A 72,089-nucleotide genomic window follows, 5' to 3' on the forward strand; every position below is an offset into this window, starting at 1 on the left:
TCCGCTGTGCCGTGCGTGTGATCATTGCTTGTACAGCCCTCTCGCAGTGTCCGGAGCAAGTATGGTGGGTCTGACACACCGGTGTCAATGTGTTCTTTTTTCCATTTCCAGGAGTGTATTTACACGCCTGAAAATTTTCATGATTAATATTAATTAAAAATTAAAATAAAATTAATTAAATTAATTCGTATTAAAATAAAACTAATTTCATTAAGTCGTCAAAAAAGAGTGTGTGATAAAAACATGCCGTCTGAGCAACAACGTACCCAATTACTACTAAGCTGTGAGGAGGGATCGTCGCCGGCCGATGTGGCCGAGCGGCTGTAGGCGCTTCAGTCTGGAACCGCGCGACCGCTACGGTCGCAGGTTTGAATCCTGCCTCGGGCATGGATGTGTGTGATGTCCTTAGGTTACTTAGGTTTAAATAGTTCTAAGTTCTAGATGACTTATGACCTCAGATGTTAAGTCCCATAGTGCTCAGGGCCATTTGAACGGATCGTCAGTCGTGCCTGGGCAGCTCAGTCGGTAGAGCACTTGCCCACGAAAGGCAAAGGTTCCGAGTTAGAGTCTCGGCTCGACACATAGTTTTAATCTGCCAAGAAGTTTCACATCAATTCACACCCTGCTCCAGACTGAAAATTTTATTCTGGAACAAACATGTCATTCGCTCACTTCACTCACGAACGACGATTTGCCCGAATCCTGTCAGCACCCGAGTTCCATTACTTTGCGCAGTTGGCGATGTTCCACCCAATATCCAGCTGCAGGGTGTAAGACTATCGGTCATTAGAAATGGATACCTTCCTGTCTTGCTAGCAATACTTACGTGATCCAAATACTACGAAATACAGTACAGAAAAAGCAATACATGAAACCTCATTGGTAGTTTTGCTTTCGGAGCGGCAGAATGTATTACCTTTTAGTATTTCATAACATAATTAATTGAAGACGACATTGGTACCCATCACTGGAGTCTAGAAACCTTGGGAGCCTAAAAGTCAGACCAAAAAAGAATTCTAGCGGAGCTGGAGATGCCATAAAGCAGGCAAGCAGACAAGTTTATGGCAATAGTTACGAGACGCAGGAAATGTTCGAAGTACAAGGTCGACGATGAGCACCAGCTTCACTACTGGAACAATATCAAGGCCTACCCGTACGATGTAATCTAATTAGGTCTGCAAGACAGTTGTCTGCAGAGCTTGCGACTTCATCACGAGTTGCGGTTTCCTGCCGAAATGTTTAGCGAAGGCTGAGAGCTGTATGTTACCTTATATGTCCCTCACATCAGTACGTAGCATCAACAGGTTAGTGTTCATCACGAACGTGGTTTTGCAGTCAGTGCAATGTTTACAAACGCGGAGTTGGCAGATGCCCATTTTATGTATGGATTAGCACGGGGCAATAGCCGTGGCGCGGTACGTTGTATCGAGACAGATTTCCAGAACGAAGGTGTCCCGACAGGAAGACGTTCGAAGCAATTGATCGGTGTCTTAGGGAGCACGGAACATTCCAGCCTATGACTCGCGACTGGGGAACACCTAGAACGACGAGGACACCTGCAATGGACGAGGCAATTCTTCGCGCAGTTGACGATAACCCTAATGCCAGCGTCACAGAAGTTGCTGCTGTACAAGGTATCGTTGACCACGTCACTGTATGGAGAGTGCTACGGGAGAACCAGTTGTTTCCGTACCCTGTACAGCGTGTGCAGGCACTATCAGCAGCTGATTGGCCTCCACGGGTACACTTCTGCGAATGGTTCATCCAACAATATGTCAATCCTCATTTCAGTGCAAATGTTCTCTTTACGGATGAGGCATCATTCTAACGCGACCAAATTGTAAATTTTCACAATCAACATGTGTGGGCTGACGAAAATCCGCACGCAATTGTGCAATCACGTCATCAACACAGATTTTCTGTGAACGTTTGGGCAGGCATTGTTGGTGGTCTTGATTGGGCCCCATGTTCTTCCACCTACGCTCAATGGAGCACGTTATCATGAATTCATACGGGATACTCTACCTGTGCTGCTAGAACATCTGCCTTTACAAGTACGACACAACATGTGGTTCATGCACGATGGAGCTCCTGCACATTTCAGTTGAAGTGTTGGTACGCTTCTCAACAATAGATTCGGTGACCGATGGATTGGTAGAGGCGGACCAATTCCATGGCCTCCACGCTCTCCTGACCACAACCCTCTTGACTTTCATTTATGGGGGCATTTGAAAGCTCTTGTCTACGCAACCCCGGTACCAAACGTAAAGACTCTTCGTGCTCGTATTGTGGACGGCTGTGATACAACACGCCATTCTCCAGGGCCGCATCAGCGCATCAGGGATTCCATGCGACGGAGGGTGGATGCGTGATCCTCGCTAACGGAAGACATTTTGAACATTTCCTGTAGCAAAGTGTTTGAAGTCACGCTGGTACGTTCTGTTGCTGTGTGTTTCCATTCCATGATTAATGTGATTTGAAGGGAAGTAATAAAATGTGCTCTAACATGGAAAGTAAGCGTTTCCGGACACATGTCCACACAACATATTTTCTTTCTTTGTGTGTGAGGAATGTTTCCTGAAAGTTTGGCCGTACCTTTTTGTAACACCCTGTGTATTAAGAGGTCAAGTGAAGGTACCATCATTCTTTGTAAGGTACTGCAGCGTACGACATTTCACAGATACTACTGCTGCAGAATTCCTCTTCACGGACTGTAATGCCAGCATGCATTGATCTGGTAGATTAATTTCTTGCACGTGAAGGTAACCGCTGTGTGGATGAGCCACTAAGTTAGCTGAACGCTGAAGAGGATCTGAGGCATTGGACTGGAAGATGTATTGCAGCCTTTCACTCCTCTCAAGACACTTTTAGAGATCGGCACAGTTCTTTTTTAGGACTTGGATCGATCACCAATGATCTTTCTTAAGCATCTCGGAGATTATACCATGGCTCTGTGTAGCACATGTGGAAACTGCGAAAACCACATAATTTATTAACTGTTCGCTCTTGCGGGTTCGATTTTCATGAACTTAAATTGCATTTCTCATCCCAGAATTTTTTAAGTATGTCTTGTGGACACATTGGTATTTGAAAATGTCTTGTGGTTAAGCTTTACCTTGACATAAAAATTTTCCGGGTGTGGTAGCACGTCATACTGTGGAAAATAGTGAAACTGATGTTTCAGCGAAGGTTGCAGTAGCCTTCTGAATTAGTAATTGACCCAAAAGAAGGCTACTGTAATTGTCATGGAAACATTGGTTTCCCCAGTAATAGTTTTTTAAACTGAAGCGCCAAAGAAACTGGTACAGGCTTACATATTCAAATACAGAGATATGTAAACAAGCAGAATACAGCACTGCGGTCGCCAACTCCTGTATTAGACAAGTGTTTGGCGCAGTCGTTAAATTGGCTACCTACAATGGCAGGTTATCAAGATTTAAGTGAATTTGAACATGGTACTATAGTTGGCGCACGAGCGATGAGGCACAGCGTCTGCGATGTAGTGATAAAGTGGGGATTTTCCCGTACGACCACTTCACGAGTGTACCGAGAATATCAGGAATCCGGTAAAACATCAAATCTCCGATATCGCTGCGGCCGGGAAAAGATCCTGCAAGAACGGGAACAACGACGACTGAAGAGAATCGTTCAACGTGACAGAAGTGCAACCCTTCTTCAAATTGCAGCAGATTTCAATGATGGGCCATCAATAAATATCAGCGTGAGAACCATTCAACGAAACGTGATCGATGTGGGCTTTTCAAACCGAAGGCCCACTCGTGTACCCTTGATGAATGTACGACACAAAGCTTTGCGCCTCGCCTGGACCCGTCAACACCGACATTGGCCTGTCGATGAGTGGAAACATGTTGCCTGGTTGGACGAGTCTCGTTTGAAATTGTATGGGGCGAATGGACGTGTACGGTATGCAGACAACCTCATGAATCCATGGACCCTACAAGTGAGCAGAGGACTGTTCAAGCCGGTGGAGGCTCTGTAATGGTGTGGGGCGCAAGCGGTTGGAGTGATACGGGACCCCTGATACGTCTAGATACGACTCTGTCAGGTGACACGTATGCAAGCATCCTGTCCAATTACCTGCATCCATTCATGTCCATTGACGCTACATTCCGCGCCTGGTTGCTTACAGGTGGAAGAACTGGGGAGAGGTGCGACTGAACATCACCCACACCGCCGACAAGCTACAAAACAACATTTATTAAAACCTGTTGACATTCAATGAAACACATATCATGGTGAATGATGGTTAAGATTTTTATATTGAAAAGTGAAAGTAACTTAACTACACTATTTAAGCTAGTTCATTTTGAAAGGAAACGTTTGATTAACTTTCTGAAACACGAGACTGGCTAGACAAAATTAATATCATTTAATAGTTTCAGGAGCTGAGCGTCAGAAAGTTGACTAGGGAGTACAAAATGCTTACTAAGGCCTGAAAATGAATAACATCTAGATAAATTTTACGAAGCGTGTTTCAAACACAATAAAAAATAATTGATCCAGAGTACCCGTCGCCGCTGGCCCTACTTAGGCTCAGAATTCTGGCTTTCGTCTTCTAGAACACCAGAAGTAAACACATGTGACTATGCAGGTACATAATATAACTGACAATCGTAAAACTTGAAATCAGGGGCGGCGGCACCGGAGGCTACGTCAGCCAGCACGAAAACGCCCAAGGCATGTATCCTGGGAGACTGACGTGATAATCACAAAATTTGCGCACCAATTACAAACCCGTGACAAGACACTACTCGTTGGCTGAACACCACCACTAATAACAATAATAATAATGATAATAGCAACAAGGCCTCGGGAGTAGACAACACTCCATTAGAAATACTGATAGCCTTGGGAGAGCCAGCCCTGACAAAACTCTACCATCTGGTGAGCAAGATGTATGAGACAGGCGAAATACCCTCAGACTTCAAGAAGAATACAATAATTCCAATCCCAAAGAAAGCAAGTGTTGACAGATGTGAAAATTACCGAACTACCACTTTAATAAGCCACGGATGCAAAATACTAACGCGAATTCTTTACATACGAATGGAAAAACTGGTGGAAGCCGACCTCGGGGAAGATCAGTTTGGATTCCGTAGAAATGTTGGAACACGTGAGGCAATATTGACCTTACGACTTATGTTAGAAGAAAGATTAAGGAAAGGCAAACCTACGTTTCTAGCATTTGTAGACTTAGAGAAAGCTTTTGACAATGTTGACTGGAATACTCTCTTTCAATTTCTGAATGCGGCAGGGGTGAAATACAGGGAGCAAAAGTCTATTTACAATTTGTACAGAAACTATGAAACGTCCCCTTTGAACAATTCTTACAAGACTGTGCTTAAACTGACACACAATATTTTGTTAGCGCAACGCAATCTGACTTTCAAAATTCCCTACAAAAGAATGGCCCTGACTAACATTAAACTATACCTTTCACAAATCACTTACCTCACAGAAATCTTCGCTGCTCAAGCTACTGCAATACAGCGAGCGCCACTACTGCCAGCTAAATAAAAGATTCAAACTACTGAAGGCACTAACTACTGACAGGGATAGTTAGCAAATGAAAGATATTAATAGAGAACAAACAATGTATTTACCTTGATATCATCATATATAAATATAGCAGTTCATGACAAATTTCAAAACTCCGCCATCTCTCTCCCCACATCCACCACTGCTGGCGGCTCACCTCCAACTGCGCAACGCTACGCGCTGTTCACATCCAGCTGCCGCTGCCCAACACTACAATGGCAGACAACAATGCAAACTAGCCACAGACTGCACACAGCACAGCCAGTGATTTTCATACAGAGGTTAACTACTGATAGGGATAGTTAGCAAATGAAAGATATTAATAGAGAACAAACAATGTATTTACCTTGATATCATCATATATAAATATAGCAGTTCATGACAAATTACAAATCTCCGCCATCTCTCTCCCCACATCCACCACTGCTGGCGGCTCACCTCCAACTGCGCAACGCTACGCGCTGTTCACATCCAGCTGCCGCTGCCCAACACTACAATGGCAGACAACAATGCAAACTAGCCACAGACTGCACACAGCACAGCCAGTGATTTTCATACAGAGGTGGCGTTACCAATAAAAAACCTAAACAGCCTACTTACAACTAGATGGCAGTTATAAGAGTTGAGGGGCATGAAAGGGAAGCAGTGGTTGGGAAGGGAGTAAGACAGGGTTGTAGCCTCTCCCCGATGTTATTCAATCTGTATATTGAGCAAGCAATAAAGGAAACAAAAGAAAAATTCGGAGTAGGTATTAAAATCCATGGAGAAGAAATAAATACTTTGAGGTTCGCCGATGACATTGTAATTCTGTCAGAGACAGCAAAGGACTTGGAAGAGCAGTTGAACGGAATGGATAGTGTCTTGAAAGGAGGATATAAGAAGAACATGAACAAAAGCAAAACAAGGATAGTGGGATGTAGTCGAATTAAGTCGGGTGATGCTGAGGGGATTAGATTAGTAAATGAGACACTTAAAGTAGTAAAGGAGTTTTGCTATTTGCGGAGCAAAATAACTGATGATGGTCGAAGTAGAGAGGATACAAAATGTAGACTGGCAATGGCAAGGAAAGCGTTTCTGAAGAACAGAAATTTTTTAACATCGAGTATAGATTTAAGTGTCAGGAAGTCGTTTCTGAAGGTATTTGTATGGAGTGTAGCCATGTATGGATGCGGAACATGGACGATAAATAGTTCAGACAAGAAGAGAATAGAAACTTTCGAAATGTGGTACTACAGAAGAATGCTCAAGATTAGATGGGTAGAAATGAGGAGGCATTGAATAGAATTGGGGAGAAGAGAAATTTGTGGCACAACTTGACTAGGAGGAGGGACCACTTGGTAGGACATATTCTGAGGCATCAGGGGATCACCAATTTAGCATTGGAGGGCATCGTGGAGGGTAAAAATCGTAGAGGGAGACCAAGAGATGAATACACTAAGCAGATTCAGAAAGATGGAGGTTGCAGTAGGTACTGGGAGATGAAGAAGCTTGCACAGGATAGAGTAGTATGGAGAGCTGTACCAAACCAGGCTCTGGACTGAAGACCACAACAACAACAATAGTAACAATAATAATTAACGGCAATGCACGCACAGTAGTTTCTAATCAAAAAAATGCTTCTCAAATCAATGTAACAAATTTTAGAAATTGGAAGGACCGCGATCTCTTGGTCCCTGTAGCCCGGAATAAGTTCAAACGTCTATCATTTAACCAAGTTAAAATACTACGTCCTTGGCGCGGAACTAGAAAAAGATAATATGGTGGCACATGTGACAGACAGAACCTCGCATTCTTAAATACTACCAAAAGGTTGGCTACAGAGATTCCTCCGGGATGTGCCAGAAAGCTTTCATTGCCGCGACGTAGTAATTAATGGCTCAGTAAATGTACTATAGAATGCCTCGAGAATTAAGTTTCAAGACATATTTAATACATAAAACATAAGTAAACAAGAAGGGAATGTCAAATTTAACGAACTACTACACAGTAATTTGCTATACTATAAGGCAAATGCGGCACTTGTGTGGCCCACCGGAAAGCGGTTACATCTACATCTACATCTATACTCCGCGAGCCACCTTACGGTGTGTGGCGGAGGGTACTTATTGTACCACTATCTGATCCCCCCTTCCCTGTTCCATTCCCGAATTGTGCGTGGGAAGAACGACTGCTTGTAAGTCTCCGTATTTGCTCTAATTTCTCGGATCTTTTCGTTGTGATCATTACGCGAGATATATGTGGGCGGTAGTAATATGTTGCCCATCTCTTCCCGGAATGTGCTCTCTCGTAATTTCGATAATAAACCTCTCCGTATTGCGTAACGCCTTTCTTGAAGTGTCCGCCACTGGAGCTTGTTCAGCATCTCCGTAACACTCTCGCGCTGACTAAATGTCCCCATGACGAATCGCGCTGCTTTTCGCTGGATCATGTCTATCTCTTCTATTAATCCAACCTGGTAAGGGTCCCATACTGATGAGCAATACTCAAGAATCGGACGAACAAGCGTTTTGTAAGCTACTTCTTTCGTCGATGAGTCACATTTTCTTAGAATTCTTCCTATGAATCTCAACCTGGCGCCTGCTTTTCCCACTATTTGTTTTATGTGATCATTCCACTTCAGATCGCTCCGGATAGTAACTGCTAAGTATTTTACGGTCGTTACCGCTTCCAATGATTTACCACCTATGGCATAATCGTACTGGAATGGATTTCTGCCCCTATGTATGCGCATTATATTACATTTATCTACGTTTAGGGAAAGCTGCCAGCTGTCGCACCATGCATTAATCCTCTGCAGGTCTTCCTGGAGTACGTACGAGTCTTCTGATGTTGCTACTTTCTTGTAGACAACCGTGTCATCTGCAAATAGCCTCACGGAGCTACCGATGTTGTCAACTAAGTCATTTATGTATATTGTAAACAATAAAGGTCCTATCACGCTTCCCTGCGGTACTCCCGAAATTACCTCTACATCTGCAGATTTTGAACCGTTAAGAATGACATGTTGTGTTCTTTCTTCTAGGAAATCCTGAATCCAATCACAAACCTGGTCCGATATTCCGTAAGCTCGTATTTTTTTCACTAAACGTAAGTGCGGAACCGTATCAAATGCCTTCCTGAAGTCCAGGAATACGGCATCAATCTGCTCGCCAGTGTCTACGGCACTGTGAATTTCTTGGGAAAATAGGGCGAGCTGAGTTTCACATGATCTCTGTTTGCGGAATCCATGTTGGTTATGATGAAGGAGATTTGTATTATCTAAGAACGTCATAATACGAGAACACAAAACATGTTCCATTATTCTACAACAGATTGACGTAAGCGAAATAGGCCTATAATTATTCGCATCTGATTTATGACCCTTCTTGAAAATGGGAACGACCTGCGCTTTCTTCCAGTCGCTAGGTACTTTACGTTCTTCCAGCGATCTACGATAAATTGCTGATAGAAAGGGGGCAAGTTCTTTAGCATAATCACTGTAGAATCTTAAGGGTATCTCGTCTGGTCCGGATGCTTTTCCGCTACTAAGTGATAGCAGTTGTTTTTCAATTCCGATATCGTTTATTTCAATATTTTCCATTTTGGCGTCCGTGCGACGGCTGAAGTCAGGGACCGTGTTACGATTTTCCGCAGTGAAACAGTTTCGGAACACTGAATTCAGTATTTCTGCCTTTCTTCGGTCGTCCTCTGTTTCGGTGCCATCGTGGTCATCGAGTGACTGAATAGGGGATTTAGATCCGCTTACCGATTTTACATATGACCAAAACTTTTTAGGGTTCTTGTTTAGATTGTTTGCCAATGTTTTATGTTCGAATTCGTTGAATGCTTCTGTCATTGCTCTCTTTACGCTCTTTTTCGCTTCGTTCAGCTTTTCCTTATCAGCTATGATGCGACTACTCTTAAACGTATGATGAAGCTTTCTTTGTTTCCGTAGTACCTTTCGTACATGATTGTTATACCACGGTGGATCTTTCCCCTCGCTTTGGACCTTAGTCGGTACGAACTTATCTAAGGCGTACTGGACGATGTTTCTGAATTTTTTCCATTTTTGTTCCACATCCTCTTCCTCAGAAATGAACGTTTGATGGTGGTCACTCAGATATTCTGCGATTTGTGCCCTATCACTCTTGTTAAGCAAATATATTTTCCTTCCTTTCTTGGCATTTCTTATTACACTTGTAGTCATTGATACAACCACTGACTTATGATCACTGATACCCTCTTCTACATTCACGGAGTCGAAAAGTTCCGGTCTATTTGTTGCTATGAGGTCTAAAACGTTAGCTTCACGAGTTGGTTCTCTAACTATCTGCTCGAAGTAATTCTCGGACAAGGCAGTCAGGATAATGTCACAAGAGTCTCTGTCCCTGGCTCCAGTTCTGATTGTGTGACTATCCCACTCTATACCTGGTAGATTGAAGTCTCCCCCTATTACAATAGTATGATCACGAAACTTCTTCACGACGTTCTGCAGGTTCTCTCTGAGGCGCTCAACTACTACGGTTGCTGATGCAGGTGGTCTATAGAAGCATCCGACTATCATATCTGACCCACCTTTGATACTTAACTTAACCCAGATTATTTCACATTCGCATTCGCTAATAACTTCACTGGATATTATTGAATTCTTTACTGCTATAAATACTCCTCCACCATTGGCGTTTATCCTATCCTTGCGGTATATATTCCATTCTGTGTCTAGGATTTCGTTACTGTTCACTTCCGGTTTTAACCAACTTTCCGTTCCTAATACTATATGCGCACTATTTCCTTCAATAAGAGATACTAATTCAGGAACCTTGCCCTGGATACTCCTGCAGTTTACCAATATTACGTTAACTTTTCCTGTTTTTGGTCTCTGAGGACGGACGTTCTTTATCAACGATGATAATGTCCTCTCTGGTAAGCCGTCAGGTATTTTATCGTTTCGCCCAAGGGGGGGTCCCTCTAACCTATAAAACCCCCGTGTGCACGCCACACGTACTCTGCTACCCTAGTAGCTGCTTCCGGTGTGTAGTGCACGCCTGACCTGTCTAGGGGGGCCCTACAGTTCTCCACCCAATAACGGAGGTCGATGAATTTGCAACCATTATAGTCGCAGAGTCGTCTGAGCCTCTGGTTTAGACCCTCCACACGGCTCCAAACCAGAGGACCGCGATCGACTCTGGGTACTATGCTGCAGATATTAAGCTCAGCTTGCACTCCGCGTGCGATGCTGGTTGTCTTCACCAAATCAGCCAGCCGCCGGAAGGAACCAAGGATGGCCTCAGAACCCAAGCGGCAGGCGTCATTCGTTCCGACATGTGCTACTATCTGCAGCCGGTCACACCCAGTGCGTTCAATAGCTGCCGGAAGGGCCTCCTCCACATTACGGACGAGACCCCCCGGCAAGCACACAGAGTGCACACTGGCTGGCATTCTTCCCCGACCTACCCGCTATTTTCCTGAGGGGCTCCATAACCCGCCTAACGTTGGAGCTCCCTATAACTAATAGGCCCGCCCTCTGTGACTGTCGGGACCTTGCCGGAGAATCGGCCACTGGCCCAACAGGCGAGGCATCCTGTGGTGGCTCGGAAACGATGTCATCACCACTAGGAAGCACCCCGTACCTGTTGGAAAGGGGTAAGGCAGCCGCCACGCGGCCAGATCCCACCTTCGCCTTTCGGCCAGGCACGCGCGAGCCCACCACTGTCCGCCATTCACCCTGGAGTGATGGCTGACCGGTAAGATGCTCACTGCCGGAAGACGCAGCGACATCAGGGGTTCCATGTGATTCCAAGGCCACCGAAGTAGGCATAGGTCTCACCACAGTTGCCCCAACGCCACTACGAGCCGACGCCTGCGCCTCGAGCTCGATGAGCCTAACAGACAAAGCCTCCACCGGCCCCCGAAGAGTGGCCAATTCTCCTTGCGTCCGCTCACAACAACCACAGTCCCTACACATGACTATGTTTACCCTACTCTATACGGTGACAAATTCCCAAGATAATCTTCTGATGAGCTACTCTGATAATCAAGAAACACTCACTGAAATACGAGACGCGAAAACTACGCTAGGTTTTCCCAGAAAAACTATTTAAAAGCTAAGCGCAGCAAATAAGTACAAAAACGCTTTATACAAACAGTACTCGCTGCTGCTGGTGCTCTCGCTCTGGCTGTCACAAGACAACTGCTGATTCAAGTGACTAGTGGCTAACGGCCGCGAAACAAACAAAAGACGGTTTTAGGGCGCTTTCTGTTCTAAACGATCAAGAAAACACTAAGAAATCTAACACGAAAACTACGTAAAGTTTTATCAAGAACTGTTAGTTACTATGCAGAGCAGATAAACACAAATAGAATCCCTTCCTTAGTGGAAGGTCGTAAACAAAATGCAAAATAAACGCTTTATACAAACAGTACTCGCTGCTGCTGGTGCTCTCGCTCTGGCTGTCACAAGACAACTGCTGATTCAAGTGACTAGTGGCTAACGGCCGCGAAACAAACAAAAGACGGTTTTAGGGCGCTTTCTGTTCTAAACGATAAAGAAAACACTAAGAAATCTAACACGAAAACTACGTAAAGTTTTATCAAGAACTGTTAGTTACTATGCAGAGCAGATAAACACAAATAGAATCCCTTCCTTAGTGGAAGGTCGTAAACAAAATGCAAAATAAACGCTTTATACAAACAGTACTCGCTGCTGCTGGTGCTCTCGCTCTGGCTGTCACAAGACAGATGCGGCACGTGCGGTAACGCAGGCCGTCATATTCAAATTTAGAGACAGTAAGTACGTGGTCGGCGACCACGAGATTCTGACCAAGAAGCTGAACTGAAACACGAACCAGGGGCAACGTACTTCGTTAAGTCACGAAGTGCTGACGTAAACGAAGGTTTCTACTGCAACAGGAGGAACACTAGGAACCCACTGAGACACAGTCACTGCCCAGAAATGACCCATGCTCAATTAATTTAGCGCCGAGTGTTCCCAAACGTCTCACCAGGAAGATCTTGTGAGATGCCAGGTGAAGAATAATTCCCGGAATTGTCTGAAACTCGACGGTGTAGCAGATGGCTTTCTTCCGCGTGCTCTTCTCAGAGTGTGTCCACATCATTCCGCTGAGTTACCTTCGCCACGTCCTCCTCCTTAATAACTTTATACAATTTCTTACAGCCTTTTTTAAGTTCGTTTCAGGCATCTGAAGACCATTTTCATCAAATTTTTTGTCACTGCAGTGCAACTTTGGCCTTATTTATATAGGCGTGAATTGGCCATTATATGGAGACAGTGCGTCATAAAGTTTTATTGGTGAAAAAATGCTGACTAAAAACGTAGTTTGGTAGCCTCAGGACCCTTGCAATTACGCTAGAACTCTGGCCATACGTTCTCTATGGTAGTTAAAATTACATTTGTGCCTGAAACCAGATATTATGTGCATATTTCCTTGAATACGTATGTTAACTTTGATCGTTTGGATCGCGGTAAAAAATGAACGTATGGCATTATCGACAGGGAGACCCCATGCGGGGGAGTTCAGCCACCGCATTGCAAGCCCTTTTTAGCTGACGCCACTTCAGCGACTTGCGGGCCAATGATATCGAGAATGTGAATACAGAACACACAACACCCAGTCCTCTGCCGGGAATCGAACCCGGGCCCCCCGCGTGGTAGGCGGAAACGCTACCGCTGCGCTACGGAGGCGGACTGGATCGAGGTAATGGATAAAGATATCAAAAACAGGTTCAAACTCCACCAGGAGCATCTCCTAAGAACATATGGTAAAATTTTCGGTGATTCGCCGTGGACAGAAGCATAGCAATGCTCATGCACACATTGGTACTTTTGGTACCCAAAAGTCATGGCTTTTCGTGTGTAACTTGATGAAGGGTACAGATTTTCGACAACGGGAAAATGGCCTTCCTAGAAGAATGTCCAAGGAATGTACAATTAAAATTTGAGCCATTTTGAATGTTTATTTAGATAATGGTGGCTGACGGGTAAAAACTGATTTTCGCGGATTTCTGCATATGTACGGTAACTTTGAACCTCTGGGTCTCGTTAATCGAAAATAATATCGAAAAAAGTTTCGAAGTTCCCGAAAACATCATGTGATATGGTAACAATTTCGAGGATCTATCATGAATAAAAATTATAAAACAGGGTAAGATGAATTTAAAACACATTTATCAAGCGCATGTAGGAACTGATACTAAATTCAATGAATTTATATCAGTGCGCAGGGATAGCTAGTATCATACAATGTATGGGTATCTATTTATTAATAACACAAGAAAACTGAATGACATACGTTAAACTTTAAGGAGTTTCTCTTTAGTAGATAGAGTAGCAATACGTGACTACATAAATATATAATACAGTTTGAGCAAATGTCATGCAGGATTCTGAGGGAATGATGCGCAGGCCAAACATCCATCTACATCGTGATACAAAAATTGAAGCAGTAACAGTCTTGAAAAGTGTACTGTGGAAGTTAAAAATATCAATGGAAGTCTTAAACATCACACTGCGAAAACATGTATAACAATTAGCAGGGAGGCCTTCCATAAGCAGAGGAGGCATCTACGTGGGTGCATGGCCAGGGACCTGAGGAAGAGGTTTGACAAAGTCCTTCATATGGAGACTGACATGATATGGAGCTGAGATATGAGCACTGAATAAAGAGGAAGAATGAAGAATAGAAACATTAGAGATATGATTTTGGAGGAGGATGGAAGGGATAAAATGGGTAGACAATGTGTGAAATGAGTAGGTGTTGAGAACAGTGGGAGAAGAGAGAGAAATTTTAAAGGTAGTGAGGAAGAGGAAACACAATTGGCTTTGACACTGGATGAGAAGAGATTGTTTACTGATGGATGCTATGAAAGGAACGGTGAATGGAAGAAGAAGAGGACGCAGAAAATACAAGAGGGTGGATGGTATAATAATAGGAAACAATTATAAAAAAACGAAGTGGGTAACAAATTACAGGAGAGCTACATGTGAAGACATGCCCTAGGGCAAAAGATTGATGATGACGATGACTGAAGATATGGTTCTCCGAGTGCTGTTGAGTTTGCGAGGTATCCAACTCCAAATGTCTATTACATTGTTACACGGCTGTGAGTGGTACATCATTCCTTGCAGACACGCTGGACAGTCTGCGTTGATATGCCAACAAATCGGGAAAATTCATTCAGGCATCGGTTATGGGCATTTACAAACACTAATTCCTTTCCGCCATTTAGTTACATGTCCCCGTCGATCCATCTTACTGCCCTGGTTCCATACAACAGATTGACGCAAAAGCACACTCCTTCACTGCCATGACTTCCAACAGCGTTGAAAAGTCACATGACCACATGATACCATTTCTACACTGTCTACACCAGGGGTCACCAAACTAAGACCCGTAGGCCAGATCCTTCTGGCGACGTCAGCTCATCTGTCCCATTAGGTTCATAAAACGTATGGAACACGAGACAGTGTGAAACAATTTCAATTTAATTTTTAGAATATTTGGAGATCTTCACTCGTGGCTGCTATGTGCATTCAATTTGCTGTAGTCAATGATCAGGAATCAGTTGGAAGATTTGCAAATTCCAGGTGCTCTGCTCATTCACTGCATCATTCATCAACAAGCACTCAGTGGGAAACACTTTGATATTTCTTGTGCACTGAAACCAGTTTGTTCTGCTGCTGTGAACTTCATTTGGGGGCATGCACTCTATCTCCGTCTGTTCCAGTCTTTTCTTGGAGAAATTTAATTCTGAGTTCTGTGACTTGCCTAATCATGCTCAGAGAGGAGGCTCAGCTGCAGTAAAGTTTTGCTTTGTTCTCAGGAGCTCCAAAACGAAATGGATATTTTTCTCACTGAAAAAGATAGAGTTGTCAGATCCAACCTGGCTATCGAAGTTGTCATTTGTGGTCGACGTCACAACCCCTATGAATGAACTGAACTTTAAAATTCAGCGCAGCGATAACCTCATCTGTAATTTCTGTAGAATCAACAAAGGATTTTGGAGAAAGCTATTATTGTTTGTAAGATAACTGGAAGGAGCAAGCTTTCCTCATTGTCACTACTGCAAAGAGTATTGTGCTACTGCCCTTGAAGATGCCAACCTGCATTTTCCGAACAAAAAAAAATTATTTGTGACTTGTAGAAATATTTTTGGAGCGATTTTCAGATCTTGACAATAATGAGTGTGACATTCTTCTGTTCCAAAATTCGTTCCTTTGTAGCCTTCATGTTGTGCCAGTTGAACTACGTTTGGTACTCACCGATTTGCTTACAAATGACTTGCACGTCTGAATAAATATGTTATCATTGTGGTCTAAAATAGTGGCTGACTCTGCCATTTTACGTGACAATATCCACAGAGAAGGAAAACCTGTTGAAGTTTACCGGTGCATACCTGATATCGAGATTCAGAAACTGAAGACATTTGCTGCTACTATGGAATCAGTGTATGGAACAAGCAATTCCCTTGATTGGATGCAGAAATACCAAACCAAACAATGATGATATCTTGACAGCCAAACGTCTGCTTCAAAAATCTCACTGATGTTTTCTGTGACTTATTTTTGTGTGATTCGTATCTGTGCACACTGGATGTGACATAACTATCTTCTTGCTAACGTTGCCTTCTTTAATTACACTTTCAGTAAATAAATTTGTTGGTTGTCCTTTTCTTGTGCATTGAATGCCACTCACCCATGGTTAACACGGAATGCTGAGTTTAGGGAATTTGAAGCCATGAATAGTGTTAAATACATTGCACGAAATAATGGCTATCACGAACATGAAGTAGACACTCTATCACAACGCACAACTAAAAATAAAACAAACAATCTAACACGTCTTACTCACACAACATCCAAAAATCCAAGTACATAACGTTACCATATCTAGGCGTCATATCAGACAAAATAGCCAAACTGTTCAAAAAAACAGACATCGGGATCACCTTTGCCACCAACAACAACTTAAAAAAGATACTGATACATGACATCTCACATCCCGCAGAGAAACTTAACAAAGCAGTAATTTATAAATTTAATTGCAGCCATTGCAACAAATATTACATTGGCCAAACACGAAGAAATTTTAAAACCCACTTTAAAGAAAACATTGACTGTTTCAGACTTGGCAAACCGAATAAATCAGCTATATCGAAACATATAAATGAAATAGGACACAGTGTTACAATAGACAACGATCTCAAAGTACTAAATAATTTAGGGAAGAGCTGGAAAATGGACATCTTGAAAGAAATGGAAATATTCATTCATGACCCCATGGGGAATAACGAGATCCTGAATGAAATGACAGACTTCAAAAATTCATATTTCTTTTCCAATTTCACTACAGTACTCCTAGAATAAAAGATACTTAACATGACAGTCGTTTGACTCGAGCCCCAGCAATAGCTTATAAATATGTAAAATCAAAATTAAATAGTTTATATCATGATGTGTCCAATAATATTGTAACAGGTGCTCAACTTTTAATGTATTTCGTCAACCTACATCTGTAATACGATAACAAGACGGGCAGACGACATGTAAACATCTGACACCACATACTTACTTACTTACTCACTGGTCATACCGGACTCGAGAGTCCATGACAGCAGCAACGTATTTTCGCCATCTGTCCCTGTCTTGGGCTATTTCCTTCCATTCACCTTCAATACCTAGGCTCCTCAAATCAGCCTTCACATTGTCCTCCCATCTACGCCTCGGTCTCCCCGCAGGACGTTTTGCCTCTAGGTGCCCTACCAGTACTCTGCGCGCTGCCCTGCCCTCATCCATGCGATGGGCGGGTCACGTAGCTCGAATGGTCGAGCTACGTGACCCGCCCATCGCAGCCTACGTGATTTAATAATACTTGTTATATCAGGGCTTGAATAGAGTTCGTGAACCTCTTCGTTACGCAGTTTTCGCCACTCTCCGCTTATGTCATACCTTTTTGCTCCGAAAATTTTCCTCAAAATTTTGTTTTCAAATACTCGAAATGGTTTTTCATTTTGCACAGTGAGAGACCAAGTCTCACACCCACACAGCATAACTGGTAGAATAATAGTTTTGTATATTCTAATATTTAAATTGCTAGACAAGATCGGCAAATCGATAGTTAAATCGAAACAAGCTGTATTTCGAGCGCCATCCTGTCCACTGCACTGCAGAACTGTTTGTGATAGTGTTTCCAAGTTAGCTGCTATATTAGTGACTATTTGTGAAGATAGATCGGCAAATCGATAGTAAAATGGAAACCAGCTGTATTTCGACCGCCATCTTGTCCACTGCACTGCAGAACTGTTTGTGATCGTGTTTCCGAGTTACTGCTGTGTTAGTGACAATTTGTGAACAGTGGCCAAGAGAGTCACGGAAATGGATGCACCGCAACACATCACAACGAGACTGGCACGCCAGAAGAACAGCCCGCATCTCGTGGTCGTGCGGTAGCGTTCTCGCTTCCCACGCCCGGGTTCCCGGGTTCGATTCCCGGCGGGGTCAGGGATTTTCTCTGCCTCGTGATGGCTGGGTGTTGTGTGGTGTCCTTAGGTTAGTTAGGTTTAAGTAGTTCTAAGTTCTAGGGGACTGATGACCTCAGATCTTAAGTCCCATAGTGCTCAGAGCCATTTGAACCAGCCAACCAGAAGGATAAAGTGAGTGACCGTAAGACAACATTATCGTGCAAACATCAGTCCAGCTTCCAAAGTGACATCGCCTTTTACTATGTTTCTCTTCTTCCACAGAATGACTACAATATTTATGAAAAGACTATTTATTATCAGCATGACCTTATTGTAAAGTTGTTTTTGTAAAGCCATTCAGTCTGAAGATGAGGTTTAACCCTCGAAACCTGTCGCTAAATAAATAAGTAATACAACAGTTGACAAAGTTTGTGACTGGTAGCGGTAATTTAAAAAACCTTTACGTAATGCTGAACTTAGTTTTTCATCTTTTTTCCCTGAGCTTTCGTTCTGGCTTGCAAGTATTGTACTGAATGATGATGCAGCCAGCGCCTGTCATTTTGTCAGTTATCCGGCCCGCTGTGAAAAATGTTTGGTGACCTCTCGCCTACAGCCATCCAAAGCGATCAGTGTGCTCTTTTTCACGAGCTGTCACACATTTTGCCTTGTGAGTTTACATACCCATAAAGACACAGAGCGAAGGGAGAGCGTAAGTTTGGTTTTGCTTACAGTGACGTGGTAGTTGTGTTAATTCCAAGGAGATAGCTTCTCATGTATCCCAATAGCCGCATCTGTGCAATTTGTCTCAGCACCAAAGCCATTAGAGAACGAGGAAGCTCTTGAAGCTCTGGGCAACAGCGCTTCGTGGCATCGGGGGGGCGGGGGGGGGGGGGGGGGCAGGTGTGGCGCTCTTCCCCTTAACTCACGTGTTAAGGAGGACGCGTATTTCTAGACTGTCGCTCCCTTTGTTTTGCACGACAATAATACAGTAGGGCCTTGATTATCCTGCAGGTTCTGGGATGTGTGAATGCCGGATTATCAGATTTGCCGGATTATCAAGGTTATTTCTGAAAAACTGGCGAGGAAAAAAGGATATAAGTGAAACCTGTAGTTTAAGGTACACGAAAGTAACTGTTATTTATGAAACACAAAGTGGGAGACTAAAATATAAAAAAATTAAAAGTATGTATTACTTTTCCGTGAAAGCAAAATTGAATTAAAAGTCGAATACTAACCTGCTCCATTTAATCAGTTTAAGCCTGAAAATGTTAGGAAAGTTCGATACACACGAATATTTTTTGTTCCCCAATTATGAAATAACTGGTTTCAAAAGATGAACGTCAAGCTAATTAATGAAAGCTATGGCCAAGAATTTGATGTAGTTTAGTTGTAATCACTGTCTTTAGGATCATAAAAAAATTTCTGACGTTGTGAAGGATGTGGCTATGTCTTAGTGGTATCTACCACTGATGTTTTACTGAAATTTTTTTCTGAATTCCCCGGAAAATTGCAGAAATGCTAACTTGTTTCTTGGGCTGAGCTCTTTTATGACAAAAATTATTTTGTGCGATTTTCAGACTCGCAACTACAGAAGTATTATATTAGTGGATACATTCAGCGAATTTAACAGAAGTGTTTAAGGCTTCTGAAGCTTCAGCCCATGAGACGTGATTTGTAGGCGTCTCTTATTCGTCACTCTGTCTGGTGCGTTCTGTGGGTTAAAAACTCTTTGCAACATCAGATCGCCAGTAGCTCTTCTTCGATAGCTGAAAGTCTTCATCAACGTCCATTCATCAACGCCTCCTGCTGACAAAGCAGTTTAGTAGATGTAGAATTTAGCATTCGTACAATTTCGGAACGAACAATTATCGACTCGACATATACATCGCCCATCTCAGCTTCGTCGACCAGTGATGTCATAGTTATCTCCTGGCCTAACAATGAAACTGGCTTATGTTGGCGAGAATATAATCGCTCAGTCAGGCAGAAAATTGGACGGTTGCGATGTATCTCGAAGGCGTCTGACAATACTATCAAAGGCGACGACATAAAAATGCGGGAACATTTCTGATGCGTCCCGGACATTCGGGTCTGCAGAGTTATCGAGTGCCAAATCATCGCGGTCTTACTGTACATTGCTTCCACGGTAAGTACGCCAACAGCTGCGGAAAAGATAGGTTTTTCAAGGCATTCGTATGTGATCAGGCCCAGGCGATTACACGACGCCATCCGCTCCAAATGGTTAAAGAAACGTACACATGAAAGTTGAAAAGCAAGCGAAAGTCAGGCACCAACGGCTTTACTCTACAGAGAGGAACAGCTACACAAAAACCTGACTTCCCAATTCTCCTGTAGTATGCTAACGCCTCAAACAAAAAAGCAAAAATTTTTAAAAGTATCGAGGTGAAAATCAGATTTCGTGTCGTAAACAATAGAGGAAAGTGTTGTACCTTGGAACACCTTTGAGACATTCACTTCTGTCCAGCCCTGCAGTAGAAGTGCAATAGGAGGGTAAGTTAAAAAGGACTTTACAACTTTTGACGATATAGAAATTTATTGAGATAACTTACAGCATCAGTAGATTAATTTTGTAGCAACAACCTCAAGTTTCCCATAAAAGTGTCAAGTGTCATTTTGGTTCGGAGTGATTACCATTTGTGAGGCGGCAAACATCGCACCAGTAATTAATTTATTCCCACACTCGTTGCAGAAAATCAAGTGTAACTTGTCCAACAACAGCATAGATTCGATCTTTCAGGTCGACTAAATTGTTTCGTTGCGGAGGCACAAACACACGGTCTTTAATAAAACTCCAAAAAAAGAAATCCACAGGTATCAAGTCTGGAGAGCGAGGTGGCCATACGACTGGCCCTTCACGGCAAATCCACCGACCTGGGAAGCGATTATCGAGAAAACCTTGAACTTGCGTGAGGTAATCAGGGGTCCACCGTCTTGCTGGTACTAAACAGTCCCATCTCGGTCATCTTCATCGATCTGTGGAATTAAAAAGTTTTCAAGCATATCCAGATACACAATACCAGGGACAGTTTTCTCCACGTAGAGCAAAGTGTCGTACACTTACAATTTACTAATAGCACAAAACAAATTAACTTTCGGGCTATCATGAACGTGTTACAGGATTGCAAGTGGATTTTCACTGTCCCGTATTCTGCATTTGTGGGTGTTCACCATGCCACTGATGTGAAATGTTGACTCATCGCTGAAGATTAGGGTGTTCAGGAATTTATCGTCTTCCTCTATCCGATGCAACATTTCCGCAGAGAATTCCCCACGAGAATCCTTACCCTGCGTTGCTAATGTGCTATGCAATTGTGAAACTGTACAGTTTCAAGTGTAAACGCCTAGGCAGTATTCACCAAACAGTCCTTTGTGGAATGCCGGTCCCGTGAGACGCACATAGCGTTGGTTTTTGTGGATTGCGATCAAAGCTCTTCCTAACCTGTTCGACGTAATTATTAACACGCGGGCAACATGGTGATTTATCTTAATACAGTGAATAACCCATATCGACGAAATCCTCGTGCCAAAAGTAAATTTTAGTCCTGCTTAGAGATTCTTTAGTGTATTCGATGCTAAATTTACTCCGAACAGTTGTTGCAGAGTTCGTTTCATGAAACTAAACACCGGCCGGAGTGGCCGAGCGGTTAAAGGCGCTACATTCTGGAACCGCACGACAGCTACGGTCGCAGGTTCGAATCCTGCCTCGGGCATGGATGTGTGTGATGTCCTTAGGTTAGTTAGGTTTAAGTAGTTCTAAGTTCTAGGGGACTTATGACCACAGCAGTTGAGTCCCATAGTGCTCAGAGCCATTTGAACCATTTTTGAAACTAAACCACACAGCAATCCCGCTTCGCACCACTGAAAGCAACCATTTCAACTGTGCACTAAGCTGGCGCTCCTGGTGGCGGAATGGGGTACTGATGCAGTACGTGAATAAAACTTTTGGTTGAAACTTCCTGGCAGATTAAAACTGTGTGCCCGACCGAGACTCGAACTCGGGGCCTTCGCATTTCGCGGGCAAGTGCTCTACTACTGAGCTACCCAACCACGACTCACGCCCCCTCCTCACAGCTTTACTTCTGCCAGTACCTCGTCTCCTACCCTCCAAACTTTACAGAAGCTCTCCCGCGAACCTTGCAGAACATCCCCCAGGCTGTGGCTAAGCCATGTCTCCGCAATATCCTTTCTTTCAGGAGTGCTGGTTCTGCAAGGTTCGCAGGAGAGCTTCTATGAAGTTTGGAAGGTAGGAGACGAGGTACTGGCAGAAGTAAAGCTGTGAAGAGGGGCCGTGAGTCGTGCTTGGGTAGCTCAGTTGGTAGAGCACTTGACCGCGAAAGGCAGAAGTCCCGAGTTCGAGTCTCGGTCCGGCACACAGTTTTAATCTGCCAGGAAGTTTCATATCAGCGCACACTCCGCTGTAGAGTGAAAATTTCACTCTAGAAACTTTAGGTTGTTTGCTACAAAATCGCACCTCTACCGATTCTGTAAGTTATCTCAACAAATTTCAGTATCATTCCAAAGGTGTAAAATCCTTTTTGACTCACTCTGTGTTTTCTTAATCCATTTTCGAATGACAGAATCACTGCAGTGTTTTTTAGAAATTACAAAAATTTCTCCAAAAAAGTATGGTTTTTCGAAATGTGAAAAAATGTTCCAAGATACATGGTTATGCGCCTGGGAACAAATGTTCAATTCAGATTTAAAAGTGTTGAAATCGAGAAATGTCTTGTCAGTACTGTATTATAACAGTCTATGTTTTACTTTATTACTTCTACTTGGAAATGGTCTAAGGTCAAAATTTCGAAATCTTGCATAAAATACAGAGAGTGACAGCTGAAGGCATCATGAACTCTTTCAAAAAATTCATCGCAGCTACAGATCGTATCGCACTGAAAATTATCGCATTGAAAATTATTACTCTCTTACACACCAATAGTCAGTAAGTGTAATCAGAATAAGAAGTATTATCAGAAGTTACAAGTTAAAAATGTTTTGAAATAGAAGCTATTGGCATTAACACAAATTTACATTTTAGATACACGCAAAATACAAGTCAATAAAGAAATTCAGTTTCTTTTGCAAATATCATGTGCTCCATGGTAAAGAGACCGTCTGTTTCAAGGTGCAAGATGCTGCACGACTGACGAAATGTGACATGTTACGTAACTGGCCTTAAAAATATAGAGCATTTCACTCTCCATAAATATAACTGACCAATTAACAACATCCCCAAAATAACACTTAGATACGTAGAAAAGATATTTACGAAGGATGCACCAAACACAACATGTCTCACAACAATAAAGGCAACAGAAAATGCTGGAAACTGTTTAAGGCGGTCTATAGTGCGCGTTCCTTCATGTGATTCTACACTGAAGTGCCGAAGAAACTGTATAGGCATGTTTATTCAAATACAGAGATATGTAAACAGGCAGTATATGGCGCTGCGATCGGCAACGCCTATATAAAACAAGTGTCTGGCGCAGTTGTTAGATCGGTTACTGCTGCTACAATGGCAGGTTACCAAGATTTAAGTGAGTTTGAACGTGGTGTTACAGTCGGGGCACGATCGATTGGACACAGCATTTCCGAGTGGGTATCTTCCCGTACGACAATTTCACGAGTGCGCCGTGAATATCATAAATCCGGTAAAACATCAAATCTCCGACATCGCTGGGGCCGGAAAAAGATCCTGCAAGAACGGGACCAATGACGACTGAAGAGCATCGTTCAACGTGACAGAAGTGCAACCATTCCGCAGATTGCTGCAGATTTCAGTGCTGGGCCGTCAACAAGTGTCAGCGTGCGAACCGTTCAACGAAACATCATCGATATGAGCTTTCGAAGCGGAGGACCCATTCGTGTACCCTTGATGACTGCACGACAGAAACCTTTACCCCTCACCTGGGCCCGTCAACACCGACATTGGACAGTTGATGACTGGAAACACGTTGCCTGGTCGGACATGTCTCGTTTCAAATTGTTTCGAGTGAATGGACGTGTTCGGGAATGGAGACAACCCCATTAATCCATGGACGTTGCATGTTACCAGGGAACTGTTCAGCCTGGTGGAAGCTCTGTAATGGTGTGGGGCGTGTGCAGTTGGTGTGATATGGGACCCCTGATACATCTAGATACGACTCTAACAGGTGATATGTAAGTAAGCATCCTGTTTCATCACCTGCATCCATTCATGTCCATTGTGCATTCCGACGGACTTGGGCAATTCCAGCAGGACAATGCGACACCCAGCAGGTCCAGAATTGCTACAGAGTGTCTCCAGGAGCACTCTTTTTAGATTAAACATTTCTGCTGGCCACCAAACTCCCCAGACATGAACATTATATGGGATGCCTTGCAACGTGTTGTTCAGAAGGGTTCTCCACGCCCTTTTACTCTTACGGATATATGGACAGCCCTGCAGGATTCATGGTGTCAGTTCCCTCCAGCACTACTTCAGACATTAGTTGAGTCCATGCCACATCGTGTTGCGTCAGTTCTGCGTGCTCGGGGGGGCTTTACACGATATTAAGCAGGTGTACCAGTTTCTTATTCTCTTCAGTGTAAGATCAGTCAAATGGTTCAAATGGCTCTGAGCACTATGGGACTTAACATCTATGGTCATCAGTCCCCTAGAACTTAGAACTACTTAAACCTAACTAACCTAAGGACAGCACACAACACCCAGCCATCACGAGGCAGAGAAAATCCCTGACCCCGCCGGGACTCGAACCCGGGAACCCTGGCGTGGAAAGCGAGAACGCTACCGCACGACCACGAGATGCGGGCAAGATCAGTCATTAGATTTAATTACCGACTAGATAATATCATGAATTCCCATATACACCATCATTCAGGTGCAACAGTCTCCTCCACTGAACCGAGCGAGGTGGCGCAGTGGTTAGCACACTGGACTCGCATTCGGGAGGACGACGGTTCAATCCCGCGTCCGGCCATCCTGATTTAGGTTTTCCGTGATTTCCCTAAATCGCTTCAGGCAAATGCCTGGATGGTTCCTTAGAAAGGGCACGGTCGATTTCCTTCCCCATACTTGCCTAATCCGAGCTTGTGCTCCGTCTCTAATGACCTCGTTGTCGACGGGACGTTAAACAGTAATCTCCTCCTCCTCCTCCACTGAAAATGACGGATCACCCAAGGAATGTAACCATTAAATAAATGAGGAATATATAGAATTGGATATGACGATTGTGAGTTAATATACATCGGACAAACCGGAAGGATACGACTGAAAAGAAAATCTAACTAAAATAACCACAGTACGTGTCAGAAGCGACCTAGGGATCTGGGGCCAAGGAAAGCTAGCTGCCAGACATAATGGGAGACATAGAAATTCACTGAATGACGTTGCGTGACGTCACCGAGTAATGTAGTAATCCTGAAAGAGACATTATAATACTACTCGAATTATCCTCCGCCAATCACAATAAGGTGGTATGTGTAGTACAGATATAAATGTAGGAACAGTTGTATGAAGATGCATATCGAACCTTTATCTGGCGAACAGCTTCTAGCAGACCAAGAACGAGATAAACTCATATCAGGAAATAAAATGATATAAAGCAATTCACAGTCGTGTTGCTTCTTTCAGCCAGTATGCAGTAAATCCGTCGTAGCTGCTGAAGCTAGTTGCAGCACTGAGGCAGCTGATGACTTTCTATGCGGCCAGACTCCTTTCCAAGAACAGCAAGGACACTGTGAGTTATTTGTCATCCGCTTACGTCATGCACGTTCTTTCAGCCATTCCTCGACCTGTTGGGCTATTGTTACTGGTGTTCTATCTGGACTCAGCATCCTGTTTACTAGCACAACAAACAATATTTGCATCACAAGCACACTACAACGAAACGAGCTTATTGCTCATTTTAAACCTCATGAACGCTAGTAAACTAGCCTATTGTGAAGTATAGCGAGAGCCATCTTCCTATTAGATCAAAAAACCCTAGACGTTCTTCTTGCCTTCTGTATGAAAGGGAGCTATATAGTCGCCACGTGTGACATAGACTCCACGGTGCACGTAATGGGAACTGTTTTCCAAAAACACTATTTTCAACATTTTATTCGTGAACTGGCAGGTAATCAGAGGTGGCTGAAGAGAAGAAGTAGGAAGAGAAGGAGTTTGGGGTTCGGTGGAGGTGGGGGGGGAGAGGAAATTTCTAGTTCCAGCGTTTACCTCGTATGATTTAGGGAAACCACGAAAAACATAATTCTGGATTGCTGGAAATAGACCTGAATCCAGCTTCTCTGTAATGCAACACAGGAGGTGGCTTACAAAACACTCGTTCGACCTATACTTGAGTATTGCTCATCAGTGTGGGATCCGCACCAGGTCGGGTTGACAGAGGAGATAGAGAAGATCCAAAGAAGAGCGGCGTGTTTCGTCACAGGGTTATTTGGTAAGCGTGATAGCGTTACGGAGATGTTTAATAAACTCAAGTGGCAGACTCTGCAAGAGAGGTGCTCTGCATCGCGGTGTAGCCTGCTGTCCGGGTTTCGAGAGGGTGCGTTTCTGGGTGAGGTATCGAATATATTGCTTCCCCCTACTTATACCTCCCGAGGAGATCACGAATGTAAAATTAGAGAGATTCGAGTGCGCGCGGAGGTTGTCCGGCAGTCGTTCTTCCCGCGAACCATACGCGACTGGAACAGGAAACGGAGGTAACGACAGTGGCACGTAAAGTGCCCTCCGCCACACACCGTTGGGTGGCTTGCGGACTATAAATGTAGATGTAGATGCAGAATAGTTACAAAACACTGTTACATTTCACTGACCGAGAGAGACAGAATGTTGTACTGTCCAAACGCTTACATATTCTGAATATTTCTTTACTTCTTTATTACGATTCTGAAGACTCCTATGTTATCTCCATTTTATGATTTCTGTGTCAGGTATATGACGGAGGCAGCGCAATCTTCACGCACAGAATCTCTCCCCCGTTGGTGTCACTGAGGCGCAGATTATCTGCACGGGCACGAAATTTCCTGGGGTGCCTTCACTTGGAGAGACTACAATGCGCCCTTCTACTGATAGAACACAATCACAGAGCAAAGTGGTGCCTTGGTGGAATACTGGACTCTTATTTGAGAGGAAGAATGTTCAAATGCATTCTCGCACGTAAAGATTCATACCGTGATGTACTAGCACATTTAAAGTTTTGTCAAAAAGCTTTCAGCTGCAGTGTAACGAACTTTTTTTTGTATGAGCAATGGGAAGCGTCGAGAAAGCCGTATGTAGGTGTGCAGAAATGAACAAATCTCCTAGGGTGAATACAAGTGTAGTTCTTTTTAAAGGGCACGGCCGAACCATCCTCCCCCAGTACGACACTGCATTCCGTTTCTAGTGACTACCCGTCGACGTTACTTTAAGTCCCATTATTCGTACTGCTCCTACTGAACGCGCTCAAGTGGCGTTCCACATCCGACGTTACACATGCAGGTTTCGACTAGATCAAACAGAAAGATCTCAGAGATGCGTCTCATAGGTCTGAGTCATATTTCGATAGTTACTCTACTCCACCAAAAACAGTGTCCTCTACAACTGCTCGTCAGAAAATTAAGGTTTTTGGCAAGACGAGACCGCTCTGGGACCTTGTGGGAAGGCCTTTTCATTATCCACATGACACATGAAGGGAAGGCAGAAAGGTGGAAGGAGTATATAGAGGGTTTATACAAGGGCGATGTACTTGAGGACAATATTATGGAAATGGAAGAGGATGTAGATGAAGATGAAATGGGAGATAAGATACTGCGTGAAGAGTTTGACAGAGCACTGAAAGATCTGAGTCGAAACAAGGCCCCGGAAGTAGACAACATTCCATTAGAACTACTGATGGCCTTGGGAGAGCCAGTCACGACAAAACTCTACCATCTGGTGAGCAAGATGTATGAGACAGGCGAAATACCCAGAGACTTCAAGAAGAATATAGTAATTCCAATCCCAAAGAAATCAGGTGTTGACAGATGTGAAAATTACCGAACTATCAGTTTAATAAGTCACAGCTGCAAAATACTAACGCGAATTCTTTACTGACGAATGGAAAACTGGTAGAAGCGGACCTCGGGGAAGATCAGTTTGGATTCCGTAGAAATGTTGGAACACGTGAGACAATACTAACCTTACGACTTATCTTAGAAGAAAGATTAAGAAAAGGCAAACCTACGTTTCTAGCATTTGTAGACTTAGAGAAAGCTTTTGACAACGTTAACTGGAATACTCTCTTTCAAATTCTGAAGGTGGCAGGGGTAAAACACAGGGAGCGAAAGGCTATTTACAATTTGTACAGAAACCAGATGGCAGTTATAAGAGTCGAGGGGCATGAAAGGGAAGCAGCGGTTGGGAAGGGAGTGAGACAGGGTTGTAGCCTGTCCCAGATGTTATTCAATCTGTATATTGAGCAAGCAGTAAAGGAAACAAAAGAAAAATTCGGAGTAGGTATTAAAATTCATGGAGAAGAAATAAAAACTTTGAGGTTCGCCGATGACATTGTAATTCTGTCAGAGACAGCAAAGGACTCGGAAGAGCAGTTGAACGGAATGGACAGTGTCTTGAAAGGAGGATATAAGACGAACATCAACAAAAGCAAAACGAGGATAATGGAATGTAGTCAAATTAAATCGGGTGATGCTGAGGGGATTAGATTAGGAAATGAGACACTTAAAGTAGTAAAGGAGTTTTGCTATTTAGGGAGTAAAATAACTGATGATGGTCGAAGTAGAGAGGATATAAAATGTAGACTGGCAATGGCAAGGAAAGCGTTTCTGAAGAAGAGAAATTTGTTAACATCGAGTATAGATTTAAGTGTCAGGAAGTCATTTCTGAAAGTATTTGTATGGAGTGTAGCCATGTATGGAAGTGAAACATGGACGATAACCAGTTTGGACAAGAAGAGAATAGAAGCTTTCGAAATGTGGTGCTACAGAAGAATGCTGAAGATAAGGTGGGTAGATCACGTAACTAATGAGGAGGTATTGAATAGGATTGGGGAGAAGAGGAGTTTGTGGCACAACTTGACTAGAAGAAGGAATCGGTTGGTAGGACATGTTCTGAGGCATCAAGGGATCACAAATTTAGCATTGGAGGGCAGCGTGGAGGGTAAAAATCGTAGAGGGAGACCAAGAGATCAATACACTAAGCAGATTCAGAAGGATGTAGGTTGCAGTAGGTACTGGGAGATGAAGAAGCTTGCACAGGATAGAGTAGCATGGAGAGCTGCATCAAACCAGTCTCAGGACTGAAGACCACAACAACAATATGACACATGAAATGTGGATCGTTGATTAGGCAGAGAAGAATAAATTGGACACATCTGAAATATTCCCGTTATTTAGTTACCCTATCCTTGCACGCTGCGTATTCGCTTGTCTCCTCTCAGAACAATAGAAGAGCAGTCCACTCGAAGTGTAAGTGGTTGTGAAAACACACTTGCTTGACCTCTTAGCAGCAAATAATCATTAGTAAATAGGGAACATCATGACGAATACAGCAATTAGTTACCACAACATAGTTGTAGCAAGACTGAATACCGTCACATACAAATCCACCAAAAACAGAAGCAAATTACAGTATATTTATTTAAAAAAACCGATAAAATTTCTCTTGAACCCTTCCTAACAGACAGTCTCGACTCCTTCCATACTATGTAAACGTAGACCGCATAAGTTTCGGTAACAGTTGAGAGACGCATACCAAACAAATTAATAAGAGATGGAACCGAGACGGCACGGTACACAAAACAGAGCAGAACACTATAGCACAAGCAACGAAAAAGCATGCCAAGTTTAAAAGAACCCAATGTCTCCAATGTTAGTGATGTTTTACTTAACTCTAAACTGAGTTGTGACTCAATCAGAGTTTCCACAACGAAACTCTGTCTCGAAACCAAGCAGAAAATCCAAAGAGTTTCTGGTCGTATGTAAAGTACACAGGTGACAAGACACAATCAATACCTTCACCTTGCGGCAGTAATGGTAATGTTACGGCTAAAAGTGTCACTAACTCGAAGTTACTGAATACGGTTTTCCAAAATTCATTCCTTCATCAGAGAGGACAAACTAAATATTCCAGAATTCGAATCAAGAAAAGCTGCCAAGATGCCAACTTTACTAACTTCGAAGTCTTCAAGTCTTCAGCTCCGGACTGTATACCGATTAAATTCCATTCAGAGTATGCTGATATATAGCCTCATGCTTACCAACCATATACAACCACTCGCTTGACGAAAGACTCGTATCAAAAGACTGCAAAATTGCACAGGTCACACCAATTTTTAAGAAAGGATCTAGGGATAACTCTTTGAATTGCAGACGCATATCACTGACATCGATTTGAGGTTGAATTTTGGAACATATACTGCGCTCGTACGTTATGAATTACCTCGTGAAAACCATTTAATGACATACAGTCAGCATGGATTCAGAAAATACAGCTTGTTCTTTATTCACATGAAGTATTAAATGCTGTTGACAGGGGATTTCAAATTGATTTAACGTCTCTAGAGTTCCAGAAGGCTTATGACACCATTCCTCACAAACTACTTCTAATCAAATTGCCTGTCTGTGGAGTATCAGTTGTGCTACTGGATTCGTAATATCCTGTCAGAAATATCATAATCCATAGTAATCGACGGGAAGTCATGGAGTAAAACAGAAGTGCTGTGTGGTGTTCCGCATGGAAGTGTTGTAGTACCTCTGCTGTTGCGAAAGTGTAGATTGTTTGCAGATGATGCTTCTTTCTTTGTTAAGTCATTGCTCTTCTAACCGGTTTGATGCTGTCCACGATGAATGCCTCTCCTGTACCAACCTTTTAATCCCACTGTAGCACTTAAAACGTGCGTCCTCAGTTATTTTCTGGATGTACTCCAATCTTTGTCTTCCGCTATAGTTTTTATCTTCTACAGCTCTCTTTATAGCCATGGATGTTACTCCATGATGCTTTAACACATGTCCTATCGTCTTGAACCTTCTTGTCAGTGTTTTCCATATATTCCTTTCCTCGCCGATTCTTTCCCCATTTTTTACCTTATCAGTCCATTTGTCCTCTAGTGAAGCCATCAGAAGATCGAAACCAGTTGAAAAACGACTTATACACGATATCTATATGGTGCGAAAAGTGTCAGCTGACTCTAAATAATGGAAAGTGTGAAGTCATCAACTTGAGTACCAAAAGGTATCCGTTAAATGTCTGTTCCACGATAAATCACACAAGTCTAAGGACTGTCAAGTCAAGTAAATAACCACGTGTTGCAACTACGAGCAATTTAAGTTTGGTCGATCACACAGAAAATGTTGTGGGAAAGGCGAACCAAAAATGCGCTTTATTGCAGCACACTTAGATGTAACAGGCATACCAAAGAGGCTACTTACACTACACTTCTTCGCCCTCTTCTGGAATAGTGCTGTGCGGTGTGGGATCCGTACCAGATAGGATTGACGGAGGACATCGAAAAAGTTCAAAGAAGGGCAGCTTGTTTTGTATTATCACTAAATAGGGGAGAGTGTCACTGACATCATAAGCAATTTGGGATGACAATCATTAAAACGAAGGTGCTTTTTGCTGTGGCGAGATATTTTGACGTAATTTCAATCACCAGTTTTTTCCTCTGATTGCAAAAATATTCTGTTGGTGCCCGTTTACGCAGTGAGAAAATAAAATAAAAGAATAAAGACTTCCGACGGAAAGATTTCAATGTTCGTTTTTCCCGCGCGCTATTCGAGAACGGAATGGCAGATTAATAGTCTGAAAGTGGTTCGATGAATTCTCTGCCAGACACGTGTGGATCGCAGGGTAGACATGTAGATGTACATGAGATGTGCAAGAAATCCGTTGACGCCTCAGACAACAAGGAGGCAGACGTTACTGGTTCATTCGCTAAGGTATCCATTCAGCCACAAGAAGCAGCGTAAAATAAAAGAGAAAACAAATAATTGACATATTCTAACATTAAAAGTCTTTACGTTAAGCTTTGGTGAATCAACACCGATAAATTTCAAGTGACGGAAAGCAACTGTCTAGTACAAGAGCTGTCGTAACGTTTGAAAACACGCAAAAGCTGATGTGTTTGAAACCATCGCCATAAGACAGAGTTACGTGATCTGTCCTGTACATCACCGTTATGACAGCTGATGTGTTTTGCAGCTTCTTGGAATTGTCTGAAAACGGCCAGTTACAACGTTCGAGTACATTTAAATTTTTGACAAAAAAGCTTGCACCAAAAGCGTAATGAAGCTTTTAGGCATTGTCAAACGGCAAATTCCGAGGAAGTTGTACAAAAGCGAAAAACTGAAAAAAAAAGTGGCACAAGATTTTGTCGTAGAGAGCATGTTATGGAACTAGTAGAAAAAATAGTAACTATTTAAAAAGTACCCAAATCGTAAAGATGAATCTGACGTTATGTAGACGGGAAATTGAATGCTTACGGGCGCGTTTTATCCACTTTCTGTGACGTGCCATCATTCAGGAAAAACCCAGGAGCTACAGTACATCTTTCTAGCTTTGTACCTGCGAATTACAGACGACGTCAGATACTTTTTTCGGCCGACACAGCTACTTCGGAAGCTGACAAGTCATGGTGCATCTGCTGGAAAACCGGCATCTCCAGGGCACAATGAACTTTTGGTGCGACCCTTTGGGGAAACGGGGGAAGTCCACCGATGGAAAAGAAAACCTCGTGGAGCAGCTTCTTCGGTTTGGTTAATGTTTTTACGGTTTTTTGGGGGTTTTACATAAGAGCGACAGCTGGCTTTATCGTGCATATTTCCACGAGAGACTACGCAGTTTAGTCATGTTTTTATCACTACTCACAGTGGCTGCCATTTGCAGCTAGACAAGATAGAACTAATTCATGTTCTGGTAGGTGTGACCTAGTCCCCCAGGGCTTCCCATAGCAAATCATAGATGTTAGGTTCAATACGAACGTAGGGGACGCAAAGATCGAGGACGTCTCTTTCCTTTACGAGGGGTTCTTCTAAATTTTTAATTATCATCTCAGGAAAGAATGTAATTAATTTTTTGTTTATTTTCAGTTAAATGTCTGCATTACTGGCACATACTGAAATCCAGGCGTCACAGAATCGTAGCCTGCCATAAGCGAACCAAAAAAATGGCGCACCACATCAGTAAAGTGGAATATCGTGAACTAATTCATTTTTGCAAGTATCCACGCTGTTGCAGTGCACGGTAACAATGCACCATCACATAAGGCAGTGGTTAAGGGGCGCAAACCCTTCCAGTGTGGTCAGACAATTTTGCATGACGAGAAACGAAGTGTTGCACCATTTCCCTGCAAAAAACCGGGACTCTCCAAAGAAGTGGAGGCTCTGGCAGTCGAAGACCGGTGTGTCACAGTAGAGGCGATAGCGGAAATAAGAGAAAAATCAGTTATGGATCAGTTCTCAACATCTTGCACGGCATTTTGAAAATGACGAACAAACGTCACCTCCCGCTGCGAACCTCGACTGCTCACTACCATTAAAAAAGTCATCCGGACTGAGGCAGCAGCAGATATGTGGCAGCTGTCTCAGGACAATCTAGAGGACTTCTTTAGCCGACTGACCGCCATGCCTGAGTGCTGGACGTATCATTAAGACCACGAGACAATCAAATGATTGTGTAAATCATGAAATTCTGCTAGACAACCTCAAGTATTGTGGCATGAGTGGGACAGTGCACAAATGGTTTAATTCGTACCTAACTGGAAGAGTGCAGAAAGTTGAAATAAGTAGTTCTCGTAACATGCAAAGATCAGCACATTCCTCAAACTGGGGAACTATCAAGAATGGGGTTCCACAAGGGTCAGTGTTGGGTCCTTTGTTGTTCTTAATGTATATTAATGACTTGCCATTCTATATTCATGAAGAGGCAAAGTTAGTTCTCTTTGCTGATGATACAAGTATAGTAATCACACCTGAGAAACAAGAATTAACTGATGAAATTGTCAATACTGTCTTTCAGAAAATTACTAAATGGTTCCTTGTAAACGGACTCTCACTGAATTTTGATAAGACACGGTACATATAGTTCCGTACAGGGAATGGTATGACGCCATTAATAAATATACACCTTAATCAGAAGCATATAGCTAAGGTAGAATATTCCAAATTTTTAGGTGTGTCCATTGATGAGAGATTAAATTGGAAGAAACACATTGATGATCTGCTGAAACGTTTGAGTTCAGCTACTTATGCAATAAGGGTCATTGCAAATTTTGGTGATAAACATCTTAGTAAATTAGCTTACTACGCCTATTTTCACTCATTGCTTTGATATGGCATCATATTTTGGGGTAATTCATCACTGAGGAATAAAGTATTTATTGCACAAAAGCGTGTAATCAGAATAATAGCTGGAGTCCACCCAAGATCATCCTGCAGACATTTATTTAAGGATCTAGGGATATTCACAGTAGCTTCTCAGTATATATACTCTCTTATGAAATTTGTTATTAACAACCAAACCCAATTCAAAAGTAATAGCAGTGTGCATAACTACAATACTAGGAGAAAGGATGATCTTCGCTATTCAAGATTAAATCTAACTTTGGCACAGAAAGGGGTGAATTATACTTGCACTAAAGTCTTTGGTCACTTACCAAATAGTATCAAAAGTCTGACAGATAACCAACAAGCATTTAAGAAGAAATTAAAAGAATTTCTGAATGACAACTCCTTCTACTCCATAGAGGAATTTTTAGATATAAATTAAGAAAAAAAATATTTAAAAAATAAAAAATAAATAAAAATAAAAACGAAAAACAAAAAACACAAAAAAATTAAGTTGTTATATTAACTCAAGTATGTTGTTAAAGTAACCTAATTATGTCATGTATTAGAAAATTCGACTCGTTCCACATCATTACGAAATATCGTATTCATGATCCATGGAACTAGTATTAATCTAATCTAATCTAATCTAAATAAAGCAACCAGTCAAAACGTATGGGTTCACCATCGCCGAAAAAGGCGAAAACTCAATCATCATCGACAAGCTGGTAGTGAGTGGTTTTTAGGACTTCCGAGGTGTGGTGCCAACAGATTATGAGTACTCCCCGTAAGAGGCAACCCGTCGCAGACGCGTACTTCAGAAATCTCCTGACGAGCTAACAGAAGATAACAAGATGAAGCATAGCGAGAAGACCGCCAAGAGTTTTTCTTCTTCTCTGGGCTATGAAACTTTGCCACAATACCCATATCCTGACATGACACCCAGTGACTTCTTTCTCTTTCATTGCATGAAAAAATCATTGCGTAGCAGGCATTTCCAGCATGACGGTGAGGCCACTTTTGGAAGTGGTTTTCTCAATAGTCAAAACGGAGACTTATAAATCTAAGATCTCCTCAGAGACATTCCTCGCTGGGTAAAATGTGCCGTATTGCAGCGCATGTGAGACGAGGGAGTGACAGCAGCTTCAAGTTTCTACATTTTCATCTGCACAGACGCTCCGCAAGCCACCGCACGGTTCGTGGCGGAGAGCACATTGTGCCACTACTCTTCATTTCCTTTCCTATTCGAATCGCAAATACACACCTCAAATAAAGTTTTGCATCACCTCAGTTCCGAGAGTTCCGGAACCTGTACAGAAAATTGAAATAGAGGTCAGCATAAACATTATTTTCACTCTGTTTACTCCTCATGAAAACCACACATTGCATGTTGTACCAACCATACAGCGAGACCTTCAGAGGTGGTGGTCCAGATAGCTGTAAACACCGGTACCTCTAATACCCAGTAGCACGTCCTCTTGCAGTGTTGCATGCCTGTATTCGTCGTGACATACTATCCACAAGTTCATAAAGGCAATGCTGGTCTAGATTGTCCCACTCCTCAACGGCGATTCGGCATAGATTCCCCAGAGTGGTTGGTGGGTCACGTCGTCCATAAACAGCCCTTTTCAATCTATGCCAGGCATGTTATATAGGGTTCTTGTCTGGAGAACATGCTGGCCTCTCTAGTCGAGCGATGTCGTTATCCTGAAGGAAATCATTCATAAGATGTGCACAATGGGGGCGTGAATTGTCATCCATGAAGACGAATGCCTCGCTAATATGCTGCCGATATCGTTGCATTATCGGTTGGAGGATGGCATTCACGTATTGTACAGCCATTACGGCGCCTTCCGTGACCACCAGCGGCGTACGTCGGCCCCACATAATAACACCCAAAAGTAGCAGGGAACTTCCACCTTGCTGCAGTCGACAGTGTGTCTAAGGCGTTCAGCCTGACCGGGTTGCCTCCAAACACGCCTCCGACGATTGTCTGGTTGAAGGCATATGGGACACTCATCGGTGAGGAGAACGTGATACCAATCCAGAGTGGTCCATTCAACATGTTGTTGGGCCCATCTGTACCGCGCTTGATGGTGTCGTAGTTGCAAAGGTGGACCTCGCCATGGATGTCGGGTGTGAAGTTGCTCATCATGCAGCCTATTGTGCACAGTTTCAGTCGTAACACGACGTCCTGTGGCTGCACGAAAAGCATTATTCGACTTGGTGGTGCTGCTGTCAGGGTTCCTCCGAGACCTAATCCGTAGAGAGCGGTCATCCACTGCAGTAGTAGCCCTTGGGCGGCCTGAGCGAGGCCCGTCATCGACAGTTCCTGTCTCTCTGTATCTCCTCCCTGTCCGAACAACATCGCTTTGGTTCACTACGAGAAGCCTGGACACTTCCACTGCTGAGAGCCCATCCTGGCACAAAGTAAGAATGCGGACGCGATCGAACCGCGGTATTGACCATCTAGGCATGGTTGATCTACAGACAACACTAGCCGGGTACCTCCTTCCTGGTGGAATGACTGGAGCTCTTCGGCAGTCGGGCCCCCTCCGTCTGCTCTTGCCCGATTGTTTAGATCTTTCGACAGCTTTACTGACATCTGTGAACAGTCAAAGGGACTGTGTCTGTGATCCAATATCGACAGTCAAAGTCCATCTTCAGGAGTTCTGACAACCGGGGTGATGCAAACCTTTTTTTCGATGTGCGTAGAACGAGGGAAAAGCGACTGTCGATATGCCTCCGCAAGAGCCCTAATTTCTCTTATCTTCGTGGTCCTCACGTAAACAGTACAAACGTTCTGGAGCCAGCTTCAAATGCCGGCTCTGAGTTTTATCAGCAGTATTCCTCGAAAAGAATGTCGCTTTCCCTCCAGGGATTCCCATTTGAGTTCCTAAAGTACCTTCGCAATACCTGCGTGTTGTTCGAGCCTACCAGTAACAAATCTAGCAACCCGTACATAAATTGGTCCAATATTCTCCTTCAGTCCGACCTGCTGAGGATCCCAAACACTCGAGTAGTACCGAAGAATAGATCACGCTAACGTCCTATATTGGATCTACTTTACAGATAAAACACACTTTCCCAAAATTCCCCCAATACACCGAAGTCGACCATTTGCCTTCTCTACTACAACCTTCATATGATCGTTCCATTACATAAGAATGAAAGATCAAAAATCTGAAATACGTCGAGCATCCATACGACTACTGAACATACCTATCTAACGTCCTGTACGACTTTTAAAACACAACACGTATCACGCTGGATAAGTCTACCATGTTATGGTGAAAGGTGGCTACACTGAGCCACTGCGCCAGAGATTGCGCCAAAGAGTATTATTAAGCCGCCTCCACAGTGCTTGTAGAGAGCTCGTAGTAGTCAGTGCCTGTCGAGGACTCGGGGTAGTCTGTGCTGAGATGTTGTAACAGACAGTGTTTGTTGAGATGTGCTAGTAGGCAGTGCTTGCCGAGATGTGATATTGGAGAGTTCTGGTTGAGATGTGATAGTAGAGAGTCGGTGTGAGATATAATGTAAGGATTAGAGTGATTTTCATCAATATAAATGAGGTAACTAACTCCGTTTCTTTTTATTTCAGTGTCCTAAATAATGCGTCATTACAGGTTCAGTCAACAAAGCATCTGGCGTGTGTTCTTGTATTAGAGTTTAATTCTGCTTTCCTTACGCAATTATAGTATTTGTAATTTTCTTTTATCACGTCAGTAAAATTTGTATTTAAAAATTCTTGTCTTGTTGAAGAAGAACCGTGCCAGATGTGCGTTGAGTCATACTTCCACATATAGAACAGTTATACTTGTGCTTTGGTTTCGCAGGTTTCATAGTTGCTGGGGACTTAATTAATTAATTGTGTTAACGAAAATTTTCATTTCATTCTTTGATGTTGTTCTTTGCAGTCAGATTGCGTAATAATACTAGTCAGGGCCAACCGATTACGAGACACAGCGTAATCGGACATACAGCTATTAAAAACTAAAAGTATTTTCAATCATATTTAATTAAGCCCCCATGCAATGGCTGTATATAGAAAAAAGGAAAAAAATATTCAACCGTCAAAATTGTAATTTGAGCACTGTATAACCGATTTCGGTAGTCACGGAAAACACTTAAATATGAAATAACTATCATGCAAAGAATATTATCAGATTATTGAATATTCAATTGCATCAGACGCCAAAACTGAACCTTAACATAATGATCGTGATCAGCAAAGACGCATCGATTCAGTTCCAAAAATGTTTCTGAATGTGAATATCTTGACATATGACACAACAGTTGGCAGCTGAGGTACAATGTCCAATGGATATGACAGGAACGACCATTCGAACCAAAAAATTCTAGTAAACATGGGCTGTAAAATCCATACCTAAAGAACTGCGAGTACTTCCTCACCTTCGATACTGTGAAAGAAGTCTCTGCTAACGCAAGCGCATTGCTTTCCATACTTTTGGAGAAGGCAGTATTCGCAAAAAAAAAACTAGGCGCTTCAGTCTGGACCGTGCGACTACTACGGCCGCAGGTTCGAATCCTGTCTCGGGCATGGATGTGTAAGTTGTCCTTAGATTAGTTAGGTTTAAGTAGTTGTAAGTTCTAGGGCACTGATGACCTCAGATGTTACGTCCCATAGTGCTCAGAGCCATTTGAACTAAAAGTTCTTGCTTCGAATGATCGTTCGTGTCATATCCCTGAGTATTGACCGTTCCCCTGGTGGATCCTGTACACGAGGAAAATGCTATGGAAACTATGCGAAACATACGAGAAATATTTCTATTCCCTCTTGCAGCACTGTGATCTTCGTTTTCTGTTAGAGGCAAAGAGTCGCTACCGTGCAACGTATACGACACTGTTCTGCGACTTCAGTATACGCTATACAGTCACTATGGACAGTACCCTTTCCAATAGGCAACCAGACAGACGGCTATAAGATTGCTGGGCCGAAAACTGCGGCCAGCTTATGGGGATGTCTATTGTGCTGTTCCAGGTTGTTCTAGCTACACTAAAGCACGTCTGTCGCGCTTAAACGAGTGGGCAGCTTGCTCGTCATTACAGGACCGGACGTGCCGACTGCAGTTACTTGCCAACATCTGCAATGGTAAAACGTTGGCATTGTCTTCAGGGGCGCAGTGCCAAAGCCTTACCTGCAGTACTACCTGAAAGCCATTGTCACCTATAACTGCAGAAATACTGTGCGTTACCACCAAAACGCGAGCAAAATCACATTACCTGATTGGCCGAGGTAAACGAGAGAAACAGTCGCACAAAAACGATTTAGTGATCGATTCTCCCTTGTCTTACAGACTACAGCATGTTTGGACTAATCTAGGAGAGAAAATAGATGACATCGAATTAAAACCATGTATTAGATCTTGTTTCTTTGACACTATTATGATCAGTTCTTCCGTTTTGGTAATTAATTATTCACTAATGAAGTTAAAAACTCATGGAACTAACATTTGAAACTTTTCAGACACTTATTAGGAGCGTCCTTAAATTTTAAAAAATATAACTAATTTTTCCTGCTGCATTGTACTGAGCAAATTGTTTACATTATGTGGCATCATGTGTACATTTCTGGATACGGTGTGGTGTGTGGATAGTTTTCTGTGGGTGAATTTCTTCTATTTATATTCGCTGCTTAAGACGTAATTCAGCTGCGTTATATCAGTTGACTGCGTTGCTATCCAGCGTAGTTTCACATCGTTCAGCGTTTTATTATTCGAGCCTAACGTGTTTCATTTTGTGCCAAAGTTTTTTCTAGTGTTGTCAAATTAATTTTTACGTAATTTGGATTTTTTATCGAGTTCAGTTAAGTTGTTGTTGTTGTGGTCTTCAGTCCGGAGACTGGTTTGATGCAGATCTCCATGCTACTCTATCCTGTGCAAGCTTCTTCATCTCCCAGTACGTACTGCAGCCTACATCCTTCTGAATCTGCTCTTGGTCTCCCTCTACGATTTTTACCCTCCACGCTGCCCTCCAATACTAAACTGGTGATCCCTTGATGCCTCAGAACATGTTCTACCAACCGATCCCTTCTTCTAGTCAAGTTGTCCCACAAGCTCCTCTTCACTTAAGTATGGTCCTCCACAACTATTCTTCAGCTGATTTCGGTCGTAATGAGTTCGAGTGCACTTCTTAGTGATACAAACTGCAGAATTTGTTTTCTAGGCACGCTAGTGACTTTGACGGTTCACTATTGACTGAATTCTTTGCCTTGTGTGTGCTGGTTAAATAAAAGAGGTCTTCTGCTACAGAAAAAGTATGATACGAGAACAGATAAACCCGTTTCACTTATTTTGGCTTCAGGGACTTTACTTCTATATGCAGTAACGCTACTGTAACGAGTGCAGCTTAGACTTTAGAGTAGATCTGTTCTGCAACAAATGAAGACAATAATTTCATAATGTGAATTGCTCTTAGAGTCCACTATAGCCTACGATCTAGCCATTAGTTCCCACCCAAGCATTGTGATCGGTTTCCGTATGATGTACAGAAGTAGTGAAGCACGCTCCCTTCTTTTTCTCAGGCTGTCGACCGTGGGGCTGTATATTGTGAACGACTGAGGAATACTAGTGTTTTGTTTGCGTGATTATGAATGAAAACAGAAATTAAAGGAATGGAAAAGGAGAACCCTAGTTCCTGCACACAGCAAGTTGCTCTCGAACAACTACAAGGGAACCGCCTGGCTTAACGTCGAAGCACGTCCTCTCCCTCTATATAAGACTGCGGAATTGTTTTGCGAATCAGTTCATGCCAGTGGTGCACAGCATGAGTTTTATGAAATGTGGCAGGATACCTTTTCTTCCCTTGTCTTCTCACTGGCCTGATGTAACACCCCACGAATTCCTCTCCTGTTCCAACCTTTTCATCTCAGAGTACTACTACAACGTAATTACTAGTCTTTCCCTACAGTTTTTACCCTCTACAGCTCCACCTAGTACCCCGGAAATTATTCTCTGATGCCTTAAAAGATATCATTTTTCACCTTATCAGTCCACCTCATTTTCAACATTATTGCGTAGCGCAACATCTCAAATGCTTCGGTTCTCTTTTGTTCCAGTTTTCCCGCAGTTCATGTTTCACAGTCATGAAATGCTGTGCTCCAGAAACACACTCTCAGAAATTTCTTGCACAAATTAAGACGTATTTTTGATATTAGTAGACTTCTCTTGGTGAGGAATGCACTTTTTGCCAGTGCAGTCTGCTTTTTTTGTCCTCCTTGCTCTACCCATCATGTGTTATTTTGCTGCCTGTTTCGTGATCCTCAACTCCGTTGTTAAGGTTTTCGCTGTTCTCATTTCTGATAGTTCTCATTACTTCCGTCTTTCTTCGATTTACTCTTCATCCATGTTCTGCACTCATTAGACTGTTTATTCGAGTCAGCAGCACCTGTAATTCTTCTTCACTTTCGCTGAGGACAGCAAAGTCATCATCGAATCTTATTATCGATATCTTTTCATCTTGGGGTTGAAGCTCTTTTGTCCGTGTTTGCTGTAACAATAGATATGCTTTTGGATGAGGTCCGCCTGTAGCAAAACACAATTTTGTTTTTTATCCCAAACATGTTTCACTACAGTTGCAGCATCATCAGTGGGGTTTTCTTTTATGGCTGTTAAACATAAATAATGTTCTTTACTGTTTGTATGCATGTAAATATTAGTTTTTAAAATCGTAATTGCAGATTGTTCTCCCCTGGCTGTGAACCGTTTGCAGTAACTCACTCTCTGCCTCACCACCCTGTTCATAACCAATCCTGCTCCCTTTATACCTTTTTCTGCTGCTGTTGATATCCTTGTTTTCTTTCCATCTCACTTCACTGACCCCCACTGTATCTAGACTGAACCTTAGCATTTCTCTTTCAGATTTTCTAGCTTCCTGCCACATTAAGTCTTCAGACATTCCACGACCGGACTCTTAGAACGCTATCCTCTATTCTTTACCCCTACTTTTATCAGCAATTCGAATGTCTTACACATATTTTACATTGTCGAACGGCCGGCCGAAGTGGCCGTGCGGTTCTAGGCGCTACAGTCTGGAACCGCGAGACCGCTACGGTCGCAGGTTCGAACCCTGCCTCGTGCATGAATGTGTGTGATGTCCTTAGGTTATTAGGTTTAACTAGTTCTAAGTTCTAGGGGACTAATGAACTCAGAAGCTGAGTCCCATAGTACTCAGAGCCATTTGAACCGTTTGAACATTGTCGAACGGTTTTTCCAGGTCGACGAATCCTATGAACGGCTCTTGATTTATATTCAGTCCTGCTTCGATTATCAACCGCAGCATCAGAACTGGCTCTCTGGTGCGTTTACCATTTCCCAAATCCAAAATGATCATCATCTAACATATCTTCAGTTTCATTTTCCGTTCTTCTGTATATTAATATCATCAGCAACTTGGACCCATGAACTGTTAAGCTGACTGCGCTATAATTCTCGCACTTGTTGCCTTTTGCTATATGGCATATCGCCAGTCTGCTATATTCTGTATACCAACGTAAACACCAGCCAAATCGTGATGATAACTGGTCTTAGCAACGGTTCGAAATAGTCACTTTGTAGAGTGCTCCTGCGTGAGTGAGCTTAACAGTCTGGCCTACAGCGGTGGTCTGAACTCCTTCAGATTCTGACGCCCTTCGTTGCGAAGAACGTCATAGTAATCCACCTGATAGTGCAGAATGAGTAATATTTAAATACTACTGCTTTCAGTCTAAATGATCACCGATACTTCCTGCCTGATAAAACTATATGCTCTAGATGGGCTCGAGCCCTGAACCTCGTTTTCACACAACGCTCTTACCGACTGAGCTATCCAGGTACGATTGACGATTCGCACTTACAGCTTTACTTCTGCCCGTATTTCTCTCCTATATTCTGGAAACATGATCACCTGCCAACAGAAAAGGGCAATATTGCATATCTGACATAAGTACACTACTGGCCATTAAAATTGCTACACCAAGAAGAAATGCAGTTGATAAACGGGTATTCATTGGACAAATATATTATACTACAACTGACATGTGATTACATTTTCACGCAGTTTGGGTGCATAGATCTTGAGAAATCAGTACCCAGAACAACCACCTCTGGCCGTAATAACGGCCTTGATACGCCTGGGCATTCAGTCAAACAGAGCTTGGATGGCGTGTACAGGTACAGCTACCCATGCAGCTTCAACAAGATAACACAGTTCATCAAGAGTAGTGACTGGCGTATTGTGACGAGCCAGTTGCTCGGCCACCATTGACCAGTCGTTTTCAATTGGTGATAGATCTGGAGAATGTGCTGGCCAGGGCAGCAGTCGAACATTTTCCGTATCCAGAAAGGCCCGTACAGGACCTGCAACATGCGGTCATGCATTATCCTGCTGAAATGTAGGGTTTCGCAGGGATCGAATGAACGGTAGAACCACGGGTCGTAACACATCTGAAATATAACGTCCACTGTTCAAAGTGCCGTCAATGCGAACAAGAGGCGTCCGAGACGTGTAACCAATGGCACCCCATACCATCACGCCGGGTGATACGCCAGTATGGCGATGACGAATATACGCTTCCAACGTGCGTTCAGCGCGATGTCGCCAAACACGGATGCGACCATCATGATGCTGTAAACAGAACCTGGATTCATCCGAAAAATTACTTTTTGCCATTCGTGCACCCAAGTTCGTCGTTGAGTACACCATCGCAGGTGCTCCTGTCTGTGATGCAGCGTCAAAGGTAACCGCAGCCATGGTTTCCGAGCTGATAGTCCATGCTGCTGCAAACGTCGTCCAACTGTTCGTGTAGATGGTTGTTGTCTTGCAAACGTCCCCATCTGTTGACTCAGAGATCGAGACGTGGCTGCACGATCCGTTACAGACATGCGGATAAGATGCCTGTCATCTCGACTGCTAGTAATACGAGGCCGTTGGGATCCAGTACGGCGTTCCGTATTAACCTCCTGAACCCGCCGATTCCATATTATGCTAACAGTCATTGGATCTCGACCAACGCGAGCAGCAATGTCGCGATACGATAAACCGCAATCGCGATAGGCTACAATCCGACCTTTATCAAAGTCGGAAACGTGATGGTACGCATTTCTCCTCCTTACACGAGGCATCACAACAACGTTTCACCAGGCAACGCCGGTCGACTGCTGTTTGTGTATGAGAAATCGGTTGGAAACTTATGTCAGCACGTTGTAGGTGTCGCCACCGGCGCCAGCCTTGTGTGAATGCTCTGAAAAGCCAATGATTTGCATATCCTGTCGGTTAAATTTCGCGCCTGTAGCACGTCATCTTCGTGGTGTCGCAATTTTAATGGCCGGTAGTGTAATACATGGCGTCAGTTACGAAACTTGACCAGTGGGAAATCTGTCGTTTCTTTCACGAGTACAGACATGAACAAAATTCGTCACTGTGTCGGGGACACCTCTGTGATGTGATGCGGTCCTTGCGGGCCCTTGCTGTGACTGCATGGCTGTGTTCCCGGGTCGACGCTCGACTCGCAGCGGCTGGCTGGCGCTGTACAGCCACACTTGGCCGGCGCGCCAGCTGATCGTCGCTGAGTTCGCAGGCGCTGGTTGGCCGCGTGACACACTTCGCAGAGTGCTGCTCCTGACCGAAGTCACGCGCAAACCCTGCGCAGGTGATTCCCGGGGAATCCCAGAGACTCTCTACTGTCCTCCAGCGAAGAGCATACGCTCGGTTTCTCGTCGGCAATGTGCTTTCTCCGAGCATGGTATCCAACACTAATAACTGAGTGTTAACTGTATTATTCTCACCTCATCAGCCTCGATACTCAGCCGTGTGAAAGTGTGAATTTACAGACAAATCATCACGCACCATAGATGGGACTATACAGTCAGCAGTTTCCGAGCGTTGCAGAGTTATAGGAAAATAAGACGATTCGTGAAGTACAAGGAACGCCAATAGCGCAACCAGGTGGATTAGAGGCGTATTGTCTCTCTCCCTCTCTCTCTCTGCGTATGAGTGTGTGTGTGTATGTGCGTGTGTGTTTAGGGATATTTTACAACTTGTTCATATTTTACAATTATTCCACATTTATCCACGCCTGCACAAACTTCGCTCGCTGCGAGGGGCATTGTAATCTCCCCACGGAAAATTACCCTCTGCCACGCAATAATTAATAATGGTCAACCAAATCATCCACATGTATTTACGTTTGAAAAGTATCTGATCAGATTTTCTAGTAATATATGCGCCGACAGCTCGTCGACGCCAAGGTATTTTTCTAGTACGTTTATTCTTTGGACCAACAGAGGTACAGAAATGTATGCTCCATGGTTATTATAGAGAGAGAGAGGAACAGCTTCGGAAGTATCGGTTGGAAGATTGTCGGATTGCTAAAGGAGATTTATTTACTCTTCTTCGCGCTAAAGCGAGCTAGGAAAGTTTGTGCCGCTAGCGTGATAGATAAAGAGAAAGAAAAACCTGTAAAAGAAAATTACATGAGACTTGGAACCAACAGAAAACATAACATGTACGGAAATGGATTCAATATACAATTTTCCTCAGAAATAAGGTTTGTGACCATTTTATTCTAGAGTGAATGACGAATGAGTTCTCTGTCTGAACCATTGATGATTGTCTGGGCCCTGTAATTAATTGGCAAGTTTCAGCTGTGACGAAGAGAGCCTGCAATCTCTGAGTTTTTTGAAATCGTCCAAAAAGGCTTCGTCCACATCTGAAATTTTAGATCTGTCGTAAACTGAACGAATTGTTCAAACGATCGATTTTCCCAACTGAATGCAGCGCTTAATAATAATAACAAATGTAAAGATCTTTTCTAGCAAGCCAGCCGCTGAATATTAAGACGAAGGGCTCCATCAGAGATTCTACTAGGCTGATTTCACGTAAATAATATATTTAAACTGTACACAGATAAAGGACAGAGAGAGAGAGAGAGAGAGAGAGAGAGAGAGTGAGAGAATCCTCCATTAGCATAATTGTTTCTCTGTCTTTTCACGGATCAGCCTAACTAGAAAACACGAAGCCCTGATTTTATTGTACCGATTTATGTGTGAGAGGGGAAGAGCGATAAAGGCGACAGATACACTTCTGTACAGACAAAACATTACACCAAGTTACCGGCAAGCTGCATTCACATAGACTTTCATCATTTACAAAAGCAGAGTAGAATTCATTATACCTGTCACCTAAAAATTTCAGTACAGGCTCTAAAGTCCTAGCTCTCGTGCGGCCACACCAAGACATTGTTGTCACCATGTCATCAAAAACAGCTGTTACTTAAATGACCCATGTTTGGATTCATTACGAACAAATGTTTAACAGATGGTTCAAATGGCTCTCAGCACTATGGGACTTAACATCTATGGTCATCAGTCCCCTAGAACTCAGAACTACTTAAACCTAACTAACCGAAGGACATCACACAACACCCAGTCATCACGAGGCAGAGAAAATCCCTGACCCCGCCGGGAATCGAACCCGGGAACCCGGGCGCGGGAAGCGAGAACGCTACCGCACGACCACGAGCTGTGGACATTAACAGATGTCATTTTTACAACGGGATATCGGTTGCAGATATCACTCATTTGTGATTATTTATCCTTCAAACGTACATATGGTGGAATTTTTGGATAGGGAAAGAAATGACGACAAAGGGCAGCTATGTGTAATTGAAGTTTTGTCCAGAGGCGTCAACACACCCAGAGAATACTTAGTGGAATTACAGGGATACGGGTGCATGCTGTTCCAATCTGGTGTGTCTTACGAATATGCTAGCCCATCGCTCTGCAGAGTGAGTAAAAATATTTCTCTTTAACAGCGTCATTGCTGCGCAACCACAATAATAACTGGGCAGAAAGCGGACTCTTTCAGTACTTGCTAATTTACTTTCTCTTCCAAGATATATGGAAGTAATGTGAAGAAGCTCATGACGGTGTCACTTATTAGTTTCATTAGTTCATTATTTGGAAGTAATTTTCTGTTTCTGGAAGAGGCATATTGTTTAATCGTGTTCGTTAATACGAAGCGCCGTTGCACATTGAGAAAGACACTGTTGCAACAGCGATTCTGCTGACTCCGTATTGGTGACATAAAATGACGAAAATATGAGTTCAACAATAGTTCTTTGGATGAAGGTATCTCTACATCGTAACACGAGTCATTTTGTTCGTGCAGCCAATTCTCTGTTCGCTACTACTGCTCAGCCGGCCAGAGTGGTCGAGCGGTTCTAGGCGCTTCAGTCCGGAACCGCGCTGCTGCTACTGTCGCAGGTTCGAATCCTGTCTCGGGCATGGATGTGTGTGATGTCCTTAGATTAGTTAGGTGTAAGTAGTTCTAAGTCTAGGGGACTGATGACCTCAGATGTTAAGTCCCAACGTGCTTAGAGCCATTTTTTTCACTACTGCTCGCGATTGTATTTTGCATGTGATGTTGTATAAATGACAGATATCAGAGGCACTCGGTCGCATCATATCACTTTCTAGTTACAGACGTCATCAGATTCTGCTATTACATCGCGAGGCGGTAGTTAACGAGTAAACAACCCGCTGCTTCGACGCTCCGCGAGAAATCACGTTTTGGTGCTGTGGGTGCGACAGTGGTTGCCGTCATAGCCTACAAAATACGAAACAACATACTGATCCTTTGTGTAACGTAACAGAAAGGTAATCAATACATGCACTGGGTTCAATGTTTTCCAAATAGAGAGTTACAGCCTTGTAGAACCACCGAACTTCAAGAATATCAGTGCGATACATGTTCAAACAGATCAACGCGTGAAACTGTGAAGAGCTGGACTTTTCCCGTAAGTATGACCTGCATCACTTAAACTGATCGCCGGCCGGAGTGGCCTAGCGGTTCTAGGCGCTACATTCTGGAACCGCACGACCACTACGGTCGCAGGTTCGAATCCTCCCCCGGGCATGGATGTGTGTGATGTCCTTAGGTTAGTTAGGTTTAAGTATTTCTAAGTTCTAGGGGACTGATGACCTCAGAAGTTAAGTCCCATAGTGCTAAGAGCCATTTGAACCATTTAGACTGATCAGTGTCTACGACTCACATGAGGCAGTAACCACGCCAAGTAAGTCGTTTAAGTGTTTACAGATTCTTATGTCTTACAGCTTCAAATATATTTGGCCCATCCATTTGTACTAATAATCAATCAGGAGAGTATATTTTAAAGTTTTGTTTAAGTCTTTGCAGGTTTCACTCTGATTCACGTGTAAACTTTTTCCAGGAAGCAATGGAAGATGACGAATTTACATCCCTACTCGTGTTCAGTGATGAGGCGACGGTCGGCATAAACGGTAAAGTGAATGATCACGACGTTCGCATATGAGGCACTGCCACTCCCAACGTTACGGTGGATATTCAAAGAGTAGTTACTGCAAAGTCGATTGTCCTCACTGCTGTTTCACCAGAAAGTTGTAAGGGCACTATTTTATTTTTTTATTTTATTTATTTATTATTTTTATTTATTTATTTATTTTTTTTTTGCTCGGAAAAATGGAACGTTGCAGGACTGGTTGTTTCCTAAACTGATAGCACATATCCCAGACTTCATATTTCAACAAGACGGAACTCCGCCTCATTGGCTTAGAGTAGAGCGTCGCCATCTGACCGAGGAACTTCACTTTCCAACAGTCGGCAGGACTCAACAGGACCAGCCATACCTCTCAGGATGTCCAACGTAGTATTGGACGAAACGTTAGGAGTAGAAGTATTCCATGGACCACGGCCATATAACCCGGAAGAATTATCAACAACAGTCCGCTCTATTTGCTACAGTTATCCGCCAGCTGGTAAACGTGGCGCAGAGGTACACGGAGTGCTCCTTGACTTCCGGGACACATTCTGTTGTGTTGTCCTGTCACCTATTGAACAGTACGAGCTTACAGAACCATTTTTGTGACTACATTGAAGACAGTCCAACAAGTGAAGTTCTGTATGTCTCTCTTCATAAACGTGAAAGTAGCATGGGGTAGTTCGCGAGGGGGTGCTCCTGGACGGTAATTGAGTTTTACACGGACTCTGACATTGAAGACAGTCCAATAAGTGAAGTTCTGTATGTCTCTCTTCATAAACGTGAAAGTAGCATGGGGTAGTTCGCGAGGGAGTGCTCCTGGACGGTAATTGAGTTTTACACGGACTCTGAACCACGGTGCAACTTCGTATTTTTCACATTTGCAGAGACGAAATTAGAGATAAGTCGTAATAAAAATTCCAGTACCGACTGAGAAATTGGCTCCGGATCATTGGTCTTTAATCTTATACACCAGCCTGCCACCAATCCGTAGGTAAAACGGGAAAACAGGAACAGACTTCTCCAGAAAAGAAGTTTCTCTAAGGTGCATAATGACTCTTCTTTTTCCCATCCATTTTTTGTGAGCTGGACTGCACTTTCTGTTCCTTTTTAGCTCTTCTTACATTCTCACTCTTTCTTACTGGATGCATTTTCTACCGGTAATGAACACCACTGCTTTTAGAAAGTGCATAGAATTTTTTTGTGGCTCCCTCTCAGCAACGGTACGCTCTATCACGCAGTCACTGGGAACAGATCAGTTGACTCGTAAATGATTCATGCATTGCTTTTTCCCCATTAATTAACAACAGAAGGCCCTGATGACGCTTTTTAAATGAAAAGCGGTACGCTTGTTCCATGAATGCAGATCGCAGCCTTCAGATGCGTAAGTGACGATATTAACAGCTGATTAAATTATTAGTTTGCAGCTGACGATCCAACAGATTAAAAATACACACGAAAAAGGTAACAACAGAGATTAGTAAACCTATTTTCTCACAGTTTGTATGGCTAACATCTGGAGTTTCACAGAACGAGAGAGGATTGTATGTTACTGATTCAGTGCTTGAACGAAAGAAAATTATATTGTTGGCACCATACGGTGTTGCGCTACAATGTGATGTATTAGGGCTGAGATACGTTGAAAATTTGTTTGTGCTGCATCAGTCTGATATGGTTTACTACTGTTGCGGTATTGTGAGATTTCTGGATATTTATTTGTGTCGTGAGTGAGGAGGAAAGAACTCCTGATGTGTCATTTTCTCTACATCATCAAATCAGAAATACAGATTATAACACTTTCTAAGTTTCTCTTTTCTTTATTTGTATCCTTCCTACACATTCCTACTACAAAAATCGTTCAGATGGCTCTGAGCACTATGAGACTTAACATCTGAGGTCATCAGTCCCCTAGAACTTAGAACTACTTAAACCTAACTAACCTAAGGACATCACACACATCCATGCCCGAGGCAGGATTCGAACCTGCGACCGTAGGGGTCGCGCGGTTCCAGACTGTAGCGCCTAGAACCGCTCGGCCACTCCGGCCGGCGCCCATTTCCATTGTAGAACTCCAGGACGAAATGATTATGGCAAAGAATACGAGTTAGGAATGAGTCGAGGCTGAAGCCATATTTTTTAGATAATATCAAAGTGGCAAGGTAATACACAGGGACCGTAAGTAGAAATCGGAGTAAGAACGACGTTGGTTTTGCATAATGCTGCCGAGTAAGCTTAGAAAAACAAATAGATTGCAAGAATGTTTTACAGTTTCCGTTTTGTAGTTATTTTATGAAGTGTACGATAGTGGGGACTACATACAAAAAACATGCAGATCGTTATTCCACTCACAGATAGAAGAAGAAAGTTCTTGGTTAATGATGGTACCAATGCCTTCCAGTGGTACTCAGTGGGCTTTTTTGAAGGATTAAGTAGGTGTTCTGGCGACATTTTCATTGTAGATAATCAGCAACATTAGTCTAAAGACGAACCGTATGTGCAATTACGAGGGGCGTTCAGTAAGCTAACGCAACATTTTTTCTTTTTTAAAGCAGGTTGGTTTTATTCAGGATTCCAGTATACCCTATTCTTATAGCTACAACACCCTAATTTTCAATATAATCCCCATTCAATACGACTGACTTACGCCACCCTATTGGGAGGGCGTCTACGTGGGCATCGCTCCACTCTACTGGTGGACGTCAGAGCCAACGTCTTGCTGCGTCAGTAGTGTCCTCGTCATGTACCTACTGCTTCCGCGGGGTGCAACCTTCATTGAGTCAAACAGATGGAAGTCGGAAGGTGCGACATCCAGGCTGTACTGTGGCTGAGGAAGAACAGTCCAATGAAGTTCTGTGAGCTCCTCTCGGGAGTGCAGAATTGAGTAAGACCTTGCGTAGTCTTGGAGAAGGAGAAATTCGTTTGCATTTTTGTGGAAACGAACACGCTAAAGTCGTTTCTTCAGTTTCAAAAAATATGGTCAAATGTGTGTGAAATCTTATGGGACTTAACTGCTAAGGTCATCAGTCCCTAAGCTTACACACTGCTTAACCTAAATTATCCTAAGGACAAACACACACCCACGCCCGAGGGAGGACTCGAACCTCCGCCGGAACCAGCCGCACAATCCATGACTGCAGCGCCTTAGAAGCACACATCTCAAATGCTTCATTCCCTTTTTTTCCGGTTTTCGCACAGACAGTGTTCCACTACCATAAAATGCTGTGCTTCAAACGTACATCTTCAGAAATTTCTTCCTCAAATATTTGGTACAAGTAGATTTCCCTTAGCCAGGAATGCCCTGTTTGCCACTACTAGTCTGCTTTCGATATCACAGTAACACACACTCTGCCCTATTTTCCCCTTAACAACGAATCCTACTCCCGTTATACCAGTTTTTGCTGCTGTTGATATTACCCTATACTCATCTAACCAGATATCCGTGTCTTCCTTACATTGCACTTTACTGACCCCTTTGCGTTTCTCTTTTTAGATTTTCTAGCGTACCTACTACGTTCAAGCTTCTGACAGTCCACGTCCCAACTCGTAGAACGTTATCGTTTCGTTGGTTATTCGCTCTTTTTGTCATGGTCACCTACCCTTTGGCAGTCCGGTCCCAGAGATCCGAATGAGGAACTATTCCGGAATCTTTTTCAATTACAGGCCACATGTCTTTTGGTTACACGTTATGTGTCTTTAGTGCATTGGTTTCCATTGCCTTCTGCATCGTTGCTGATTCTTCCACCTTTAGGGGCAGTTTCCCACCCCAAGGACAAAAGAGTGGCAGAACCTCTGTCCGCTCTTCCTCCTTTTTTTAATCAGCACTTAATCAGTGGATGGTTTCGAACGCGGGGCGTGGACGTTTTGATTAGAAGTCAAAGATGCTACCCATAGACCACGGGTGCTTTTCATAGCACGACGGTTTTTGGTGACATTTGTGTCACCCTTACAGCACAGCTGTACGTCGGCGACATTCTACGCCCCATTTTGTTGCCTTTCATGACAAACCGCCCTGGGGTTACATTTTAGCAACACAATGCCACTCCGCGTACTGCGACAATTCATACTGCTTTCTTCGTGCTTGCCAAACCCTTCCTTGTCCAGCAAGGTCGTCGGATCTATCTGAATTGAGAACGTTTGGAGCATTATCGGCAGCGCCCTCTAACCAGCTCGGGATTTTGACTATCCAATGCGCCAATCTGACAAACTTTGACACATATCCCCCAGGAGGATATTCAACAACTCTACCAATCAGTGCCAATCCGTGTAACAGCTTGCATCAGGGCTGGAGGTGGACCAACGCGTTATTGCGTTGCTCAATGTTTGAAGCTCTTTCTCTTGAATACATCATTCAAATTTTCTGAAATTGTAGTCAATTGTTTGTCTGTACATGTACGTGACATGTAGCGATTTCCGTCCCATGCGGATAATTCCCTCGTGGTGCGTCGCGTATTACTTATTTATTTATTTTGTCTTAGAGTGTATTCTGATTGATGAAGTAAAATAACTTGACCAAAATAAAAACGTGGATAGGTCGTATATAGCACAGCGCCTCATCCGTAAGATTCTGCATGTCAGCGACTATAGTCTAGGAAGTTATGATCTCGTAGCATTAACTAGGTCAATTCACTTTCATCCTATAACTACAACACTTGAAATTGTCTCTTACTTAACTCTTTAACTTGAAGCTAAACAGGACACTTGCAACACAGTTTATACTCATGTCACCTTCGTCATGATTGTACCGGGCGTGAGTCGTGCTTCGGTAGCTCAGATGGTAGGGCACTTGCCCACGAAAGGCAAAGGTCCCGAGTTCGAGTCCCGGTCGGGCACACAGTTTTAAACTGCCAGGAAGTTTCATATCAGCGCACACTCCGCTGCAGAGTGAAAATATCATTCTGGAAACATCCCCCAGGCTGTGGCTAAGCCATGTCTCCGCTGTATCCTTTCTTTCAGGAGTGCTAGTTCTGTAAGGTTCGCAGGAGAGCTTCTGTAAAGTTTGGAAGGTAGGAGACGAGATACTGGCAGAAGTAAAGCTGAGAGTACCGGGTGTGAGTCGTGCTTCGGTAGCTCAGATGGTAGAGCACTTCCCCGCGAAAGGCAAAGATCCCGAGTTCGAGTCTCGGTCTCGCACACAGTTTTAATCTGCCAGAAAGTTTCATATCAGCGCACACTCCGCTGCAGAGTCAAAATCTCATTCCAGGTGAATAAATTGTTTGATATTTCTCTCTCTCTCTCTTGTAGTTCTCTTCTTCACCTTTTTTCTGTAGATTAAGGTACGGAGAGGACAGGTCTGAAGCCATGTTCAGTCTTCAGCTTTCATCGGACTTTTGGAATGCTATTCCATTTAGCTAGAAAATTGGGGCTCTTCAGGTGACTTTTTTTCTGTTACTGTGTACTTGCTAGGGGAATCTTCATAATCAGCTTTACACGCGAGAGAAACCACACCAAAATTTTACTCGGTATTGGTTCACATTCAAGCGAGTGACTCCAGCCCTATATAACGCCACCACGTCTACATAAATGGTCCACAAGTTACTGTGCTGTGCATGTCAGAGGATATATCGGACCAACATTATAAATTTTAAATGATAATTAATTGAAACCCTCAGCTGCAGACAGGTGTTGTTGATATACCTCGATGGGGGGACCTGTCGGCAGCTGAGCGTTTCAGTTAATTATCATTTATTCTAGAGAAGCTGCACGGTTATCAATGGTATCTGTTCTTTCGAGAACAGTTACTATCTTCATATTTAGTTAAAGGCTACCCCGCCATTGACCTTCGTCTGTGCGAATGTCCACAGGTTGCCCTAACTCTTACGGGAATCGTCACCTTAATGGGCGCGAGTAATGAGTGGATGGACAAATGTCTATTAGGTACATTACGTACGTAGATTGTGGACAGTTGGGAATGTGGGTCTCACGGCAAGGGATAAGTCCCTGCAGTCGCGCTATTCATCTGCGTCCTCGGTGGCTCCGATGGGTACAGCGTCTGCCATGTAAGCAGGAGATCCCGGGTTTGAGTCCCGGTCGGTGCATACATTCTCAGCTGTCCCCATCGAGGTATATCAACAATACCTGTCGGCAGCTGAGGTTTTCAATTAATTATCATTTATTCTAGAGAAGCTGCACGGTCATCAATGGTATCTGTTCTTGCGAGAATAGTTACTATCTTCATATATTATAAATTTTCTTTCCTGTTCCATTCGAGTATTGAGCAAAGAAAGAGATGACTGTCTAGGTGCCTCCTTACGCGTCTTTCTGTCCTTTTCTCTCGATCCCCTCGCGATATATACGTTGGTGGCGGCGTAATATTGCACAGTCATCTTCGAATACAGGTTCTCTGAATTTACTGAACACTGTTTTGTAAGTCCGAGTCTTTGGATCCGCCTGCTCTCTTTCACTGATCCTTTGTATATTTTGTTTTTTATGTCCTTAGTTTCAAACAATAACATTCAGATTTCTATTACGGTGGTAAGTCGGATAAATAACTCTTCCGACAGTGAGTAAAAGATGTGTTACTGAGTGCTACGACTGTGTGAAACCGATGCGCAGTGGCCAACAGATCTTGTGGAGTAGTGTGAACGAGTCGGTGTTGGGGTAGGCTCAGACTTGTTTTTGGCCTCTGCCCGCATTCCGTCACGCAGCCATCAGCGGCCAGGAAGCGGCTTTCCACGACCGGCTGCCTCCACCGCAACTCTTTTGCCGACAGTGGTTGTAGTGAATGCCGAAGCAAGCCACCTGGTTTACCAAAGGAGAAAGCAGCATTATCATCAGCATGCACAACGTACGGTTCCCATAACTTGCTTCCTCGAATCATTTATTTCGATTCGGTAGTCCAATGTCATAAGTCAGGAATTATTGTTTTTAAAAAATCGTTGCGCATTTGTCGGTTCACTAGGCTTCAGCGAGCCGAACTGAGAGAACTAACATGAGAAAATCGTTACATCTGACCTAAATTTACTTATCTCAGTCGAAAATTGAGTCTTCTGTTAGCTGCAGAGGATTGGAACCCATGTCGTCGGATAGTTTTACGGCGTCTGTTAATAGTCTAGCGTACTTTATTCGTCATAACGACGTGCATATATACCTATATACAACTTGCAACGGTACAGTCTGTCATACTTTGAAGATATTCTGGTATGGCTCAGTCAATAAACAACCTGTGTACGTCACTGAAGGCCAGTTCCTATCCTTAAGCCGTCGGCACACGGACCGTGCATCGGAAAATTGAGCGTTGAGCGTGCCGAGTTTCTGACATCATAGCGTGGAACAGCACGTTCGGGAGTCTTTCCGAACGTGCAGAGCAATATCTGGCATGTCAGATATTCTGAGCGTGCGTCTGAGCGTTGACCAATGAGATGGCACAATGCCACCTACGTCACACGCACGCCGTCTCCCTTCAGTACAGAGTTGTGAGGCGCCATGTTGGCATTCATTTCAAGCCAATATGTATATATGCCGTTTCAGAGCACCAGTAAACTGAGAATCACTGGATAAACCGTTGTTAACTGTGTGATTCGTTCCAATAAAATAATGAGATACATCATATTCGCGGCAAAAGAACTACTGTAACTTGCGTATTATGAGAGTAGGCTATTTGAAGGCAGCGACACACTGAAGATCCACCCAAAAAGCATTGTTCTTGGTACAATTTGTTATCATTAAATTTCAATTAGTAACATATTTTCGATTAAGGTTTTTTGCAAGACCTAATATACTGTGATTAGATACTCGGGGTCTGTTATTGGTGTAACGTAATGAGTAGCGTCCCTGCCCCCTCTATAGTTGTTATGTTGGGGTGGTGGTTCGCGTCTTGCCACTTCCATAATTCTTTTCCTAACATTCGCATTTTTATTGGGTTCTGATGCTTTATTATTCGTTTAATATAAGTATATACCATAATATTTGATGTTATGTAAATATAAGTTCACCTTTTTTTGAGGGGTGACTTTGTTCGATTGGCTTAATCTACATGACAGCTTGCGCTACTCGTATAAAGATATTTTGCTCCTTTTTCTTTTACGCTTCGTAATTCACATGTTGCAAAGATTCTGCTACTGGGTAGGAATACTGTTCAAGTAAGAACGACCTTGGGGTTTTACTAAAATGTGGGAATGATGAAATAATGTTTATCTTATGCGGAGAAGTATTCCAAAATTTTTACCGCACTGTTTGTAATGGAACTTTTATAAGCCTGTGTCATTATTGATTGGACGATGGAGGAAATGTGTGTTTTGATAGGGCTAACGTTGGGGCCCACGTGCCGTATGCACAAGTCGCATCGTTCCCCAGCGTTCAGCAGCACGTTGAACTTGGCACGTTCGACGTTAACGTTCGACAGCACGGTCCGTGTGCCGACGGCTTTAAAGAGAGGATAAAGAAACTAAATCGCAGACGCGTTTACTCAGACACGGATTGACAGTGTCACACCACCTGACAAGAAAAATATTAGAGTCCGGCAGGCGCAGTTTTGTAGTTCTGCATAATGATTTACGGTACATTTGCAATATCGACCCTATAAAACAACAGCCACTCTTCAAAGACGTCTTACCTAAGTGGAAATAACTTAATAATCCGGACTAGCATTAATCACAAAATGTTTATTTCTTATGACTTCAGAAAAGCATGAAATGGGAACACTTGTCTGGCAGGGTAACGAAAATGGAAATTTCAAATAAACTTCTGATTTATTAAAATAATTATCATTACGAACCCTCAAACAGATTAATACGACTCTAACCTTCTGCTACACTTAATACAGTCACATCCTGCTCGACTGCTGATTCGGATATAAGGAATAACACAAAGAAATATTACCAGTCTGTTTGAGTTAGCTGACTGGAACGACGACTTACTAACTCCCGCTCGCAGGTTAAACGCGGGACACGAACGTAATCATAATGCTGTATGTTGATCATAGTTTGGTCATAACACTGATACACGGTTTGCAGGAAAGTCCCGTCAGTCTCACTACACGGCTACACCACACCAAACCGGGAGGAAAATAATGACACCTTACCTCGTGTTACTGAGCAGAATAAAAAGACAGGAGAGATATGTACTTGTTGTAATCATTTCAAGCCGGCCGAAGTGGCCGAGCGGTTCTAGGCACTACAGTCTGGAACCGCGCGACCGCTACGGACGCTGATTCGAATCCTGCCTCGGGTATGGATGTGTGTGCTGTCCTTAGGTTAGTTAGGTTTAAGTAGTTCTAAGTTCTAGGGGACTGATGACCTCAGAAGTTAAGTCCCATAGTGCTCAGAGCCATTTGAACCATTTCAAAAATATAGCTCGCTCTCTCAAAATATAATAGTGTAACCACTCTCGGTACGGTACCAATGCCAGTTTTAAGTAGTGCTTCTCTTCCACTGAGTGGTTGCAGAACTGTAACACCCCAGCTTGTGTAATACAAACAACTTTCAAACGGCCTCTTCCGCTCAGCGCTGCTTGCCCGCTCAAACTCACAATAACAGGCACTTCATACGTAAAACTGTTCAGCGCCGACTAACTCACAATAACATGCACGGCATTAAATGGCGAGGCGACTCAAGACTTCCCACGTCTGACCAAGTCTTCCTTTCATACTCTAACTGCTCACGTGGCGCGATGAAGCCCCACCCGTAAATTAGCTGAGCTTCAGATTCCAAAGACCACAAGTAAAACTTAAGTCCTTTCCGTGTAGCAGAGATAAATATTGAAATCGATCAACGGGCAATCAAAATATAAAGGCAAAGAACTCACCAATAATCGATGCGAAAAATAAGTGATTCAAGTGAAGGCTGACTGAATCAGACAACACCTTTCACCGTATTGTCTACAAATCTTTGCAACTTCATATTACGAAACATCAGAAGTTGATTTTTGTTTCGATACTCATTACAGAAAAGGCCGTCGGTGTTCCAGATATGTCCTCATGAAATAAAATTCAACTTTTCCGAATTTACTATAACGCATATATTCTCTGCCATTATGCAACGTAATGCGTGTTCAATGTTTGACTTCATCTGTAGTGAAGAGTATAGTTATTGATATATCCTTAATCTCTTTCCTTTATTTTGTATTCAAACGTTAGTGAAACTTAATATTTTCTTTCAGTATGTTGCAACGTTTCTTGTAACCTCAATTGCATACCATTTATATGTAAAGAGTCGCTTTGGTCAAGTAGGAAACGTTGTATCTGTTAAAAAAAAATTAACAGAGAAATGACAAGTGTAAGGAGACCTTCCAAGAAGCAAGAAGACGGCAGGAGGTCAAGCTACGAATACCTGGCGAAGAAGACTACAAGCAGTTTCTTCACGAAAACATGAGTATGTTGTGGACAAACTGAGGCATTCTTTATTCTAAGAAGTTGTCATCTTTATTTTCATTGAGGAGAGACCGTGAATTACGTAAGTGCAACAGATCTTTTTATGAAAAGTGGTTGTTATCGATTATTTAGTGCACGAAGAGTCAGAACATTAAACATATTTGCTATAGTTAACTTATTTGCTGCGATGAGCAAAACGTACATGAATTTTTGAAAGTTGAAGTAGTTAAGTGACATCTCGCCAACTACATACATCGTTTAGCGGTCGTCCATAGGTCTTGTAACACCAATAATAAACCGAGCGAGGTGGCGCAGTGGTTAGACACTGGACTCGCATTCGGGAGGACGACGGTTCAATCCCGCGTCCGGCCATCCTGATTTAGGTTTTCCGCGATTTCCCTAAATCACTCCAGGCAAATGCCGGGATGGTTCCTCTGAAAGGGCACGGCCGACTTCCTTCCCTAATCCGATGAGACCGATGACCACGCTGTCTGGTCTCCTTCCCCAAACAACCAACCAACCAACCAATAATAGATAGAATTCTGTATAAGTTCTCTGCTGACATTGTACACTAGTATATCTGCACAGTCAAGATCTTTGGTAGATTGATATACAATAATTATGTTAATTATTATTAAGTCGTTTCTGAAAGTATTTGTATGGAGTGTAACCATGTATGGAAGTGAAACATGGACGATAAATAGTTTGGACAAGAAGAGAATAGAAGCTTTCAAAATGTGGTGCTACAGAAGAATGCTGAAGATTAGATGGGTAGATCACATAACTAATGAGGAGGTATTGAATAGAATTGGGGAGGAGTTTGTGGCACAACTTGACTAGAAGAAGGGATCGGTTGGTAGGACATGTTCTGAGGCATCAAGGGATCACCAATTTAGTATTGGGGTGCAGCGTGGAGGGTAAAAACCGTAGAGGGAGACCAAGAGATGAATACACTAAACAGATTCAGAAGGATGTAGGTTGCAGTAGGTGCTGGGAGATAAAGAAGCTTGCACAGGACAGAGTAGCACGGAGAGCTTGTAACCTCCCCCCTCACTTATCGACCTTAATGACAGTGAAAAATGAAACCGCGTGTACCTAATGGAAATTTGGGAAAAGCAATCGTCACCGAAGTTAATCTGTCGGTAAAGAGGGAGGAAAGGGTTACATCTTAATGAAAGGAAAAATGCAAATGAAACTGGTGGAAATTAATTTTGAAAAGGGGTAAAGTTAATAAAGAAAGTAAATGTGCGGCCGTTACGTTAACAATTAACTAGCGGTAATTAGATATTTGAGATTTGGGGGAAATCACGGTCGCCAGTCCTAAGGACAATTACTATAGTAACTGAAAAAGAAAGGTTATTACACATATAATTAACACTAGAAGCGTGGCAACTGAAGGTTGACACGTGTAGTGTGAAAACTGAAAGTTTGTCAGAAGTAATAAATTTCGCTACACTCTGACTTAATTTAGCAAAAGAATTAATAAAACCGGAAAATCGAAAGTTAATTTAGTGACTGAAGTTAATAGTGAGCTTTCTTTCTGAAGCACATCGAAATTCAGTAAAATACAGTTAGTCTTGGACTACCTCAACAATCGTTTCAAAAGCTACTTGAATCTACGCAATTTAGAAATAAGAGATTTAACTTTGATCTTGAATTAAATGATTCTGAACAATTAACAATAGTAAAATGTAGTACGTACCAAGCTGAGCTGCAGTCACAGGTAAGCTAAAATACGGTAACAAAGGTCGCACTCTTAATTCGTGCTTGTGTAATCTGAATATTGTAGCCAGCTCTGAGACTTAAACTGAACTTTGAAATTAAAGCAGTGAAATGGAATTATGCTGGCGTTTGAATTTCAACGACACTCGGGTTCATTTCGGAAAAGGAAGGGACCCTGCTTGGCAATGCAATTGGGACAATGAGCAACAAAGGTCCATGCTAAGTTGCTGTAATTTTGCGAGGCAAATGGAACAATTTGAAAAGCTGAGGTCTGCCATACAGTTCTGAAACTTTACGTGCTTTTAGTCTTCCTTGTTGGTTGATTGAAGGTTTGAAGCCGTCGATCGAGGAGGTGGCGACAGTCACTCATTGTCGGCCGTCGCTGTTGCAGAAGCTGGATGTTGGCGCGCCTTCTTCTCGACACGGTCACCAGGCGAAACGGGCTCTTGATGTGCGCCAGCTAATGCTTCCCGTCCGCGACACCATGTCAGAAACTATCATCGCGAGTCGAGCGCAATTACATGCTGCCAAACCCCGAAAGCGCGGCAACTCGCGGGAGCGTCACACGACACCTGCTCCACTCGCTACTCCCGCCAGACTCTCACTGTTCTGCCCGCGCTCCACGCGGCAGAGTTAACCCTACCAAAGATCCTACACACTTTGATTCGTCACACGACCTATCGACGTAATCGTTCGATAGCAGTTTTCCCTAGGCAAGACCCAGCGTAAAAATACAAATAATATTTACGAAACAAACCAATTATACATCGACATGAGTGCATAAATATATATATACAAACAGTAAAACAATTACAATATATAAAGAGACAGAAATGTCATATCTTGAGGTAACAAAACAAGGAAAAAAAATAATAGTACAATAGATGGAAATAGGAGGATATGCATTTCCGGCGTTACACGTGCCCCACATTGTCTGAGGATGTTCGTGTAACGTAAACAGACTCAGAAAATGTCCCAAAAAAGAAACAGCGGAAATGCATATGCTCAAAACATCAACAAGAGTTAGCATTCGTCTAATTAACCATAAATCAATTTTTAGACCATAATAATTGAGTGGAGACACTCCTAATCTTATTCCACTCTGTCACCTTGCACAAAATAAAACAGGTTGACAACATATTAAAATTCATAGAAAATATAGAAAATGGTTTAGCTATTCCAAAATCATTAAAATTCGTAACACTATGAGAAATGGAATACTATTTGCAAAATTAATCAGAGTACATCGTCATAAAAACAGGTAGATCAAAATACGCAAATTAATAATTAATTACATAGAATACACATTTTTACATAACCTTTTCATAATTAATATCTCGTCATGAGATTCCACTTAACGCTAAACAAGAAAATAATATTCAGTAGATCGAAAAAAACATAAATATTGACAGCAGAATTCTTTCACATCAGCTGTCCGGGAAGAAAAACTATTCCGCCTTTCGTACTCGCAAGTACAAAGAATGCCGACAGCGGCACAAGAGCCAACAGCGGCACAAGAGCCGACAGCGGCTCGCCTCGCCAGTATTGTTGCGCCCGCGTGTGCGGCACGCTTGATCTCACTCGCCCTTGTGACGGCGTTTCCAGAACGTCCGTTTCACTGAATTCTTTAGGAAAAACTCACTCCCGAGTAATCTCAAGGAGTCCCTTAATACTATCACAGTGGATAACTCAACACTGTCCATCATCACACGCATGTACTAGCCTGAAACTTAAAACAGCGTCTAAGTACATCGGCAATGACTAGTAAATCACATATTCATGAAATCTTACAGCTAGTTACAAAATCATATTTACGTTGCTTAATCTACTGTGACTCAGCTGAAAACTTAAATTAGCAGCTTGGATTTTTCAATTGATAAATAATCACTCTCTCTTAAATCATTTAGTCAAAATTAATTACTTATTAATTACAACTTCTTTAATGTCCTCTTGGTCAGTCAAAAGCATGGCAATCTAGCAAACCTTAAATCTTACACTCTATATTTACATATTTTACAAATTACCCATTGTGTGGTATTAATCGATCCTAGGTTGGTACAATTTCAAATCTATTATATTTCGTATACCTAATAGCTTTCCAGAGCTTGGATACTCTAAGCAATAAGCATTTGTGTGAGGTATACCAATGACTTTATATGGTCCATTATAAACAAACTTAAATTTAGAGATTTCATTGTCTATCTCGCTCGATTTCTCATGAGCTTTTACAAGTACTAAGTCTCCGATCGCAAACTTAGCAAAACGCGCTTTAGCGTCATGACGACGTATGCGAGCATCAGCTTTTAGCTTCATTACTTCTCGCAAACGATCTTTTTTCACACCAATACTAATGTCAATCCGTGGAGGGAATTTGATTATCTCTTCCACTAAACTTTTACTTCTGTCATCCAACAGGATTTCCTCTGGAGAAAATCCCGTCGATTCATGTCTCAAGGTGTTCATAATTCTCTCAAATACTGCTACATATTTGCCCCATGCCCTATGGTTGTGATGGCAATAGGTACGGCACAGTCGGCCTAGCTCGCGCATATACCTCTCAGCGGGATTCCCAGCCGGACAATAAGCTGAAATATGGATCACATCGACCCCATTACTTTCCATGCCTTCATTCCACAACTTAGAAGTAAATTGTGCCCCATTGTCTGATAGAATCGCCTTGGGCTTACCAATATGAACAAAATAATCGTTCACCAGCTTGCTATAGACTGCTTTGGCTGTAGCTTTCCTAATCGGGTATAGTTTGATGAACTTGGAAAAAGCTTCTAGCACTACTAAAATGTAAGCAAAGTTTCCTGATGACTTGGGCAAAGGTCCGTACAAGTCCACGCACAGTAACTCAAAGGTGTCGTTAGGCCTTATACTTTGCATAGGACCACGACTCGTACAGTTGGTAACCTTCACCTTCTGACATAAATCGCAAGTTTTCACTCTGTCAGTAACTCGTTTTAACATGTTGTTGAAATGCACTACTTCACTCATTTTAATAATTTTCAATATAAATGCAAAATCTCAACTCTAATTAGGATTCCTCACACGAATATTCTCGCTGACGTATCGACCATTTCGTAACCAGTACTTTGTTACGAGATTTGCACAATGCAAAATTCGTGTCCAGAACAACCTCAAATTTGAAGATTGTCCTGTCACCAGGTCGCCACGTGTAACCTCCCCCCTCACTTATCGACCTTAATGACAGTGAAAAATGAAACCGCGTGTACCTAATGGAAATTTGGGAAAAGCAATCGTCACCGAAGTTAATCTGTCGGTAAAGAGGGAGGAAAGGGTTACATCTTAATGAAAGGAAAAATGCAAATGAAACTGGTGGAAATTAATTTTGAAAAGGGGTAAAGTTAATAAAGAAAGTAAATGTGCGGCCGTTACGTTAACAATTAACTAGCGGTAATTAGATATTTGAGATTTGGGGGAAATCACGGTCGCCAGTCCTAAGGACAATTACTATAGTAACTGAAAAAGAAAGGTTATTACACATATAATTAACACTAGAAGCGTGGCAACTGAAGGTTGACACGTGTAGTGTGAAAACTGAAAGTTTGTCAGAAGTAATAAATTTCGCTACACTCTGACTTAATTTAGCAAAAGAATTAATAAAACCGGAAAATCGAAAGTTAATTTAGTGACTGAAGTTAATAGTGAGCTTTCTTTCTGAAGCACATCGAAATTCAGTAAAATACAGTTAGTCTTGGACTACCTCAACAATCGTTTCAAAAGCTACTTGAATCTACGCAATTTAGAAATAAGAGATTTAACTTTGATCTTGAATTAAATGATTCTGAACAATTAACAATAGTAAAATGTAGTACGTACCAAGCTGAGCTGCAGTCACAGGTAAGCTAAAATACGGTAACAAAGGTCGCACTCTTAATTCGTGCTTGTGTAATCTGAATATTGTAGCCAGCTCTGAGACTTAAACTGAACTTTGAAATTAAAGCAGTGAAATGGAATTATGCTGGCGTTTGAATTTCAACGACACTCGGGTTCATTTCGGAAAAGGAAGGGACCCTGCTTGGCAATGCAATTGGGACAATGAGCAACAAAGGTCCATGCTAAGTTGCTGTAATTTTGCGAGGCAAATGGAACAATTTGAAAAGCTGAGGTCTGCCATACAGTTCTGAAACTTTACGTGCTTTTAGTCTTCCTTGTTGGTTGATTGAAGGTTTGAAGCCGTCGATCGAGGAGGTGGCGACAGTCACTCATTGTCGGCCGTCGCTGTTGCAGAAGCTGGATGTTGGCGCGCCTTCTTCTCGACACGGTCACCAGGCGAAACGGGCTCTTGATGTGCGCCAGCTAATGCTTCCCGTCCGCGACACCATGTCAGAAACTATCATCGCGAGTCGAGCGCAATTACATGCTGCCAAACCCCGAAAGCGCGGCAACTCGCGGGAGCGTCACACGACACCTGCTCCACTCGCTACTCCCGCCAGACTCTCACTGTTCTGCCCGCGCTCCACGCGGCAGAGTTAACCCTACCAAAGATCCTACACACTTTGATTCGTCACACGACCTATCGACGTAATCGTTCGATAGCAGTTTTCCCTAGGCAAGACCCAGCGTAAAAATACAAATAATATTTACGAAACAAACCAATTATACATCGACATGAGTGCATAAATATATATATACAAACAGTAAAACAATTACAATATATAAAGAGACAGAAATGTCATATCTTGAGGTAACAAAACAAGGAAAAAAAATAATAGTACAATAGATGGAAATAGGAGGATATGCATTTCCGGCGTTACAAGCTGCATCAAACCAGTCTCAGGACTGAAGACCACAACAACAACAACATGTTAATTATTTTGGCGCTTTAAGGGATTAAATTGTAACTGTATCTCTGGTTTTATTTGTAATATTCTGTGACTGTAACAATTTGTAAAGGCGCTGTATATTTTACTGGTCTATAAGTAGGGAAGCTAAATGTAAAACCTGTAGTAAAGCCCCGCCGCTGCAGAAATCGTCTGGGAAGACTGGAAAAGGTGGACTTGGCGCGTATAGGCGCTTGTGTCTTTTGTGGCGAGTGGCAGTTCGAGTTCTGGCTGTAAGACCGAGTGGTCAGCGCCAGCCTTTGGTCCGCTATGGCGATTAGTTTGAATGTATAAATTGGGGCAAGAAGAGCTTGCGAGTATGAGAATTAGCTTCGGATGGAATGTAAAGTGGCCTATCGACAATGGTATAATTATTGGCCCTGTTCGTTAATTTTCCGACGCCAAGAAGAGATATCAGGGCGTGACTAACATCAAGAATCATGGTTACTTTACCACCAGTTTTGTAGCCACTGTGATTTGTCACAGTCGCCACCACCTTCAGCAGAACCGTTATCTAAATATGTAAATCCAGTGGACTAGGTATTATGACTGAATAATAAGTTTTTGGGGAACTTATAACTTGCTTGCGCACTCCCGTGATTGTCTACAGTCACATCCTTAGACAGGGTCCTTTCCAAGTGAATTAATTCCGTTTTTATTAAACTGACAATTCTGGCAGTAAAACATTTTGCAGTTTTATTAACTTTGTGGAGTATGAAGTTTGGTTAGTATTCTGTACAGTAACAAATGATTTACTCCACACAATTTTTCATCTTAAATTTCCTAAAGTGTGTTCATTAAGAAACCGTTTTATTAAATGAAAAGCTAACATTAAAATAATCAACGATAAAAATATAAAGTTCTTGCTGCTGGCTGTAAGAAAAAGTTATAAAAACACAGCAGTATTATATCGCTTTGAACAGGTGTTTGTATCTTTGTACAGAATGTTTTAAAGTAATTTTTGAAGTTGTGTTGTCATTTACTAATCCAGGTTGACTTTGAGTCCAATAGGAGACTAGCTGCTAGGTCCCATTGTTAGCTGTTTAACTATATTTGCATTTTACATTATACTTAAAGCTGTGACTAAAGATATTTGCCATCTTCTTAATTTTGTGCGTTACTATTTACAATTGATTACGGTTCTTCAAACCATCCCAGTTTAAGGGACCACATAAGCCATTTAACTTGTATGATAAATGAAAGTAACGGTTCCTTCTGAGCAGGTGTAGCAATCAGTATAATTATTTATTCTGCACCAAAAGTTTTCTTATAAATAATAATTCTACTGCCCATTTGTAGGCAGTAACTTCATGTGCCGACTTCTGAAGCCAAAAGTAATCAGTATTGTTTCAAATCATGATCTCTTTTGTGATAGGTAATTACAATAATAATACTTCATGGTATTGCCAGTCTGATTGTGTTAGGTTCATGTGCCCTTCTGCAGTTGTTCATCATACTGCATAGTGGTTTGTGCCAACAGTAAGTGTTATTGTGAGACAGCGTGTACCGCTGCATTTGTTGGCCATTGAGTGTTCGGTATAAAGGTTAGTTGTTGTGCTATTTGCTAGGATGAGTTGCTGTATAATTTTGAGAGTAACTGTGTTAGAAGAGATTAGTTAGTGTATCAAGTGAGGTTAGTTTCACTAGATGAAGTTTATTTCCGCTTTGTCTTAAAACTTGATACCGCATTGCTTAATTAGATTGGCGACCGCATGTATATATATAGTCTGGGAGACGAGTCTTTGGTATTGACAGCTCGGTAGCGTCTTTCCGTTGCCTAGCGACCGCAGGCAGGCAGCCAATGACGGCCTGACTTTGAGCAGGTAGCAAGGGCCACGCTGCCGCTCTGAAACCCGGTCGCGCGCGCTTATGAAACTTACCAGTGTGTCGCGTGCAGGCGGTGCGGTCGTTCGTCGTTTGTCTGAAGTTGAATTCGCAGTTTATTTCGTTTTTGTTGTTTTTAGTGTTTCTTTGTTTATGTTTCGTTGTAAACAATGTCTAGTGCGGCGAGTAGTACCAGCCCAACACAAGAAGTGAAACGGAGGAAGAAATGTGCTACACACCCAGGCCCGTGAATTCGTGTGCTCTGTGAGGGATTACTTTGAGAAAGAAAAGGACAAAGGTGGGCCCTTAATTCCTGTTGTTCAGGTTGTGAAGAGAACTGCAGCAGCATTGAAAATAAGTAGGAACACTGTTGTAAAGATAGGGAAAGAACAGATTGTGACGAGAGTGGCACAACAAAGCTGCACACACCAGGAAAGAAGCGACCGAGAAATAAGCAGGTGACAGCTTTGGACTATTTTCAGAAAGACGCTATTCGTCGTCATATATACAGCTATTATAAGAGAAGGGAACATCCCACTCTATCTAAATTACAGGTGTCGCTTCAGAAAGACGATCTTTTTAAAGGGAGCAAACTTTCATTGCGTACAGTGTTGAAAGACATAGACTTCAGCTATTCACTGTTTAACGGACGCAAAATATTAATGGAAAGGACAGATGTAGTTGCATGGCGGTGCAGATTTCTGCGCAGGATCATGGGTGTGGCTGGCTCTGAGCACTATGGGACTTAACATCTGTTGTCATCAGTCCCCTAGAACTTAGAACTACTTAAACCTAACTAACCTAAGGACATCACACACATCCATGCCCGAGGCAGGATTCGAACCTGCGACCGTAGCAGTCGCGCGGTTCCGGACTGAGCGCCTTAACCGCGAGACCACGGCGGCCGGCTCATGGGTGTGGAATTCGAAAGTATAGTGTGGTTAGATGAAACTTGGGTCAATGCCAGCCATTCTTTACGTAGAGGCTGGAATGATGGAACGCCCGAGGGGACAATGACAGTGCCTGTTGGCAAAGGAGAGCGTATTATTGTCTTACATGCAGGAACATCGAAAGGTTTTGTGCCAAACTGCTTCAAAATGTTTCGGTCAAAAAAAGATGGGAGATTACCATGAAGAAATGAACAGTGTAGTATTTCAAGAATGGTTCGAGATATCGCTTATGACGAATCTGACAAGTCCATCAGTGATTGTTATGGACAATGCGCCTTATCATTCCGTTGTTCACGATAAGGCACCAACCTTGGCAACAAAAAAAGACGATATCATTTAGTGGTTGAAACGGCGAAAAGTAGATTTCAGAGAAGATTTAAGGAAGGCGGAACTGCTCGAAATTGTGGCACAAAAGAAACCCCGATTTCCAACATATGTAATTGACGAGATTGCTAAAAGGCACGGGCATGAAATCGTTCGGCTTCCTCCATACCACTGTCACTTCAATGCAATTGAAGGAGTGTGGGCGCAGATAAAAAATTACATTGCTGCAAAACTCTCCTTCCAGCAGATATCAATAAAGTGACAAGCGAGACGTCGGCTAAAATTGTAAACAGCACTGCAAGTGCCATCAGAGAGGCAGCCAAACCCGAAGGGGTTGTGGAAGAATGCATCGAAAATTTAATTATACATCTGGCAGAGAGCAGTGATAGTTCGAGTAGTGCTGAGGAAGACAATGTCAAATCAGATTCTGACAGTGATGTGAGTGGTGTTTTTCCATTACAGTAACTACAACGTATTCAGGAATGTAAGGAGGGAGTTTGCTATCGATCTACAACCAGATCATCATATTGTGAGTACTTTCTTCAGATTATAACTCTTAATACACTGACCAATTATTCTGTAGCTTGTAGTAGAACAAATTAATAATGCTAATACTTAACAATGGAAACCAAAACTGCTAATGTTCAACAACTTGCGAAAATAGTTTTCATTTCACTTGTGAAGTTTAACAAATAACTTTATTATGTTTCAGCATCTTAGATACTTGTACAAAATAGCTCTTATCAGTTTTCGAGTTAATATATTGCAAGCATCAACTTTAAATAAATTCACGCGTACCAATACGACTTGTATTTTGTCTCGCTTTTATTTCTGATGCTAGAGAATGCGTGTAGCAGTCAGGGCGCCGCGTGCTGTGAGCCACGTTCGGCAACAGCGCCGTCTGCCCGCCGGAACTGTCGCTACCAATCACTCGTCTCACGGACTATAATTATAGTTTACTTTCGTATTAGTAGAACGTCAGTTCAAAACCCGTTCGCTTTGCATCTGCTACTGTTTCACCTCTTTCGCGATTACGAAATTACAGGCGGATTCTTAGTCGTTAGGTACCGTGAAGGTCAGGCTGAACCCTTCACAGAAAGTTGACGTTATCGGCGATTGCCAATTTGGTAAGGCCCAGTAGTGTTGCAGTGTATGGCTAAGAGAGTGTCCATACTTCAGTCCCTGCACATCCCAGTCCTGTCCTCTTTACAATAGAATTTAAAGAGCTTTGGACAGTGAGACTTCTGCGACAGGACGGGAAACCAAGAGCGGAGTTGGGAATTTATTTGGTATCTTCTAAATTCGTTTTTTCATTGACAAGATAGCGTCGATTTCTCGTGAATCGCCGAAAATCTGCCTCACGACACCAGCTATTATCAGTTACAGCCAAAGAGGTATATACTGCTGTATAGGTATATAATCCAACTCGGAATTTCTTCGAACGATCTAGTGTTTTTCGCATATCGTGTATCCAAGAGATCTTCCGCTGACAGACACGCAACGCGTTTTGCCGTGCAAAGGGTCCGCTTTGCGGACATGTTTCTGTGAGTAGCGTTTACGCGAGTGTGTGAGTGTATGTTCTACCTCCGACGAAGGCCTTGTTGGCTGAAAACTCATTTTCTGGCAGTCTTTTTTGTTGTGCCTGTCTGCGACTCAGTATCTCCGCTATATGGTGAGATGCAACTATTCTTTTCATAATATTGTTACATTCCGTCCTGGATTGTCCTCCGTTCGTTGTCGTTTTGCTTACTGACTCTTATCCTAGTATTTTAGTGACATAGCTTTTGTCTCAATATTTGATTGTTGGGCACGTCAATCATTAAAATTACATGTTTTGACGAGAAACACGGTCTTTTGTAGGGTTTCATTTGTAGTTGGATCTTGGTTTATTTAGTAAATATTGCAACGACTGTTCCCTTGGAATATCACGTTTCTTCGCGGTATTTGTGTATTTGTGCAGAGCGACGTTGCATAGCGGATTCTTTGTCTTGGTCATCCTTATATTTTTGTTTCGTTTTATAGTGTACATAATATGTCCAATTTAGGCGTGGCATTCTTCGTTTATTTTTCTTGGGAACTGTCCTTGTAGCGACTCAACAATGGGCGTGTCCCTTTCCTGGAGTGGTCCTGAAATACAGATTGTGCGCATTATACAGTGTATTTGTTCGGCGTTCTGACTAATTGCACATTACTGTCAGTTTGCTGTATTTGTCGTTGGATTAGGATTATTTCTCGCATCATGTGTTTATTTAAGCGATCTGGAATCTTTGAAGTGTGAGGTGTCCAACATATATTTGACAGAGGATGTGCTACATATATTGCATTGCTCCATCACTCAAAACTTCCTAAGAAAACTGATGCATACAGGAGGGTAAGGAAATAACAATTTCGCATGTTTGATGATGACTGGGTCCACAGCTGTCATTAAAATTTTAAATGAAATAATTTCTCTTTAGGTTGTTAAAGCATTATTTACTGCGATTGAAATTTCGACGTATGGTCATTTTTAAGCACTGTGAGATGTTGCAACTCACATAAACTGTGACATGCTGTGTGAGAGCAATTTGTGAGTTGGTTTCCACCTCGCTCACTAAATGAATTCCGAAATAATTTAAGAATGCACCTTGTAATTGCCCTATACTAGTATTAGGAGCAGCACAACTAAAGATGCTGACCGCTAGAATTTTTGAAAATGCAAATTGCATATCGCGATCTGATAAGCGCTCTATGCCGTATGAGTAATGAAAATTCTCGGACTACTTCTTCGAATGATTGCACGTTCAGGTTGTACGATAAGAGAAAATGATGCTGACAATTAGTAACGAAGTCACGCCAACGGCGGATAAGTGCCACGTCGGAGTGTTGCGTCACCCTCACAAAAAAAAATCTAAAAAATTGATCTAGAAACGTAATAATAATTAACATAAGTATATGGACTGGTATTGTAATTAATTATTCACATTCTGAATAAAAATTTGCTTAAATTATTAGTGATTATTGAGAGGTACAGACAATGATGCTTATCTTACAATATCAGGACGGTAAATGACAAAAGCGAACAGCCAGGAATTTCTTAGCTGCCGTCGAAGAAAAACTTTAAGGCTGCATCCCCGTTCAACTGTACATTTAGTACAAATGTTGCCATATGGACTCTTTCGTCGTCAGTCGGTACATCAATTACATTTTCCTTTGAAAAAGCGTACGCAAAATTTTAAACACAAAAAATGATGTATGTGCATGTGATGGTCTGAATTTATTTACTGTTCGATACACCATACACGTTAAAAAGCTGGTGAAATAATAGTATAAACACATAAGCTCAAATGTCGTGTACTATGCGTGGTAAAAGAATCTTTGCCGCTTTTGCGCTCCATTTACCACGTCTTCTACTAGAGATTTAAACTTAAGTGTTTATATCATTATTTCACCAGTGGATGGTGAATTTATGCACTACTGTTACTGCTCTTACACTGCATATCACAGCTTTATTTTATTGAGTGGATTACAAA

General features: G+C 42.6%; 1 non-coding gene across 1 annotated transcript; it reads right to left on the reverse strand.

Moving 5' to 3' along the window:
• Nucleotides 1-13,168: 13,168 nt before the first annotated feature.
• Trnag-acc lies at nt 13,169-13,240 on the reverse strand. Its single transcript has one exon. It is a non-coding gene; the product is annotated as a tRNA-Gly (tRNA).
• Between the last annotated feature and the right edge of the window lie 58,849 nt (nt 13,241-72,089).

Source organism: Schistocerca americana, chromosome 2, assembly GCF_021461395.2.
Source record: "Schistocerca americana isolate TAMUIC-IGC-003095 chromosome 2, iqSchAmer2.1, whole genome shotgun sequence".
NCBI lineage: Eukaryota > Metazoa > Arthropoda > Insecta > Orthoptera > Acrididae > Schistocerca > Schistocerca americana.